The sequence below is a fragment of the Aphelocoma coerulescens genome, chromosome 12, assembly GCF_041296385.1.
Source record: "Aphelocoma coerulescens isolate FSJ_1873_10779 chromosome 12, UR_Acoe_1.0, whole genome shotgun sequence".
NCBI lineage: Eukaryota > Metazoa > Chordata > Aves > Passeriformes > Corvidae > Aphelocoma > Aphelocoma coerulescens.
The window spans coordinates 10,929,065-11,001,153 of NC_091026.1; positions in this window are offsets into that span (position 1 = coordinate 10,929,065).

Below are 72,089 nucleotides of genomic sequence, written 5' to 3' on the forward strand. Positions count from 1 at the left end.
AGAGTGCCAAAAATCAGGATTTCCCTCTGTCTCTGTACTGATTAGCGTGTGACCTCAGGAAAATCTCGTGATGTCTCAGAGCCTCAGTTTCCTCACCTGCAATATAGTGATAAGGCTCATCACAACTTTTCACTGCTGATAAAGAACTGATCTTACAGGGCTTGGAACACACAAGCCAAAACCCTCCCTCAGACCCAGTGGGGATAAGCAGGGTCATATGATCTATGAATGCAAAATCCCTAAGAGTGGGCGGTTTTATTTGTTTTCTTCATTTTAATGAACAACACTTCCACCTATTTCCAAGCTCATGAGACACCTTCTACTGCTATGAAAACAAAAAACATATTTCTCTGTGCCAGCAGCAGACTCATAAGCAGACTAGCAAATAAGGTATGTGCTGCTAAGGACTGTCTCATGGATATACACGAGTTACATCCTTTTCCATCATTTTGCTGATTAATAGGCATAATATCGTGTCTGATCACTGCAGTAAGTATACTGTGAAAGATAACCACTGAAGACATCTAATTGTTTTCCCTTTGGGTTTTTGGGGAGGGGGGTAATGCTTTAAAATAATGGCCCTAATCATTATTAATTCCTTTAGTGTTCACTGGAATAGCATCAATCACAACTAACTCCTTTGCTATTAATGTGGATGTCACAGATACTTCTGTAGGGTTTCTTTCTGCTAGGATTCGGTGTTCATTAGCTGCAGCAGGTTTTTTTCCCCATTATTCCTGCAGGGTTTGAGAAATCTCTTGCTGGGGGGGAGCCAGCAGGCTGTAGGCTCAGCTCATCTGGTGTGAAAAAGGATAGGTCTGCTTTTAAATGCAATGACCCTCGGTTTCCCGCTCTGCCACAGAACTGACTCCTCTCACTCGTCCACTCTGCATACGCTGCTCCAGTCATCAAAGATTAAAGACAGATTCCCACACTCTCTGAAACTGTCAGGAGACCCCCAGTTCTCCTTCACACACTCTCCAACCTGGTGTATAGAAGGGAGCAAAAAAACCGAAGTTTTAATTTGCCATGCTGACAAGCCCAGGATTTTAAGATTAAGCTGTGTGTCTAATGATGCTAATTAAGGAAATCTCTGAAGAACTAGCTGTGATCATAATAAATAACAATAAGGTCCTCAATTTTCCTCTGAAAAAGTCATCGTGAAAGGAACGAAATAAATTTCTGGGGCAGTTGCAGCTATTGCAAGATTTACAGCAATGGAGATGCTCAGTTGATTCTCCAGCCTCTACTGTTCACTTTGCCATTGTGGATTTGCTTTTATTTTACATTTCTTTTGTTGTTTTTTTCTGGATGGTACCAGTTACAGGCTAGGCTTTGGCCTGCCTTCTCCTCTTGGGAGTCCTGTTGAAGGGGATGTGCCAGGAGCAAAGCATGTACCTTGTGGGTGCTTTCCAGCAACCCAGAGCACTGCCTGCTGAGGGCATAGAGCTCCACACAGAATTTTTGAGTTATCTGGTGAACAAGGTAGGTTGTGAAACACAGCCACATTTCGAAGACCTTCAGGCATCCCACCTTGCCTCCAGCTGCCAAGGGCTATCAACATCACTTCTACCCACCCCTGCCAGGCATCTCTGACCCCATCTGTTGTCCATGATATCTGTGTGTAGGCACCTGAATAGCTCTTGAGCCTGGCAGTGCCCATGCCAGGTCTCCTCTAAAGTCTCTGAGCATAAGTTTACTCTTTAACTGCCCTAAACAGGTGGTGACACCACTCTAGTGACTTTTGGTCAAGTAAAGGGCTTGTCTCTGGCTTGGAGCTTTGGGAGAGTGTTGGTGAAGTAGCTGTAGCATTTCTGCTAACCACAATTCTTTCTTCACGTAGCTTGAAAGGCAGTTTCAAAGCCAAGAAACCTGAGCTACAATCACTCCTTTGGCCACGTGTGTGTTTTCTTGTTAGTGGGCTGATTTGCTGCAAGATGCTGAGGATTTCACATGTCTGTTGATATTGTTCTCTGATGAATTCAGGAAAATGCTATTGGAGCCTCTTGTCCCATCTTTCAATTCCAATCAACTCAGTATTCTGTATTCTTCACTAAAATAAAGAACCTCCCCATGGCCATACCCTTGTGAGCAACCCTACAAAGATAAAAGATGTGCTTGTGTGTGCACAGGTCCTCAATCCCAGCTCCTGCTTCATGCCTTAGAGCAAGGCTTAATGAGTGGTCCAAAGCCAAAGGCAGAGGAAGTGACTGGCTTAGCATTCCCCAAGCATCCTTTCTAAATTCATTGCCATTAGTTTGCCAGTGTTGTTGCAAAACTCAATGAGTTTGTCATAGCTCACAGTAACATCTCCTTTCAGCAGAAAAGATAACCCTGCTGTTGTAATAGTTGCTAAGAGAGATTTCCAGCTGGGAGACGCTTCCGCTCAGCTCCTCCTGGCTCATCGGCAGTAAGCTGCTTTGTGGCTCATCCAGAAGATCCTCATTTCAGCACTGCCTTGGGAAACAAGTTCTCCCAGCTCTCCTGAAAATGGAGGGCTCCCAAGGGTGAAGAGCACAGCAATGACTCCTAAATCCAGGGAAAATAGCGGGCACAAGCCTGATATAAAATTTCCTGTGTTTATCTTAGGGATAAGAGGCAAGATCAAAGTCCTTGGAAAGGAGAAATAAATACTGATGGGAGGGGAGGTTTGCATTGGATATTAGGAAAAAAGGCTGTCAAATGTTGGAAAAGCCTGCCCAGGGAAGTGGTGGAGTCACCATCTCTGGAGAGATTTAAAAGCCACGTAGATGTGGCATTGAGGGTCACAGGTTAGTGCTGGACTGGGCAGTGCTGGGTTAATATTTGGACTCCATGACCTTAAATGGTCTTTTCCAATCTAAATGAGTCTATGATTCTATGAAAACATAAAACTGAGGAGATGTGTTTCTCCCAGTCCTTCCTTGGTTTTGCAATACAAAACCCAGGTATCTGTATCTTTAGCAACTCAGTCTACTCCCCAGTTACACTTTTGCCATCCACTGGGGATTACAGCCCAGGATTTTACCTCCCCTGACATGTGTGAGTGCTGGACTGGCTCTTCATCCCACCCCATCCCCTCCCAGCCGATCCTCTGTGAACACTCAGAGCCCTGATATCTGCTGTTGCAGGGACATTGGGAATTTGCCCTGGGGGCAGGGCAGGCTTGTCCTGGGGTAAGGTTGCCTGCAAGAAGATGGTTTACTCATGCTGATCCTGGTCCTGCTGATCCTGACTGCCTTGACCTTCACACCGTCTGTTTTTCACAGTTTGAGCCTGGTTGAATATCAAACCCTGGTAGGATGCTGGCACTGCGGAGCTGACCCTCCTGAATCCCTGACCTGGTGCTTTCTTCTAACCCATCTGTGCTTCTCGTAGGCAAACAAGGCCACACCAGGCTTTGTGATGCCTTCTCCAACCTTTCTATAGTTAAACTTCTGGAAAATTCATGTCTTTCTTTAAGCCATTGTAGGCTGCCTGTCACAATGGGCTGCAAATGTTGATTTGGGATTGGAGGTGCTTAGAACCTCTATATCAGTATTGTTTTCTATCAAAAACCACTATTCAGTCAAAACCAAAATTTCTTGGTTTCCATGAAAATTCAGCATCTTCTTCCAGGCAAAATCTGAATTGTGGTGAAAGAAAATCTTCTGTTTGGGAAATTTTTAAGTCTTGAAGTTTTTGGTCCTTGTAACAGACGTGGAAGTTTTTATTTCTATTGGGTTTTTATTTTTTTTTCTGTAAATTTCATATCTGCATGCCTTCTATATTCCCATATAGAAATGCATAAAGAAAAACTAGACTAATAACCTATACCAATAGACCCTGTTCCCACAGATGTGCTGCTGGAAATGTTCTGCCGTTCTTTTTTGCATCCCATCAGTAAAATCCCAGGAGTAGTTGCTGCTTAGCACTAACAGAAATATGTCTTTATTTTTTTGGCACAATGTTTCCTCTTAATATTGTAAAATTTAAATTAAAAAAAAATTGGCTGGGCATTCTGCTTGGTGGACAGCTAGGAAATCAGATGTTTTCCGGTTCTGCATTGGATTAAAACCAATTTTTCTAACAACTTCTTTTTCACTATGATGTAAATGTACTATCTACAGTGTTTCCTAATCTCTGCAGCAGGAATCTATGGGAGTTCATGGACTATTTCTAATGGATCTGCAAGACACAACTGAGAAAAACAGGTTTGTTGTGCAGACAGTTAGATATGCTGTTCAGGGCTTCCCTCCCCTGCCAGAAAACACTTGAGGTAGAGAAAGTTTAAAATTGCTCTTTCACACACTGCATTGGAAAAATATGCCCCACCACCTACTGTAATTATAATTTTCAAATTCCCATAAAAGTGTTGATGAAATTGTACTTGTTTCATTTATACACACTTCCCCGTGCTCTAGGCATGTCATTTACCTTCTCCTATGCCTCACTTTCCTTTCTGGAAAAACAAGATTTTCCATTCATTCACAGGAAGATTTTGGAAGAGGTACTTCATATTTACAAAGTGCACTGAACGGGAAAATGACTTGCTAGGGGAAATTTCTCATTGGAGTAATTAATCTGATTCATCCAGGGCAAATAAGGGTGTCACTGCACAATGTTTCCTTGTGGAGCCTGAAGAGAGGAGTGTGGCACAGGGAAGGCTGACAGCCTGTCTGCATTCCCAGAGCCTGCCCCATTCCCTGGGCAAGGGGCTCGTTGAGTCACAGCCACAAGGCTCTTCCAGATGGGGTTTGATGCAGATGGGTGCCCTGTGCTGCTCCGGGTGCCAGGCTGGATGGCACCATAGGCATCCAAGCTGGGAAGAAATCCTCTGCAGTGCTTTATGCCTTTCTGTGCTGTACTTTTGGCAGCAGGGAAAGGGCCAAGGAATCCTTATAGTCACTGAGCTGTAGTTAATAGTGCAGTTAGTATTGTCTGCTCACCCATCTACTCAGCTGCCATGGGCCATACAAATCACACGTGTTGAAAGGATTGAGGTGGTGAGAAATGGGTGGAGAAATCTCTGCAGCCACCAAGCTTTTCTTAAAGCCTGAAGGACCTGATGTTTTCCCCGGTGCTGGACACCCTGAGGATGGATGGCAGGCGCTGGGAGGACTTGCAGCTGCCAGGAAGGCACCAGTGAAGGTGCCTGAAACACCCCTGCCTGGCACATCTCCCAGCCTCTGCTCTCCCTCAGGTCAGAGCTGAGCCTGAAGAGCCTGTTTGTACGCAGAGACCCAACCCCAAACTCTGATCTGCCTCACAAGCCAGTGACCGCTTGCTTCTATCTCTTGCCTAACATTTGCGTGCATTAAATTAAATCATTTTTTATTTCCAAGGACAGTGATTAATCCACCAAGCCCTTCTGCTATTACTTGAAAGGTATTAGCTGCTTAGCCTGGAAGAGAGGTAAAAGAATCTGTGCTTTAATGGCAAACAATGAGGTTTAAATACATCCCGTCTCCTTTAACATCTCCCACTAATTAGTGAGAAAGGCCCTCCTGCTCAAGTACAGCAAATATTTAACACCCACCTCCATTAGCCTGAAATTTATTTACCACCTTGTCCTCTGGCAGACACGGGAGCTACTGCCACAGCCAGCAAGCCTTCCCTGGGATTTCCAACCCCTCAGACACGAGAGGGCTCCCAGACAGCCCTGGCAAGGGAAACGCTCTCCTCATCTCCTGCTTTAGTTTTGCTTGGGATAAAAGACAGCAAATGTCTGCCAGTGTGAACCACTACTCCAAAACACTCGTGGGATTAGCGAGGGTGAAGCATGCTAATGGACATCTAATGGAAAAGGAAGTGTTAAATGCCTAGAAGAAAAGAAAAATGTGCCACTGTCCTGGGGATTCCCAGGCAACCCGATGGGGAGGATGCTCTGCAAAAGTATCCCTCCTGACTCATCCCATTCGTGCCCCCACCGGTGGCAGTTGTTTGGAGCGATCAGCAAAATCACACGTTCCTTTTTCCACCCATGGGTAGAAGTGGCAGAGCTGAATTTTTTCTCTCCTGGGGCACTGGTGCAGGAGTGGAAAGGAGGAATGGCTCTCCTCTGGCACCCAAGCCTGTAAGGCACGTTCAGCCATCCTCATGATGCATGGTGAGAATCATCTTCTCCAGGCAGGCAAGCGATGGAGCCATTAACAAAACAGATGATGGGGCAGCCTGTGAGCACAGTGCTCTGCTCCTCTCCCAGCATTTATCTGGAACATGGCAGACACAGATTCCTGCTGATAAAGCACTCTAACACCAGCAATGAAAACACTGTGTTTTATTTCAAAATAATTGGTTCCTGGATTTGACAGACCTGTGGCCCAAACACTCCTGTACACTCAGTGCCTGCTGCCTGGATAAGCAGAACACAGCAGGACCTTTACCCCTAAAGCAGAGGGGGTGTTGGATCATCCTTGCACCAGGGAGGGCTTTGGGACCCCTCTCATAACCCCTCCTCCTATTTTCCCCCTGTGGCCTCCCTCAGCAGCTCCAGAGGGAGCACATCAGTGATCTGGGGGAAATCTTTGCTTGATGCTGAGCCCATTGCAAAATCACAGTCCTCCTTCTGGCATTGCCCTCCCTGTCACAGTGTCGGTGACTTAGAAAAGGAAGAAAATGCCTGGCACTCTGCAGAGTCCCCATCACCAGGGGTCTTCTAAAAGGTGTGATGAGCACCCATTAAGAGTGATGCAGACTGAGTCAGCCTGCACCATTCTGTGCTTCCTGGGTTGTAACAGCAGTGACGGTGCCATCACACTGTGCACGAGCAAAAGTGTGCCCTTTCCAGACAGAACCAGGCCAAAGTCTTATTCGTCCCCAGACTTTCAATCCAACTGCTCTTCCACACAACTCACTTGCTATCAAATAGTGTGTGAATTTCCAGTCCACACCTCCCTGTATCCTAGGGTAAACTTATGCTTCAGAGGTTCCCACCTTGGCTGTCCAAATCAGAGAAGGGCCTGAGTTTTTATCATATCTGGAAGACCTGTCCCTACACAGTGGTCTGGGTGAAATAGTTTGGGGTTTTTTTTCTGTTGCACCTTGCAACAAGAGCTAGAACAGAGGTCCTAGGAGCAGGCCCATTGGGATGTCTGCCTGTCACTTCAAGGTGTTTTAATTTGGATTGCTTAAATCACCAAAGTACCACAATTCCTGCCCGAGGGCACACAGGAGCTAAGCCTTTTCACTGAAGCAGCATTCAATTCCCTTCCTCCTACAAATGAGCTTGAGCTGTCCTGATAATTAGTACTTTATCTTGGATGGCACAAAAAGGAAAGAAAGGGTGGGGGGAGGAAGTCCTCAGCCTTCACTGCTGGGCAGCCTCACAGTTTCGTCTTATTAGCCGTGATAATGATGGGAGAGAATAAAAGGCCCAGAGCTGCTTCAGTCACCTCATTTCATCTGGTCTGAGATTCGAGTCACTCGAGTGTCAAGAGAGCTTTTTAATTTCCAATATCACTGCTGCCAGAAATTAAAAATAAACTGGGAGCAAAACCATCACATTAGCCAATCACACTGGAATTGCCTTTATTGTTATTGTTACTGTTGTTATTATTATTTGATCAGCTTTGGGAGAATTAAAGCTATTCAGCAAATCAAAATATGTCTTGGATTTGAATGGACTGATATTAACTATTCTATAGTCTGTATTAGTGATGGGCTAATAGCCTGAAACATCACAGCATGCTCTGCTGGAATCAACTTTAAATTAATGCCCCTGATTCATAAAAATTGCTTGTGTCTATATAATTTTCATTGTGGCATCTTACCACACTTAATTAGCTAAAGAAACTGGGTGAAAAACCCCAGGTGTGATTGAGGCAGTACCTTGACAGTACTAAAAAACCCAGGGAAATAAGATTAAGGCACCAGGACCCATGGGCTTGGAGGATTCACTCCAGGTTTTACTCATGCACATCCTCTCGTGGGTGTCCACTTGCCCCTGAGCCTGGTTGGGACTGATGGAGACTTTTTGACTGCACTTACAGATGAGACCTTTGACATCAGCTCAGGGGCAAAAGAAAAAGCAGCAGAAGAAAAATTATATACTGAAAAGAAATGGTATACTGAACAGAAATGCTTCAGAACAGCTGTTCTAGCCTCATTCCCTCTACTGTCATGAGAAAACCTTTTAAGAACGGCAAGGCACAAATTAGGGATAGGGGTTGCTATCCTTACACAAGTACACACAGCCCTGCTCACAGTTCTGGCAGTCTGAGACAAGACCACTCACCCAGACTGAAATTATTCCTTACAGTTGGGGCTGCAGATGTGGAGTGAGGAAGAATTAGGCTGAATGCTGCAGCAAAGAGGGGGAGAGAGATGTTATCCAAACTCCAATATCCAATATCACAGGCTCTGTATGTGCTCACAGCCATTCTGCTGCCTTAATGCGCTGCAAAAGTCAATGCAGAAATGCACTTTTGCAGTAGAAAGGGGTCTGCTATCTGTGAAGAGTATCCTGGAAAAATACCAGTGATACTGCTGAGGCTTTGTTGTGCAGAGAAGGGCATAGCCTTGACCTCCTTGCAGGGGATGAAGTCTTACAAACTTTGGATCTTTTGACAGGAAAGTCCTGGTTGCTATTCCTGGCTCCTCATTGCTGGCCTGTGCCTCCATCTCCCCAGTCATCAAAAATTTGGTTACCTAAACTGCATTTTCCACATTATATTTTTGGCTCCCAAAAACTCATTCCATTTTGATAGGGAGCAGCAATTGGACATGTTCTTGATCTATTTCCCTTTACTCTCCTGGCACAGTTCATTTCTCAGACTTCGGCAGCATGAGTGCTTGGAGGAAGGAAACAGCAGATTACATCAGTGAGGTTTGATCAGATCTCTTTGAACAAGGTAGGATTGATGTAGCAGGAGAGGCTTTAAGTTTTAGGCCCCCTAAGATGTAAAGGTCCGGGAAGACTCCAGCCTTATCCCCTTCTCCCATATGGCTGCAGCCACTCTACATGTCACCCACCCTGGGCACTCTGAGGGGTGTGTGACCACACACTCGTACTGCCTGAACTACATTTTGTCATTTCCTCTCACATTAGGATAAAGCATCTTCTTCCTTAGATAGCAGGTCTTAATTTTTTTTACTGAAGAGAATTTAAAATTGCATATTTGGTTGTTAAATATTTGATTCCGAATTCACCATCATCCCTTGCTGATCTCATGGCTTTTGTAATTAGTTGGGAAACAGCAGTAAACATGCAGGATTCCTCTGTTCTTCCTTCTAGTTGCAAATTTTTAACTATTTGCAAGCAAGCATTATTGACAAAATTGTGAGTCATTGTGTATTATAAATAGATTTAATGATCTCTGTAGACAATCACAAACAAGAAGAAAAATTCATTGAATAAATGATTACTTATTAATTATATTCTCCATTCCAGTGCTTGCTGTTGCCTCATGGGAATTTTGAGGATCAGTTAATTAAGGTTCAGATAGGATCTTGAATAATGTTTCAGGGATCTAAGATACCAGGCTGCTTCTGTGAATTTTTCTTATTTAAGTGGACTTCATTAGATCTTAACAGTCCATTTCATAACTCACCACTAACTTTGGATTTATAATTATTTGCTATGCAAATCTCCAAATATTTAATGTCACCTTCATTTCACATGCTAATCAGCTGTCTTCCTCACTCTGATTTGTGTGTATAATTTTGACTTTAATGAAGATTTGATTGTTTACATGAATAAACATTTGAGAGAATAAATTTAGTGTCCAGTCTCACATGTAGCATATTTTTAAGCCAGAAGAGACTATTTGTATAAAATATGTGTAAAACAGACCATTTTATGCCTTCCCAGAAGTTCTTGCAGTGACAGGAATGAATTTTTCCCACCACACAGGTGAGTGTTATTGAGTTCAACAACGTCTTGTTGACTAAGAGCATATCTTTTAGAGCATATCCAGCCTCTATGAAAAGACTCCAGGTGATGACAAATGCATCCCTTTCCTTGACAAAGTGTGCTAATGGTTGTTCTCCACTGGTGCAAAGTGAAGGTATAGTTCCTATTGAAAGTGGTTTTCAGTATCATTATTAGTTAGCTTTTCACAGCACAAAAAAAAAAAAAAAAAAAGAAAAAAGAAAAAAAAGAAAGAAAATCAAAAGAATGCTCCTTTTAGCTCTCCATGACATTCACAGCTCCCACAGCAGACGGTCTAGTGAGTAAATATAAAGTAACAGACTTTCTAACCACACTATTTACTTGGTTCTTTGCAATGGCTTTGAATGAGCCATTAAGGACTGTTGTGTAAATATAGGATTATGGGCTCTTTAAACATATTCTATTCACTTGCTCTGCCATTATGGGGATCTCTCACTCCCAGGCTCCTACTGACAGACTTTGTTAATCCTTCTTTCAGAGGAAAGACAGCACTGGGCTCTGCTTCTCACTTTGCCATCCACCTGTGCAGCCCAAGGAGTGCCCGTGGGAGAGCGCTGCCCCTTTGCCTGAGCACACTCAGAATTCGGGGTCCTCCCTGCATTAAAGCGACCATGGCATGAGGGTTACATCTTGGCATCCCACTAATGTGTCTTCACTAAGCTTAAGCAAGCTCTTCATGTGTCTCTCCAGCCTATTCTGAAGTTACTAATGGATTTTTCTATGGGTCTATATAAGGACAAGGGTCATGGTTTCTGATCACCCTGATACAGTAATTACCTGGCTTAGGAGGGATCCTTGTTACGCTGAGTTCACACGCCACCACTCTTTACAGACTCCAAAACAACTCACACCACCTTTGAGCAAACTCAAGGCTGATGGTGAAAGACTAAAGAGCTATGGATAGACCCTGCCAGTGCAGTGGTCAAAGTTATAACCAGCAGTCCAGACTGAATTTTCTAGGATGCTACATTTCTTTAGTCAGTTATATCAAGCCATACCAACGAAAGCTATTAAAAACAAAATCTTGGAAAGGCACATGAACTCTGTAATCTGCTGTTATTATTAATTCTCAAAAATACTGCATTTTAACGATGTGTGCTTCCATTTGGCCTAGACCTATTGGGGTTTACATCCTGCCAGCAGCAGTGGGAAACCATAGAGGTGACAAACTGAGTGGCAATGAAGAACAACTACAAGCATCAATGAGAAGTGGAGAGCTTCAATCATTTGGTATAGGAAACACCATATACCCCCAAACAGTGTGAGGCATTCTGGTGTCTGACACAACATTTGGCTTGCCAGTCCCTTCCCATGGTGGGAGGAGGTGGAGACTAAGAAAGGGGGTGGCTGAGGAGTCTTCTTATCTGCTTCCTACTCTTTCAGGTAAGTCCCTAGGTCAAGAGAAGTTACAGTGTAAGAAAGGGATGTAAAAACAGCTTCCACAACCTGATGCCATTGACTCCCTTACACCTCATGCAGTCTAAATGATGAGACAGAGCAGAGGATGCTCCACCACCACAGTTCAGAGCAAGTGCAAAGCATCTGGAGGATATGCACAGCATTAGAGTTGATCCCTAACCAAGACCCCAGAAAACAGCAAGTTCCCGTGTGCTGCTTGCACTGGGAACTGCAGGCTACAGGATATCATGGTAAAACATCCTCAGGCACTGTAGTACATCACTTCCATATCTCCCCTCTGTTCTTGGAGCAGTGCTGAGTTTCCTGAGCATAGGGCAAGATGCAGCCCAAACAATCCACTTTTTTTCCCTTTCACTGCTTCAAGTCTCATTTCAACAGGATTCCTAAGGCTTCTGCTTCACAGGAGCCTCTCACATCTTAATAAAAATCAGATACTGAGCTTCCAAAAAGACATGCTAAGTCTGAGCCTGGGGCTGGCTCCAAAGTCTACTGAACTTGAATGAAATATTAACAGTGATTTGGATTAGACTCTTTACGGTTTGACAGGCGAGAGAGAGGGGCTGATTGCTCCTTGCACTCCTACGGATGTAAATCATCTGAAACGAAAAGAGAGGATAAAGCCGTGATTTTCCTACTTGCTGCATGAGTCCTTTGACCTGGGAACTCACAGCATCACCTGCTCCCTGGGAGAGCTGGGGCAACTTGTGCCTCACATAAGGATGTCTCCTGATTAGCCAAAATGGGGATGGAAGCACAGGCCTCGGGGATTTTTATCTGCAATATGCTGAAGAACTGTGAACTAACTAGTAACCCTTGGTATTACACCTGATTTTACCTGTGTCTAGAGAGGCCAGTTTCTTTTATGGCTCTAATTTACCAAGCCTACAAATGTCAAGGTCCTAATACTACAGACAGCTTTGCTTAAAATGTAGCAATTAATAATCCCACTGCTTTCCCAATTTTCTATTTAAGTTTTAATGTCCTTTATTGTGAGTCCTTGGCAGACATTTTAAAGCTTTTGTCTTACAAGTCTTGTGATACTTAGTGGTTTGAGATCTCTGTGGCATGAAAATATTTAAAACCACAAACTCAGAAATGACACATGCCTTGTTAGTTAGTGGCTGCATAATTCATGTCATCTGCACTTCTTTCTCTATTTCAAGCATGTGTGGAGGGTGGAGTACTCGTGCTAATGCCTCCAGCTAGCAGAATCTGGCAATATCTAGCTTCAGTTGCTTTGGACAACCTATCCAGGACTGATGATGCTGCTGCATGTTCTGTCCACGGAAAAGCCATGGTCTTTTCTAGACCTCTATAAATAATTGGGTCTTTCCTTCAGGGAGAAGCAGACATAAAATTATAATTATGAAATTTGAATTCAGATTAGGTGACATAAAATTGTTCCTTTCACAATACCTGCTAGGAGACTTCTAACAGCAAAACATGCTCAGGGTGTAACTTCTACATCACAGCCCAAAGTGTGAGGCCAGATGTTTTGGGCTGCTGCCAGCCTGCAGTACCTACCTCAAGCTCAGCAGAATTCCTCGCAGGACATGAGCACTGCAGTTGCCATCAGTTCTAGATGCCTTTTGGAGCTCTGTGGAGAACTTGTTGGGAAGATACTGAATTCTCCCACTAATGCACTGGTTTGTTTACAACTATTTCATCCTGCCTTTGTAAGCCTGTTTGCTAGTGTTCCCCAAAAGGGCTTGGAGTGGGTATTGAGCCAGGATGAACATTTCAGCTCAATGACACCTGGTAAGGGGTAGGGATAGGGGAGTGGTTAGGGGAGTGGTTATGATAGTGCTTAGGGGTAGTGGTTGGGGTTAGGGTTAGGTTTAGGTTTGGGGTTAGGATTAGGATTAGGTTTAGATTTAGGGTTAGGCCAAGGGTTGGGCTCTAGACAGTCAAAGAGCCTGCTGCTCCAGGAGCAGTGGGACTTGAAAAGGCATGCCAAGGCCACTCCGGCAAGGCCCCTACATGGCTATTCCTACACCTTTCTTAGCTGAAAAACCCATAGTAGTGGCTCTGGGTTAGGGTGAGGCTTAGGCTTAGTCTTAGGCGTAGGGTTAGGCTCTAGACAGTCAAAGATCATGCTGCTCCAGGAACAGTGGGGCTGGAAAAGGCGTGCCAAGGCCATTCCGCCAAGGCCTGGCCATGGCTGCTCCTGCACATTTCTGAGCTCACCATGGCGATGCACTTAGGGTGCACTGCAGGAGGATTCTTCCTCATCAGGCCAATAACTGCACCCCTTTGTCATGTGGAGCCTTTACAACACTGCAGCAATCAACAATATCTGCATAGCTACACCGAAGTTCCATCACAAAATCTAATCAAGCTCTCGAAAACAGCTCATAATTTTACAAGGGAGGAACAGCTGGAGTTGGCATTGGGGAGTGCTGTTGTTTTGGCTTGCAGATACAATAATTCCCTAGTATTAAAACACACAAATAAATAAATAAATAAATAAATCTGCTATGCACATGCTAGTCTCATGAACATAGTTCTACTCGTTTTTTTCACCCCTTTTTTTTCTTCCCAGATAATTTTTGTGGGTGTTTTAAGTTTGGGTTATAACTTTGGAGCTGAAAATACTTTTAGTGGTTTCATTTAAAAAGCAAAAGGGAAAGAAAAAGTGATTTCTTTTTTTCCATTGTGTTGAAAATAATTTCTGACCTAAGAAACAATGCAGAAACAAAAAAATACCACATGAAAGCTTTGATCTGTGGAAAAAGAAAACTGACTGATATTTAAAGAAGCAGCAAAATAAGGAAGCTCTTTCTCTAAACACTTTACTGATCAGAAAATAACATCTTCTGTCATTCTCACTGTTGTGTTTGGAGCCTTAGGAGCAGAGCTGTCTTTATGAATAGGAAAAGCAAGAACCTACCTTTTTTTAGGAAGGAGTTAGAGGTGGCAAAATAGCCAGTTTGAAGTACCATATACATTATTTGAAGACACTAAATCTTAGTAATTTTGAACTTTACTAGGAAGAAAGGAAATTGAAAGAATGCATAACAAAATAAATTGATCATGCCCAGGATACAGTTCCATAGTTCTATCTAGAGGGTCCTTTTAGCCATGCAAAAGTCAGGGAGCCACTACACAGACACAGGGACCTGCCTGCCAAAGGTAGATCTTGCCTTGCACACAGAGCTTCTCCAATCACACGGTGTGTCCTGGGACCAAGGCTCCAGGTCACTCAGGTGTGGTACAAAACATGGAACATCCAGGCCACCAAACACCCCTCTTCCCTCCAGGCTGCCTGGGCTGGCACTTGTTGAGAAGCTCCATGTGAGCCCATCATCCCACCTCTGGTGCTGATGCTGAGGGAACAGGATAGAGGACACAGAGCTACAGTCCTTCAAACACTGCACCACGTTGTTTGTTACTCAGGGAGTTTCTGAGCCCAAGGCGGCACCTCTGTACTTAAAAGCTCTTGGATGGTTTTGCTTCTGTGGATTTCTCCAGACAATCTTTTGCATCCATATAAACTTTCAGCCTCCTCCATATCTGTGTTCTGCAGCTCAGCTCCATGTGAACTGACGTGAAAACATGAAAACATTTCATTGTTTTTATGCCAAATATACAGCTTGATAGCCTTGTACCAGACAAGAACTATTGACCCCTACTCATCTCCTTCAAGTCACTGGGGATTTGGTTAATCAAATCTGGGATTCTTTGCTTCTAGAGAAACTGAATTTTCACACAAAATGTAAAACCAGGAACCTATCCCAGGTGATTAAGGAGAAAACTGAGACATTTCAGGGAGTTTTTGTAGGGCTTCTGGGGTTGAGTTGCTTTCGTGTCCTGTTGTAGGAAACCGTTCTGAAGTTCTCCCACCCCAGTGAGAGTGCAGGTCCTGCCCAGAGGGATACACAATGTAATTTAGATTGGACAAGGCAGAATGCACAAAAGCAGACCAAGACTGAAGAGTGATGGACCCTCAGCTTTTGCAGGCAACAGAAGGAGATCTGAGAAGGAGATGGGGCTGTTTATCAGTCATAGAAAAAGTTGAACAGCTCTTCATGTTGAGGGACAGCACGGTCCAATGGAAAGGGCTCCAGGATGCCTGGGGTCTCATCCCTGCAGTATGCCCTGTCCAGCTGGATCGTATTGGCTTTCATACTGTTTCCCTGGATGTGAAAAAAAGGGAGGCTGATACTGATTCACCTTTAGAAAGTGCTGGGAAAGCTATAGATGAAAAGTGCTGTGGAAAAGTTAAGCAATATTAATGATTATGAAGCCACAAGGTTCTCCAAATAGAAGATGCTAAAAAGTACAAAGTGCTATTATATTTTTATTAAAAATGTTATAGCCAGCTACTCTCCTCCCTTTCATTGAATACATCCAACTTCCTTCCTCACTGATGGAAATTGAATTACTTGCAGTGTTTTGTACTGAAATCTTTTATTATATTAAAAAAAAAAAAGATACCAATAATATAGATCCGATAATTAAATTGCCACCAGAAGGTGATAAGTCATGAATGGAACAAACAAAGAGAATAAAAGGGAAGAGGAATACAAAGAAATGTATTATATGACCAGCATATGGAATATTGAAAGGAATAAAGAAAACATAACCCTGACAATAAAGTCTGAGTAATGACTTTGACAGTTTATGTTCAAGGCACCATCTGGGCAAAGAAATGTTTTTTCAAATTGCTGGTGTAACTCTTGCCCTCCTGAACTTCAGGACAGGATTTTCCTCTGATCTGCATTTTCAGAAGTACCCACTTCACCATGGCAAGCTACTCTTCCTGCAGGCTTGTACCAAAAAGTTCAAGGAATTTTGCTGGTGTGTCTTTTGCTTCATTGTCTTTGGGCTTTGTGGGAGAAGAACAGAGGAAGAAGGGCTAAGGACAGGTGGGATGCTCCCAGCTGTGTTCAATGAACTTTCAGGCCCTGCTGCAGGTGATGAAAGGGAAAGGCAGGGAGGCAGGATTGGCCTGGATTGAGTTTTGCCATTATTCCTTGTGGAAAAGAAGGGTGATTCTATTGGGGCTTGTTTTTTGGAGTCAGATCCTTTCCTCTGGGCTTACAGTGGAGACAGCTGGCTCTGGGGTACTTTGTTGTCTTTCACAGGTCTGCTGGGATGGGGAAAGCAAGGCCTGTTCCACAGCATGTGTTACAGCAACTTCAGGATAGTGCTAATCTCCCTGGCTGAAACTGGGATGGGGTTTTGCCCTACAAGTTGGGCCAGTAGGATATGATGGTTTTGCTCCCTCTTGCTGTCTCCTGTCTGGGAGCAATCCCTTTGTGCCTTGAGACACAGCAGCCAATATTGCAAAGCTAATTTTCCAGCTCTCAGTCCTTTGCAGATGTTCCCATTAAGTTTGGATCCTTAGCTGACTGCTTTAGGGCATATTTCTTGCTACTTTAGGCTTCTTAATCTTACTACTTTAGGCTTCTTAACCACAGCAGAAATCAGGCAGGAAGAGGGAGCTGGTATTAAGGATTATTCAGATAACCACAAGCTGCATAAAGCCCCATTCATCAAGATGTTTTCATCGACAGGTTTTCATCTGGGAGCTTATGGAAGTGGCTGGAAGTAACCCTTCAAATGCTTCCTGTTTCTCAGATAAGCTCTGTAATTCACCCAGGTTTATAAAACACATCAGCAGTGATGAGCAAAGTCTAGACTTCAAGTTTTCTGGATCCCTTAGGATACTGTGCCTTTGCTTGATGCATGAATGTGAGGGGTGGGCTCCCTTTCATCTGAGAGAGTGCAGGGCTTATGAGGCAAGTCAGACCCTGATTTTCCTGAGGCCTGTTGAAAGCTGCAAGCTGGGAAGCTAGTGTGAAGCAGCAGTGTAGACCAGCCTCCTCTCCATGACAGCTGGGATAATGCTACAATTTGGTATTTGGCTTCAGGAGGGACGTACCAGCAGTGACACACCAGGGTGTCCCGTGCTCTGCAGTTGGCTCTGTGAAGTGAAGGAGCAGCTGCCCCTTTGGCCTGGGTGTGGGACCTGCCAGGTGTGGCTGGCAACATTCTGCAGCAAGTTTTCCTTTCTTTCAACTTCTGCTTGAGATTTGAGGATGAAAGCCAGCAGGAGACTTATCCATGACAGAAACCACAGGAGAGCCTGCAATGGCAGGTCCCATTATCTGAACTCGGTAGCACGGCTGGTGTTTGGTTGTGGGGAACTTGATGTAGGTTTTTCCGATGTGATAGACAGTAAGTGCTGCAAGCGGCTGCTTGCTGAGGCAGAACTTAAAAATAACAATCATTTCCAAGTGTTTCTCCTTCCACTTCCATTTCCACTTGTGTGAAGATGTTATTTTTCCAACATATGAGAACGGCACAAAGCGTTCAGACTAGATGATTTTAGGACCACAGTTTCTCTTGGCCTTCATCCTGACCTGAACAATGCAGAAAGCTGCAAAATTCTGGATGGCTAAAGAGACAATAGCAAGGGAGAAAGAGGAAAGAAACCTTCCCTGAAGTGCCCTGTCAGAGATTTGGTCCTTTGAAAATCATCTGCTGGGAGGGAGGGGGTGAATCTATTTGTGCTTACACACTGTGCCAAATATCCCAAAACTTAGACACAGGAGCAGGTGAAATTGTTTATATGTATCTAACATTGGCAAGCCTCAAAACACCATTTGTTTTCCTCATTACTGAGACCTCTGAGAGGAGCAGAGGTCCTGGTACAGGTTTTGTAGCACACCATGTGCTGTCTCGCTCTGTCTCTCTCAAGCTGGGTCTAAATCTTGAGTGGAGAGCTGGAGGTGGGATGAGTTTGCATCGCCTGGCAGGAGGGGTGAAACCAGCTGCTGCCTTCAGGTGCCCATGTACTGCTTCGACTGTGCTGCCTGAGGTGCACCATTCAGCACAGGCCACACAAGTGACCTGAACAGTTCTTGAGAAAGCAAGAGAAATCTTCAAAACTCAAGGCCGTGCACCATCCAAGGAGGGGAAAGCTAAGCCATGAGTCCCCAACAAGTAGGTCTGTCCTCAGAGTCCATCTGCAGAGAGTGTAGCACAGGAGGAGACCCAGAGAGGGAACGTGGGAGCTGGTGCTGCTCAGGAGCTGGGCAGAAGGCACAGTGCCTCTGCAGCCTCCCTCTGCCAGCAGCGCTCTCGGCAGAGGGTGGCAACCGCTCTGCTAAGTTATAATAAATGCTGCTTTTGATTAAACTCGGAGCAATTTCCCTTTAAGAGAATTCCCTCTAAAAAGAATAATAATCCTTTTTTTGAGACCTAAGTGTCAGCAGAAGAAGCTGGTCTTGTTTTCACATTTTAGCTGTGAAACAGTATCGGGCGGCACCATCTGATTCCTTTTCTTACAATTCTTTTGTGTCTTTCCTTTTGTAAGCAAAAATGAGCACATTCAGGCACGAGAGAAAGAAATGAAATCAGATTGTATTGCATTTCTTTGGCATATATGGTGCAATGCAAGACTTTCTTTCTTCTCTTAACTCCTGAAATTTGAGACAGCCTGAGAAAAATACCAGCATGGACAAAAATGAGGAATCAGCTTTCCATCTAAATGCTATTTTAAAAGATCCCATAAATGTAAGTAGCCTTTTTGTGCAGTTAATTTTTTTCTTTTATTATTCCTCAGCTCAGATTTCAGGTCTTCTTTTCTATGCACTTTCAGATGATCCCATGTCTTATGAAAGTGATGTTTTGTTAATGGAGACCATCAGCAGTTTTAACAGCAGGAACAAAATTGAGTATTTCCTTCTCCAAAACAGCTCTGCTAATATACTTCAGACTAAAGCAAAACTGAAAAGATATTCTTTTAGTAAATTGTAAATTCATCCCAGAAAGCATAACTTCAAGGGAGCTAAAGCTGCTCAGGTTACATTGAGAAAATGATTTAGGTTGAATAAAAAGGTCAGGGCAAAGCTGTAGGCAAGTGTGACACACTGCATTTCTGTAGGCAAGTGTGACACACTGCATTTCAACCCCTTTAAAGAGAAACAAATATTTAGAAATGTTGCAGTGTTTCATTTTGAAGTTATTTTTGAGGGAAACTATTGTTTCAAAATGGCATTTTTCATTTAGAAATGAATCAAATTCAAAGAGAGTTTTAAAGAAATCAGGGTTGAACATTCTGAATTATTTCAGTGTGAATTTCAAGTTACCCCCTGAATTATGTTTTTTTCAGGGATTTGAATCCTTCCTCCTGCAAATGCTCTGGTTTGACTCATGCGTATTCTTCCCTCATGAAATTTTAAGTTTTGCAACACAACGGAAAAGCTCCTTTTTATCCCTCCACCTGCCAAAGCCTCAGTTATCCAGCCCTCACACATGCACACCACTTCTAGCAGATGCTGAAGCCTGGCCAAAATCATTCTCTGCTTCTCCATTCCCCAGCACTCCAGAGAGCTTTGCCAGCATGGCACAATGCCAGCCTATGCTCCACTGTTTTCCCATTTCCCAGTCCCTTGGGAAGCTGTTCCAGGAACCTCCTTCCTGACCTGCAGCCCATTCCCCATTACCAATGACCAGTCCTAGCACATCACCTGCAGCACGACTCCCCCATGCAGATGTGGCTCTCCAAGCTCAGTCCCACGCTCTCCTCACCATACCAAAAAGTGAATGTTGCTCAAGCAACCTCACTGCTACCACGGCTGAAGTGTGACATATTTGGCATTCGGTGGTTTTGTGGCATGGGGTTAAGATCAGACCCTTACGAAGACAAGATCCATTTGAATTTCAGCTTTAAATGGGATCTCTGGGCTTTTTCCCAGTTGTTGGACTCACTGTGCCACTGGAGCACTGCCCTTGCTCTGCTCCAGAGGCACCATGCTGCACCTCTTCACCCCAGCCAAAAACACTATCACTGTGCTGGTGTCTGCCAGATCTGGGCAGGTCTCAGGAGGGGGCAAGAGGCAGCTCAGCTGCACCTGCTTAGACCTGGCTCAGAGCTGGCCTGACAAACACTGGCTAGCAAGCCCATCCCTAGCAGGATGAAGAGTGTGTATGAGAAAGCAAGATTAGTCATTCTAATCATAGGTTAGGAGCTGCTCTTAGGATCTGGGACAGCACCAGCATTTTATCCCTCCTCAAGCTAAAGTAAAACTGGCGCTTTCTAAAGCATTTCTGTGCTGTAGCAGTGGAGGTGGCTTTTTCTCCGTCTTTCCCCTGTTCATTCTGAGCAGATATCTGGTATTTTATCCTCTCATCAGTGAAAGTGTGGGTATTTCACAGAGAGCCTGAAGTAATTTTCAGGCTGTAGAAGTTTTGCAGGCAACTTTCTCCTTTCTTAGCAGAAAAACACTGTATTTTTCCAACATAAAAAGAAGTTGCTCTCAGCCCAGGAGGTACCTCCTAGGAGCCACTTCTCAAGTTTTTCCCCATCTCTTATTATACAGTCTTGACAGGAATCAGCCCAGCACAGCTTTCCACAGCAAAGTCTCACTCGAGGTGGCAAAGGGCAGTACATTAACTTCAGCACTGGTGGAAGTTTAAGGACAATGGTTTTAAGCAAGCACATTAACGAGTGAGGAGGGCTGCTCTGCCAGGTATTGGGATAAAGGGTTATTTCTGGAGGCACTGGAGTTAATAGCCACTCTGCAGTTTTCTGCTGTTACCTGCCCTCCCTCACCTGCCTGCCCAAAATCAGAGAGAAACTCCCAAGTTTCAGGTTTTCAGGATTGGGAAAATACAGGTTTCAACATTTTGGCAGATCACCCTAGCCAGGTCATGTCATTGCTCTGTGCCTCATTTTCTCCAAGGGGAAAAAGGAATATAAAGAGACCAGCACACTGTAATGAAATGTTAAAAATAGCTATAGAACTATCCAAATGAAAATTTAGTAAGAAAACATTAAAATTATTCTGAAACTCTATTACTAAGTGCTCTTGCCCTTATGCTAATTATTGAGTGTGCAGTGCATATGAAATTTGTATACTCCCCAGCCCACGCCCCCAGCAGCTATTTGGGTGATTTTGGTGCTCTAACTGTCTGCCCCTCTGATCTAGTTTCTTCAATCTGGTCTTTGACTCCTTCTCTCCATGAGAGGACCTGCTCCCCAGCCCACAGCTGTAACACAGCCCACATCATTCAGGAGCTGTGAGTTTGATGCTACTCAAGATGAAAGAAATCTCACAGGAATGAGGAAACCTGAGAGACTTTTGCAGCACAAGGGAAAGCCCCAGAAATATTTGGGGTCTGCAATGAATGAGAACTGCCCTCCTTGTCCTGTTTCCCCTATCAATAAAACCCAGCTTTGCTAGCCTGGCTCTGATCCTGGGGTGCTTCTGCTTGACAGTATCTGCACTCACACCATTGCCATGGAAAGCCTGGATGTGAGCTAACACAGAAGTACTGGGTGTACTCGATGAGCTTAATGGACACTTGCAAAACCTGCCATGGGCTTTCACACCCTCCTTCAGCAAGGGAAGTTTTCTCTGGCTTCTCAGGAGTGGAGAAGAAAGAACACGGAGGGAAAAATCCTTCCCAGCTGTCCCAGGTTCCTTAACAATTAAGTGCTAAAAAGAAAGCTCTCCTTTTTATTACCAGTGAGAGCAGTGCACGATCTGGGAGAGAGGAAAGCTGTTCCCACTCCCTCCCAAGCACCATGGCCTTATTGCTCATGAGGTGCTCAGTGTCCTAAATATCAAGGGGGCTGGCAAGGACTATTGGAGACACCTTCTGTGCAGGACTCAGCAGCAGCAGAGCTTGAAGGAAGGGCAGCTTGTGCCAGCAGCGAGGCAGAATGTGCCAAACACCCCAACAGTGCCCTCCCTGCCATTCTCACCACACCAAGGGACAAGAGAATTTTGGCAGGTGCTCAGAGGGGGATATGAGGGCTGCATCTGCCTTCTATCTCCTGAATCCCTCAGTTGGGGCAGGGGGTGAGAGCACTTTACTGCTGGCAATGAGGGGCTGATGGTTGCTGCTGATCTGGGAATGCTGCTTATTGATTTTCGTGGGGTGCCTGGAGGAGGATATTGTGCCAGCAATGGTTTGTGTGTGTATGTAGATTCACTGGCCATCCTGGAGCACTGCTAATGAAAAATGTGTTCAGACAGACTGACTGCAGGTATGCAGCCTTCTTTACTGAGTGATAAGAAGCTCTGCAGAACTGGAATAAATAAATAAATGATATTGACATGACCAGAAGTCCTAGACATTTTTGGACTCAAAAGACTTTTCCTTAATTTAGCCCTGCATTAAGTCCAGCTGATTGTCCAAATACAGCTGATCAGCCAGCGGGGCAAGCACTTGCCTAATTAATCTCTGGAGTGACAGTGTCTGCTTATAAACCAAGGGTGCAACTGTGCATCTGCTTGGTAGATGGGTTTGCACATCTCTAGTGCCATCCTTGTGTTTCAGTGATGCACAGTTCCTGAGCACACATGCAAAGGAAGGTGTTGTTTTGTGCCATCACCCACAACCCTGGCACTCAAACTCCAGGAGCCCCAGGATGGTGAGGGTCTGCCCTAAATTTGGTGTTGGCCTGTACCACACATATTGGCACTGTAATTCTGCAGATGTCCATGTCTGCATGTGGATGTCTGTCTCTTGTGCTTGTTAGAGAGCTGAATAAAATTAATGCCGTGAACTAGGGTGGAAATCTGCCAGCTTTGGTCTAATCAATGTCTGTGACTGCATCTGCAAACAGTACAGGCACAGGACACCCTTTCACCCATCCTGAAGTGCAGCCACCCCAGGTCTGGGCTGGAAAAAGGTTTTTCCATGCATAAAAGTCCTGTACAAAAGTTAAGGACATGAAATGAAGGATGTACCAATTTATGAACACATTCTGTTACAAGAAGTATAGCAATGGTAGATGCTGAAGTGATGAGCTGATACATAGCAAGAATGGAATTAATTTCTGGAAACAGCTAAGGGAGGTCAAAAGGAGCAGACTTCACCCAAACCTTATTTCAAAATATAAACTCAAATCAAATATTCTCTCAGTTATTTTCCACATTCAGAAGTTTTCATTGCCTGTGTTTTTACTCCAAGTACTCTCTGAAGCACAAAGCAAAAAGCACTGAAAGCCAGCGAACACGAATGCCAGGAGCTGTGCCTTTCCAGCTTCCTGACAAAATCTTTTGAAAAACCTCAGCAGAACGGTCCCTAGCAAATCCTTTGCAAATGCTACTCAACTCCAAGCCCATTGGGGTAGGCTGGAGGAGTTTAGTAAATGCCACAGGGATATGCAGGTCGGGAGGAACCAAACTCTTAGGCTGTGGACATCCTCCTCAGCACTGCAGTGGTTTGATTAAATCCTTCCAAGCAAGATAATAACACCAGGAACAGAGCTTCCTAATTTCATTTCCCAGCACCATGGAGCAGTTATATTTCCATACACAGGTCCAGGACCTTTGCTCACTGGCTTTAATAATCAGTAGAGATAAAGGCAGAGCTTACCCTACCTGTCACTGAAAATTGAGGAGTTAAATTCAAGAGACACCAAATCCCTCTTACTGGTGTTTCTGCAGTGGCAAAGAGAGCAGGCTGGTGGGCTCTGAGAATGATTGATGGTGTTGCTGACCAAATGGAAAATGGTGATTTATGGACAAGCCACAGTCCAAGCCATGCATGCTATTCTGGAGAAAAATAAATGGATTCAGTTTCAGACCTCTTGGAAGGTGCTGGCCAAAGGCTTTCATTAAGTTAGCCTCTTGGATGTGGGCTGTCAAAATATTTTAACATCTGCCTGTGACCTCCAAGCATTTTCCTTTCCCTTCACTGCCTGCTCCAGCCCCAGACCTCCCTTGCAGTCAAAACTGACAGCATTAGCCATTAGAATCACTCTTTGAATTAATTACCCAGAAATACGCTTTCAAATCTTCCACTCCATGTAACAGCAAATTAAAGGGCAGCCTGGGTGGGGTTTTACACATCCTGCTTTGGCTGCCCATTTCCAGCTAATGTAGCCATTAACACCCTGACTGCAGTGCCAGCCTCTGCTCTCACTTCCCTGCCCCATGCTTGCTGAGAAAAAAAAAAAAAAAAAAGGCAAAAAGGGCTTTTATTTACAAAACTTTTAAAGAAAATGCAGCACATTGATGGAAAGACTAGAGGGATGGTTCAGGAGACAAAGGTCCCTGAGGAAGCAGTGCCTGGCCTTGTGTCTGGGTTGAGACCCTGGGATATTCCTGTAGTGGCTTGGCAGTTCAGTTCCCTGATTCTCCATTCCTCACTGCCCTGCAACTCTCCTTTAACCAGCAAAAAGCACATCAGGCTGGTACTCAGGCTGGGCAAGGGGGATTTCATGGCCAGTGCGAGTGATCCCATGGCAGCACTGAGGCATCTCCTCCTCCCTTTCTGCAAGCTCTCCAAGGGGACACACAGAGCACAGGGACAATTTGTACTGTGGGTACCCCCATGCTTGTTGCTCGAAGTTTGAGCGTCTCTGGAACAATAAACAGTAACACACGAAGCTCTGAACTTCTTCAAATCGTTCCTGTCCCTTCAGCAAGCAAATTTTTCTCAGATCATGGCTGGAGGTACTGATGAGACGATCCCCCAAAAATGCACACAAGTAGTGCCCTGGTGTGTGTTTGCCATTTAATCTGCCTTTTTCCCATTCTAAGGATCAAAGAAGCCTGGAAAATAGCTTTCATTACTTATTCAGAAGCTTTATGAAGTATTTTTCAGGTATTTAATTTTTTTAAGACAAGTTTTTAAAATTCAGACTGAGTTGAACACGTAATTTGTATAAAGAATTACCACAGAGTTACCACAGTTTAATCCATACCCATCTCTGCCCACAAAATTGGCAGATATCCCTTCTAAGGCAAATAACTTGATGTGCTTTTCCTCTTGGTATTTTCTTGAGCTGCTGAGATCGGTTGCACTCTGCTGATGGTTTAGATACAAACAGCCCCTTGCCTGAGAGCAGCAATTAGCTTTTTCTCAGTGGGTAACTCTCCCCCACACGCTCTGCCTGACAGCCCCTATTCCCAAACAGACCCAGCGAAGCCAGCAGGCTGTCTGTCTCAGCAAGAGGCTCCAGACAGCTGCCCCCGGGGGTGGAGAGGGACAGACAGGTACCTGCTAGGATGGGGTGGCCTCAGGGAGCTAGAGGAAGCCTGTGGGAATGACACCTGCAGCTGCATCAGCACAAGAGGAATAAATAAAGGGCATCATTTCTGCCAGTCCTGAGAGGTGATGTAATTGCTAGAAATGGTTAAAATAATTTTCACCCACTTTCTTCTTCCTCGCACTCCCTTCACCCTTGATTTTTGTCTTTCCCAGGCAGCCTCTCTCAAATGCTCCCTCTGCAAACACTCCCTTATGCAGAGCTGACGGAAAGGAGCAGGGCCCCCTGAAGCAGGAGAAGAGAAATCAAAGGGCTTGGGGAGAGAAGGGAAAATAAATAAATAAAAGGGCTGGTTTATCTTTTTATTAATAGCAGAGTAGTGCTCCCAAGGGGATAGGCCAACTGTGACTCTAATCCAGCCATGCAAAGCTGCATCCCTGACTGGTTTCTGTTTCTTTTTTTTCTCTTCTCTTCTCTTCTCTTCTCTTCTCTTCTCTTCTCTTCTCTTCTCTTCTCTTCTCTTCTCTTCTCTTCTCTTCTCTTCTCTCTTCTCTTCTCTTCTCTTCTCTTCTCTTCTCTTCTCTTCTCTTCTCTTCTCTTCTCTTCTCTTCTCTTCTCTTCTCTTCTCTTCTCTTCTCTTCTCTCCTCTCCTCTCCTCTCCTCTCCTCTCCTCTCCTCTCCTCTCCTCTCCTCTCCTCTCCTCTCCTCTCCTCTCCTCTCCTCTCCTCTCCTCTCCTCTCCTCTCCTCTCCTCTCCTCTCCTCTCCTCTCCTCTCCTCTCCTCTCCTCTCCTCTCCTCTCCTCTCCTCTCCTCTCCTCTCCTCTCCTCTCCTCTCCTCTCCTCTCCTCTCCTCTCCTCTCCTCTCCTCTCCTCTCCTCTCCTCTCCTCTCCTCTCCTCTCCTCTCCTCTTCTCTCATTACTGGGAAAGAAAAGTGAGACATTTAATTCTTTCCTCCTCAGATCTCCCCCTCCCTCCCCAGTGAACAACACAGAACCTGAGTGTTTGCCCTCAGACCACAGATCCCAGGCTGAGCTGTCCCAGTCACTGCCACATCCATGCAGCCTCGGTGACACTCCCAGGCTGTACGGGGACAAGGACAGGGACAAATCCTCTGCATGGCACAGTGAGTCGCTTACTGACAATAGGGGGTGGTTTTAATTCGTGTTTTTGTGAAGAAACATTCAGCTGGGTCGGTGACACTGCTCTGCCCTTACCCAGGGAAAATGAGCATAACCTACACATTGCCTGGCAGCGGGATGGCCTCCTGACATGTCTTGAAAGGGAAGCAGGAGGAGGTAGCTGTGATGGGCAGATAGGCTTTGAAACACATCCCAGGGAAGGAAACATAAGAGCTATAGATATTCATGTGAGAAGTGGCCCTGTCCTGCTGTATCTGCAATAGCAGTGCAGAAAGCTGGCCAGTTTAATGACACCATCCTGATTCAGGGATGTTCACCAAGGACTTGCTCGCTATTCCCAAAGCCCTGCTACAGCAGAACCCTCCGTGCTGAAATTTCTGAAGTATATTTTGTGCTTGGGTTCTGGCCTGAAAGCTGGAGACTTTTATTTTAGGATGTGTGAGAGAGGATTTTCAAAGGCATATCTCATCAAAAGTCAAAGGAAATGAAGAACCTGACCTCCTTGTGTGCAGCTTGGCCTCTCTCCCCAAGCTGCTCTGGCTTCCCTTTCAGGACAGCAAAGCCTTATCCATCCTGCTTGGCAATTAATCCAGTTTGTAGCCATCAGGGGTTTTCTTGAAAGAAGCAATCCCAGTGGTCACCTGCGATGTCTAAGTCCAACTTTAACTGTGACACAGCTTGAAGCTGCAGCAAAGTTGCTGTGGCAGAGACAAGGTCAGCACTGAGAGGTGTCACAGCAGTTCTATTAATAAAATGAAGTATCAGTAATTTTGCCAGGGTCTTGCAGGCTCCTCCAAACCCGCCTTTCTGCAGGTCCAGTCTCATCACCAAATTCTGTGGCTTCCTGAGCAGGTTATCAGCATCTGACCTTCTTCACAATAGCAGATGGCAAGTGATTTTGTATGAGTATCCACAAATATGCAGTGTGAAGAACCATTTCCCAGAAATCACAGTGAAGGGAGAGGAAAGGTCTAGTCTGAAGTGTTTTTTCTAAAGCTTCTAATGGGGGGAAAGAGAAAAACAAGAAATGATGAGTGTTTGGGTGGGGAAAGAGGAAGGGAAAACTGTCTCTTAGGGCCTGGGATACAGCACAGCTCTGAAACTGCTGAGAGGGATGTAGCCATCTCTGCAAATCAAGATGAGCTGGCTGGCCAATGAAGCATGCCCGGCATTTTATTTCTCATATTGTTTGGAGATAGGGATTCAGCTGAGTGCATTCAGCAAATAAAGATCAAATAACCTGCTGTGAATAATGTTTTAAACCTGGGTTCCTATCAGGATCTAGTTATAAGCCCATATACTCTGTTGGATAAAAAATAAGTTACACATGGCTGGAGGCAGTATTACTTTCTAAGGAAGATGAAATCTGTTTTGAAATAGAAAATGTTTAGTGATTCCCCTTCCTCTTTTTATTTTTTTGGGAGGACTAAACCACATAAAGCTGCCTGACAGAGAGGGTGGAGGAGGGTCGACCAATATTTCACCCACTACCTCTGGGTCCAGAGCTAAGGATTTATGCTAAAAGAGGGGGTGATTCCCAGGAGGGGAGGGGAGGAGGAGCCCTCCTTGCCAGCAGGGTTGGCTATTCTGCCTGGAACCCAGCTAACCTCTATTGCGCTAAGCTCCTTAGCTGTGCAGAGAAACAAGCCCCTGGCGAGCTGATCCTTTCCCTGCTGATGATAATCTACACCTTGGCTGCCAGCCATGGGAGAAGGAGAGCCACCAGTGGCTGCTGTTCCTCTCTGGGGCTGGACCGGCACAGCTCTGCAGCACCGGGGATTTCTGCCGAGCTGCTTGGGCCAGGCGCAGGTGCTGATGTTTGTTTCTGAAAAGCTCCGCCCTGCACAGATAGTCCGGGTGATGTCAGTGAAGTGTTGATGGAGAAAAGTACCTTTCCAAAGCGGTGTGGTAGTGCAGCCCTCTCCCTTTTCAAGGAGAGTCAGCGTTACCCCATTGCTGCATGTGGAAAAACACACTGCAAATAGAGAAAATGCCTACTGAAAATTTTCATTGTTGTTTCAGAGCTACTTTGACTCTGGCATTTCACTTGACCCTGTTGTTTTGCTTTGCCTTCTTTGTCCTTCACCTTTTCTCACATGAGTCAAAGCTTCTGGTTTTTAAAGAGTCTCAAAGACTTGCAAAAAAATCTACATAAACCCTTAGTTTCCCTCTTCAGTAGTCCTTCATCCAGACAGATGGTTGAAAATTTTCCCTCTAATCTGTTTTTTTTTTTTGAAAAAAAGACATGTTTATTGTGTGAAGTATCTGCTTCACAGCAAAAACTTCAATTATTCCTCAGAAAAACAAATATTAAAAAGTGAAAACATTTTGACTGAAACCCTAAATACTTCAGCCAAAAAAAAAAAAAAAAAAAAAAAAAAAATCCAGTCCCTAATGTGTGTGTTTTTGTCTCTATTAAAATACTTTGATTTGGAAATGCTGCCACACAGGGGATTTTGTCAGAGCAATTCTTGTTCTCATTCCCCACCATGGACTGGATGCCCTAAATCTGCTTCCTACTTGGTGGTGGGCATGGCAGAGGTCCTGGGGGCAGGGGCTTCCCTCTTCAGGGAGGAAATCCTCGGGGAAGGAGCGTGAGCAGGAGGTGTCACCTACAAAGACAGGGAGAGCCTGAAGCAGTTGAAATCTGACTAGTATGAGATACCACAAGGACATTATTAATATGAAATATCTCTGCTTGTGAATAGGATATTTCAAGGTTCATATTTCCTTTATAATACTGAATTTATGGCCTTTGCAGGGAGTTGCACATTGCTCAACCAGCTTTAGTTACCATGAGGTGTGGTTAAATCTTTATTGAGCCACCCACCTTGGGTCCCTTTCCAGTGCAAGCCTGGAGATTCACACATGGGCAACCAGGATGTGTTTCCTTTTTCCCATGAGTGGTGAGGGATGCCCGACCTCTAAGCCTGCCATACTGCTCTGCAGCCATTGAGTGCTGACTCCTGGAGCATCAGGCTGGATGCTGAGGAGATGGGGAGGATGCTCCTGCTCATAACAAAGTGTCACGTTTGCTTATGCCTTAAGATCAAACTGTTCTGCAAAGAATAAATGGAAAGATGGACAGTCTTCAAGTCTCCTGGCAAGAGCATGGGGAGGAAAATGAGACACATTTCTTCACTCCCTCCAGACTAAGTGAGTGGTGGGAAGCAGAAAAGGTCTGCAGGTACACCCAGCCCCACTAAGCCAGGTTTGATGTGCCCGCTCTCCAGGCTGACCAGCACACACTGCAGTGCCATGGCGTGGAGCCAAAGCAGCTAAGCAAGCCCAGGCTGTCAGCATGGTGTATGAGCTCTGGCCCAGTGCCATCCTGATGTGGTCATCTGATTTCTGGTCAGCTCAGCAGCTCGTCAGCGCTTGCTCGCGTCTCCTCAGTGGACCCAAGGCAGTCATTTTTCATGCCTCTCTCCTCTCAACCCACCAGGGTTTCATCTGCATATTTACAAGACAAACCGACCTTCCTGATTTACCACAAAAATAAATTTCATGATGAATTAAGGGAAGGTGTCTTGAAAATTTGAGAAGCCTCCAAGTATTTCTTCTGATGCAGCTCAGGACTAAATTGTTCCTGTTGGGATAAGTGGAAATATATCCCCTGCTTCTTTCAGTCTGCAACTTAAAAAGCAACCCCCAATTTTCCAGCAATAGAGAGAGCTATGAGGCCTGGAGAAGTATCACACTCTTGATTATAACTTTGTTCAAAAGCATTGTTCTGGTGTGTCTGGAGGCGAGATAATAGGCAGTGTTTTAGTTTAAAATAAGAGGCGTTTCATGAACAAAGATCCCAGTGTGCAGAGACAGGGGAATATTGAAACTGTCTGTTGGTGCTCTCTAGATTTGCCTGTCTGGATTGTATTGCCATTAAGTTTTCCCAGAAGTCCCACTGTTGGAGAAGCTGCAGCACCAGCTCCTTGCAGTGGATCCAGAGAGTCATGAGTGCCAGCTGAGAGAAACTTAAGTACATGAACGAGGAAAGAGACTTTTCAGATCTGATCCTTGTGTTACTGGATAAAGTAGTTTTTCTTGCTTTCTTCACCTGCCACTGTGTTGTACAGACATTGTAAATATTAGACATTGTAAATAATAATTTTTATTTGCATTTTATCTTCCCTGAGCTTGAGCTTAGTCTGTTTCCAGCATGGGTGGTTTGATATTCAGGCACGTTCTAGTGCAGTAATATAGTTGTTCTTAAAAGTATGGTGGTGGAATGTCTTCAAATACTCAACTTTCTTGTGAATTACTGCAGATCACCCACAGCCTTGCAGGTAACATGAGTTTCATGGCATAGTTTTAGACCTGGTGTGGCAGAGGTCCAGAGAAGATGTGTTTAATGAAAGGGAAGGCTTTTCCTCTCACAGAAAGAATGTCTGATTGTACTGAGCTTCCACCTAAACTCAGGAGAAGAGAGTAAGAAGCCACTCAGTCTCTGTGGGCAGAAGTTACCCCTTTAGGTGAATCAGCAGCCTTGGAGACAGCAAAAAGCAGATCCAGTGGAAGATTTGTATCACCAGCCTCAGCCAGAGCTGCTTCATCACTGTTTGTGTTGCGTTGGTTTCACTGCATGGGGATCACTGAAACAGACCTTGAAATCTGCTAGCAACCAATTGCATTTGAACAGTTCAGATTTAATAATGAGCATCTTCTGCTTTTCATTAGGGATGTGCAGCTTCCAGGCTTCCTGATATGAATCCAGAGGAGCTGGCAATAAAGGGAAAGCAACAGTCCATGCATAATGGAGCTTGGTTTTATGCCGACACAGCTCTCTCTTTTGTCTGAAACCTTTGTGAGCGGATGCAGAACTCCCAGGGGACAAATTGTGTGGGATGGCAGGTTCTGTGCAAGGTTTGGGCCACTTCCCTGTGCATTTCCCATCTGACCAGTGTCAGCATCTGCAGTTCCAGTTCTTGGTCCTCCACCTCACGGATCCACTTCAGTGTCTCTTCATCCACCTGAATTTCTCACCACACAATTAGCTCTCCTCTGACACAAACCTCTACCCCTCTGGTTTGGGCTCTGAGCTCCTTTCAGAATGTTCCAGTATACAGAGTGGGCAAGCTGCTCCTTTACCTCACATCTGAGCTTTTCCCAGGGCTCTTCCATGACATTTCTCCTGCCTCTGCTCTGCTGGTACCATGCTGTCTTTCAGAGTTGAGGTAAATATGATCACTTAGGCTTTGCCTTGAGGGGCAAGATCTTGACTTACTGACCTGGGGAGGGTTTGGAAAATACCTCATTCACCCTACCTTCTGGAACAATCCTCTTAAACTGAGAAGTCTCCCAAGTGTGTGTTTTCCAAGGAAAAAAATTCATGTGCTTTGTTTTGAACATGAAGTTTCATGCTCACTTCAAAAGACCATGGTTTAACACCTCACCCACAACTCAGTGACTGTGACATTGTAGTTTCTTTTCTGTGAGTTTCCCCATAGAGTTTACTTGCCAAAGACTTCTGTTCCTCCTCCCAGCTCAGCTACAAGCACATCATTGCCTGGTCTGGACAGACATCGCAGTCTAAAGGTCAGAAGTTGAGGCCTTTGCCCAGCTCTGCTGCTTATTGGATTGAATGACCATTACCCTTCCATGGGCCATGCCTTCCTCCCTCTCCACAAGAGAGTTCAGATCTTCTTTCCCAAGAGCTGGGGGAGTGACAAAAGCACACAGCACCCATGCCAGCTGTGAGCAGACCTGTCAGCCCATGGCAGGCAGCCAGGCAGGCACAATGAGCATGTGCTTGGAAAGAGTCCTGAAACACCATGGAGAAAAACAAAGACACCTGTCTAGAAAAATGCTGAGCAACTCAGAATAGGAGCATCCTAAAAGGATTGTCTATCTTGGAGAGGAAAGCAAAAATATAACCCTTGTTTTCTTTATGCAAGGGGTTGGATTCATCTCACTTCTTCGAGGCAGACATTTCTATTTGAGCTGGCCACCCCAGGCTCCAATTATAGCCAAGGACAGACACAGGCAGTCAGCCTAATGTCTGTAATAGCACGAGATGAACTGCACTTTAAAAAGCCTATTATTCTTTCTAGCCTGTAAAATAAACCTATGGTGAGTGGATTAGCTCTCCAAATAAGAATATGAAAATAATCTCATTCTTGATTTCTGGGTATCTCAGTGCAGAATTATCCACTCTCCTACAGTTTGATACTGGATTGGTCACAAAAAGACTCCACAGTTTCTACAAACTGCATTCTTGAGTGCAGCTTCTGGAGTTTTTAACCAGACCAGGCAGTGGGTGGTATAAATTACCTGTGGATTAAGGCTATTTGAATATTTCCAGAACTGTCAATCTTGTTTTCTTGTCTTTCCTGCAACAAACAATAAGCTAAGTTTCCTATGTCACGTAATGTTAAGTCATACCTCAATTTTATAAACTCCTTTACTTTGTGAGATACTGATCATTATGGGTGCCAGTGATTGAGGTGGACTATTGGAGATTAATTTATTACAGCCTAAAATGTGTATCAAACCAAATATACATTGCTTAGCAGGAGTGAAATGAAGTGTGAGCCACAGAGCACCTATCTCTGTCCTTGGTCCATGTGGCAAGCCAGTTCTGGGATCAAATAATGCTTTTGGGGATGTTTTTAAGTTCTATGGACTTTCTGACCCCAGGAGTTTGCAGATCAGAGGCTGAAGTCCATCATGACAGACTAACAGACATCTTTTCTTAGTGCCTTTTCCAGTTTAAACTATTTTGTCTTGACTGTGAGTAACCATAAACTGTACAAAACATCCTGAACACTGTCTTACTACTGCCTTGTACAATGGCATCAGTTCTTCCTTTTTCTCATGAAAACACTGTTCTGATGACATTTCTTCTATTATGGGTGACTAATAAATGAGTCTTTCAACAGAAATATTTAAAGAGGACAGGGGTCCTCCTTTCCCTGTGCCATAAAAATTCTTACTTATGTAGCACCCAAGTGCATGACTTTTCAGTGTTATGTTTCTTTCACATTTCCATCTACTTCCAATGGCATTTCCCCTCCTCTGTGTGCAGCTGAGCCCCTGATCTGCTCCTGCCCCTGTGCTGCCACACAGCTCCCACTCACCAGCCTTCACCACCCGCTGGTCCTTCCCCACCAAAACCCAGCAGAGCCCAGCCTGCAGCCGTGGAGTTAATTGGAGGCAGCGACAATGCTGGAATTAATTAATCCCACCAAGCCAACAGCAGGAGCTTCCTGATTTCTCATTGCTGCTCTCAGCATGTCTGATGAGATGCTCTCACCAGGACAGGATCTCATCCTGGCTAGCCAAGGCCAGTGCTGGGGAATTCACCCACCCTGGTGCAGAGCTGACATTTAAGCCCTGCCTCCTCTCTGCTCTCTCATACAGCTCCAAAGATCAAGGGCATCATTAAACCTCACCCTGTAACAAACCCCACACACCTCTCACAGCTGAGCCCCCACATTCTCAGTCTCACTGGCACTGTCAGGCCTCATAACACTTCTCATTCCCAGGGGATTCACTCCTCCCACCTGAAAATCAGTAAGCACACTGTCCCTGCTGAAAAGCCTGTTGCTGATGCTGTCTGCATCCTCAACTGCCAGCAAGCTGCAAAACTTCAGTGCACTTGGATTTTAGCCACTGTGCATCTGTAAGCCCTGAGGATAATCAGTCCCTGCTGAGCTGCAGAGACCGGGAGGCTGCTCCTGTTAACCAACAGCTCCTGAAGCTGACCTTGTAAACCTTGTAAACCACCAAGAAAAGGTGCTGTATTTAAAACTGGGAGCAATGGAGTCAGGACAGGGACCGCAGCAGGGAAAGGAAAGTGCAAGAAAATTGTCACAGTGCTGCTCCCTGCTCCCTCCATCTGTGCCTCATCTTTGGGGCAATGGAATTCTAACCTTGCTCTGAATTACCCCTACCTCAGGTTCCTGAATCCAGTTTCATGCCATAAAAGCTAGGCTTGTCCCCAGCTGTTTGTTCCAGATTTACGAAGTTTCCTTCGCTGCACCTGCTTTCCAGCAGGTTTATTACCAGCAGCTGCTAACAAGCACTGCTGGCTTGGTGGCTCGCCACAATTCCTCTGTTTATTTTCTTGGGATTTTAGTAGGGTTGCCATGCTGTTGGCACTGAAAAATCTTGGTTCAACCAATTGGTTTGAGTCACTGGCAAGGAGAAATAGAGTGACGATGCATAAATTGTCTTGGAAAACAGAAATACCTATGTTGGAAAAAATGAAGTTGTTCAGTTTGTAACCCAGGCAGAGCATCGCTGTAAGTTGCTAAAATCCAAGAAGAGCACTGGAGCCCATTCATGCAGCCCTGTTAGTGAATTTAGGCTCCTTGGAAGGAGCCATTAACATTTGTTTAGTTATTTTCAAGCAGAAGTTGGCAATCTTTAATCTGTGAAATTTCCCATAATTTATTGACACTTACACATCTTTCTTTTCTGCAGAAACACTGCTGGTTTTAATTAGCGCAAATTAATCAATAGCAGGGGGGCCACGCTGAGTTCCAGTGAAAGGCAGGTGAGGAGCGCTGGCTGCATGTTAAACACAGAGATATGTAAAAGTGACAACTGGAGATGTGTTGTGGAGCTGAGCAGCGGGGCAGGGAGCGGGGGGAGCTGCACAGCTCCGGGGCCCCAGCACAGCGTGTGCTGCGTGATGGAAACGCCTGCTTTTAATTATGGTTTCAAAACTTTAATAAGTGTTTGTGTGTGTGTGTGTGTGTGTGTGTGTGTGTGTGTGTGTGTGTTACAAGCCTCCTCTTGTGCCTGCTCCACAGATGATGAGAGATGTTTCAGCTCCTGCTTGCCACGGCGCGGGTTCATTCAGGGTGTTTTTATCTCAAGCTGGAAAGCTCTGGCTTGCTGGGTTTGTCAGTCAGAGAGGGGCTGTATCAGTGACACCTGCAGACAGTTAGTGGTGCATGAATCTGCCTGGGGCTCTGTATGTGTCCCTGGTCTCAGCTTCCTCGCACATCCCTGTTCCTGTGTGCACTTCTGCAGGTACTGCCAGAAACAGATGCCCTGGGCCCTTGGGCATCCTGGTCCCCCAGGAAGCTGTGGGGTTTTGGCCATTTTCAAAGCACAGCCCTGATGCTCACTGCTGTATCTAAGGTGGTGGTCAGACCACCATCCTAGAACTGTCAGTGGAGACAATCAGGGACAGTGAGAGGGAAATCAGTGGAGAAAGCATTTTTCAATTTAAAAGGCATAACTTGTTTGAATTACCACAGGGATTGTGTGCTTTTAGTTGGATAGTCAGATACAACTCCTGATTTTCTGCACTGGTGGCAGAGCAATTTGACACCTCTGAGCAGGACCAGCCTATCACAGAATTCCAGAATGGTTTGGGATTTAAAGATCACCCAGTTCCAACCCTCTTGCTGTGGGTAGGGATGCCTTCCACTAGACCAGGTTGTTCAAAGCCCATCCAACCTGGCCTTAAACACTTCCAGGCACGGGGCACCCACAACTTTCCTGGGCAACCTGTTCCCGTGCCTCACCACCCCACTGGAAATAATTTCTGCTTAATCTAAACCTACTCTCTTTCAGTTTGAAGCCTAAGTTAGTCCTTTACTCTTTTTCTTTCCTATCTGTGTTATGTGCAGACAGGGCTTTTCCTACTGCAGCTCTTCCAGCTCCTCTGTGCTGGTGTGTTTCTGTATGTTCCTACTAAGCCACAGCAGCATCTGCAGCCTCAGCACAGACACCCTTAGACCTTGTCCACATGGTGCTCTCACTGGACATGACAAGCCACACTGCACCTGCTTTTTTTTCCCCATATCTGCAGGATCTAACCATTGCAAACCCACATGTTCCTCTCCTTGTCTTTCTTCCTGCCATATCCCAGGCAGCAGCAGCAATAATCATTCCAGGATCAAAACCTACTTTCTAATATCCAGCTTTGGTTGATGATGATGTATGAAGCAGAGAGGAAAAAGACAGCTTGATTTTCATAGGCTAGGTGTTGACCCTGCTGGGCTTAGTGTAGCATGAAACTAGTTTTGACTAGTAAACTGAATAAATATACCAGGGAAGCTGTAGAGGGGCAATATATATGCAACGCTAAGGTGCTGTTTTTGCAAAATGACTTTGATTCATCAGAGGGCTAGGCTGATGCCCAGTGCATTAGAAATCCTGTGAACAGAAGCTCAGGGAAATATTTAAATTCATAATCTGTTTGCAGGACACAGCTTTCTTTTCTACTTCAAAATGTGGAGCCATTTGGCAGAGCAGCTCAGGGCAAAACCCATGGGATATGGTGCTGCCAGGCAGCCCAAGGGATGCAGCAAGGAGGTGAACAAAGGCCTCCCTGCTGCACTGCCAGGTCTGCAAGAGCCAAGAGAGTCCCTTGCATGACAGTGTGGTAGAGGGAGCAAGAGCTGGTTTGTTAGCAGAAAAGCTACGTGTCCCGTGAAATTCCATCTAGGTGGAAGCAGTAAAGTAAATGGTTGGGAGTTGATCTCTGCAGTACAGGACTTGACAGAAGGGTAATAAAAATAATGGTTATTTCAGCTCACAGAGACTCTTCCTGGGCAGGGTCCCATGGTTCTGGCATGCCCTTCAGTGCTCAGTGCTCTGGCAAGGGGCCTGTCTTTCTGGATCTGCACCACAGCACCATCCGTGGCAGAGGACTAAAATGTTGACAGTTTGAAATTTCAGGTATGGCACAAAGCAAGAGGTATTTCTGATTGAACCCAGAGAGATCTGATGCTGATCCTCAGCTTCCCCAAACTCAAGGATGGCTGTGCCTCTGACTCCAGTCTCTACCTCAAAGGACAAATCCTGTTCTTTCTTCCCACGTAAGGGTGCTGGGAAGCACTCAGTGACCAGGATTTTGATGGATGCACTATGAAAGAAGCACTGACTCAGCAGACATCCCATTCAATTTACTTTTGAAGCTGTATCTTCCCTGGCAGGAGCCAAGATGGCCAATCTCTGTGTGTGCTCCAAACTGGTCAGATGTAATCCCAATCCAGCCTAAGAGCCATATGGTCATTTTATCAGGGTGCTGCACTCTCCTTACTGGAAACATTCCCTAAAGGATTCTAGCATGTCTTAATAAATTAAGGGACATTTCCCTTTAATTCCTGCAGCAGCAGGCAGTAATAACAAAAAACTGCATCTGTTGTCTTCATTTACACTCCAGTGCCTGATTGTGATTTTTTGGATTGCCCCTGAATACATGGGCTGGGAATTCTGCTGTTCAAAACTCCAGCCCTGCATGATGAGGGTTCCCCTCAACAAGCTGGGTTAGTCTGGAGGTAAGGGAATCACCTTATTTGTGAACAACTTGGCACATGCCTGCTCATACAAAGAAAATCAGGGCTCTTATGGTAGAACAATAAATAGCTGGATTGAGGTCAGTGGATTTTGTGGACAAGAGGACGCTCTATATATATTTTTCCCTGTGGGCAATGACAGCTCCCACTGAGAAAAGAGCAAATATAATAAAGAAAATCTTCTCATATTGAAATACATTTTTATATTAAGTATAGAGGTCAAAGGAGAAAAAGTGAGAAACTAAGAGATCCTGGCAAAGGTTTATTTAATATAAGCTACATTTATATATTTTTGTGAGTTACAGAGGATAAATTGAGCATTTTAATGTATTCCATAATGCTGCAGAAACATGACCTTGAAGTTAGCACAGAAATCTATTTCAGCTTTTATTTAGCAGCTGTGTAGCCTTTCAGAATATGAACCTTAATAGGAGTAGAGTTAACAACCAATTGTCTTCACTCAGGCATGATCATAATCTGATTCATGAACACATACCCTTCTCTATTGCTATTTGTTTAATTTTCTATCCTTTGAAATAAGTGCTAAAATCCCTATTCTGGCTCCTAGATCAAGACTTAGAGCCCCTGCATGTTTTATCTGCTTCTGTGAAGGAGAAGCACTTGGGAGAATAGAAGCACACTCCAATCACTCAGAGAGCTTTTGCTGCCATGAGAAAACTTCCATAGCCCACAAGTTATTTAGTCCCAAACTGATCTATCTTGCAGTCATTTTCAAGAAAATAAAATCAGAATTTTCTTCCTCTGAACTTCATTGAAACGTGTTTCCAACTTCAAAGAAGGGCTTTTTAAAAAAAATTTTTTCAAGTTTCAAACTTCACTAAAATGAGCTTTTCTCTCTCTCTCTTTTTATTTTATTTTTCTTTTTGAGGGTAAGAAACAGGTATTTGGTAGACATATATTTTGGTAGGAAAAAAAATACTGTGATGGGAGAAATCACACTGTGCTGAGTATGTTTTTGCCCAGCCCATGATATACCAGGACGGCAGCAGCCACATCTCATTAAAAACACACTTAAGGAAAACAAGGACTTTGTAGCAGTAGATGAACAACTTGCAAAAGTACAAAGAAGAATGAAGAACCAGCAACGAGCAAGCCCTGTTCCAGTCTACTTGCTGGCTTCTTGATTGATAGGCTGGAGGAAAGAAGCAGCATCTCTTGATAAGAAACATTTCACTGCTGGGCTCCTTTTCTGCCTGCCTGTCTGGTGGCAAGTGACGGCTGAGCACAGAGCCCTGCACCTGCTCCATCAGATGTTGTTTGCTCAGCAGCAGCGTTACCACATCTGAAAGCCCCATCCAGAGGTCTCCTGCACTGCCCCATCCCAATCCCATCCTTTGAGCCTCACGAGGTCTGATCAGAGAGGCTGCCCTCTCTTTCACCTTCCATTCACTGCTGGAGAAGGCAAGGAAGGGGAGAGGAGGCAGAGAGGGGAGGAAGGAAGTCGTAGTGAGCAGTGTAAATGAACAGAGAAGGAAAAAGTTATCCACCCAAAAATCTGTACGCAGAGTGAGTGTGGCTGACAAACTGTCACTGCTGGTGTCCTTCACTTCCCTCGCTGTCATTTGTAATTCATCAGAAGCAGACAGAGGACTCAGAATCATAACAGGGTGGCATCTTCCATCACAAGAAACTCCGTTCTTCTAATTAACTTTCCCACTGACCCGGAGACAAACACTCTGTGTGTGTGTGTATGGTGCGCAGAGAGAGTCGGGGAGGGGGATTGCACTCTCATGTCTCCACGTTTACAACACTGCTGTTTGATTGGTTTGTGGGGAGAGGGGGAGATTAATTTGTGCCTCTAAAGCATGCATGGATAGTCTTTAAATTTGCTTGAAACAGAGGTTTCCTTTGCCTGTTGTGATCTGCCCTTGTCTGAAGGGAAACGTGCTTACTGTGCAGCACAGCAAACAGCATGGAGAGTCCGTGCAGATGATTCTGAAGGAGTTCTCTGAGTCCTTTTGTGTGAAAAACAGATTTCTGGGCCTCCCCTCTCTGTCATGGATGTTGACTTTACACAACTGTTACCAAAACCACCCCTCATCCCTATTACAGACAGTCAGATGGGGACCAAAGCTGTGCTCCAAGGAGGTCTGTGCCAAATCAGATCAAAGATTTAGCTCACGCCATCTCTTTTCTTAACCACTGGACAATAATAGATGTTTAGGGGTCATTCTTAAAATTCGGGTGGGAAAATAGGCGTAAAGCTCTCAATGGCTTTGCCAGTGTTTTGTGGCACGAGCAGACCCATAGATTTGAGGAAACGTGGTGTTCTAATCTGCACAGGGGTTGAGTTGGGATGGGTCACAGGAATCCAGGTGCACGAAAAGAAGGTTTCAAAAAGCTTCAAGGTTTCCAAAACAGGATTACAAGGCTTTGTAAAAGATGTGCTAAAATACAGTCAGTCAACCATTGCATAAACCTTGGTCTTGAAGAACTGATTTATTATCGATGCCATGAGATGAAATAATTTTTTAATGTTCCTTTTGTAATTGAGCAGTAAGATCCTAATGGACTATAGCCAAGCTGCACCTAAATGTTAGAGCAAGCTGCCCTGAAAGCAGTAACTGCCTGATGCAACAGCCTGGAAATCTTGGGGTGACTTGACATAAATTAACAAGTAGAGGTTTATAATGCATTAAATATGACAATTAATCTTACAGTCAGTGAAGCGGCTTCTCTGTGAATTATTTTGATGTCAAATTACACTTTACTTTACTCTCCCTGAATCCCCTGCTCTCACTCAAGATGTGATAAATTTTGTATTCACAACACCAATCAGTAGAGTAAAAACTGTTAAAGAGGAAGGTAAAAATGGAGTTGCTTATTTAGAAAATAGCTGGATACAGCAACCCTATATAATTACATCTCTCAAAATCACTTATTACTTTCAAGGAGGTGGGATTGGTGGCCACATAGTTTATGTGAAGCCTGTCCAGGCTGCAGGCTGTTTCCCAGGGATGCAAACAATTCTCTGTGGAACCTATGTGCCATAATGCCAGATAAAACTCAGTCAACAGTGCTGCCTCTGCCATGAAGCACAGAGCCTTACCACAGTTATTATGTGCAATTAGTTTCCTGTCTAGTTTGAGCAATTACATCTGAGGACTTTTTTTAAATATGCTTCCAATACATCCTCAATTCCAATTTCTCATTGCATGGGTAAGATTATTTCTTTATACCATATATGAGGAGATCAATGGCAAGCTAAGCACATTGCAGAGACCACCACATGTCTGGAAGGCACTTTAAGAAAGTTTATGAGGGCAGCAACTTGTCATTTGACTGGTCATTTGCAAAAGATATATGAAACACAGCCGGGCGAGCAGAGGATGAAGTGTTGTTTATTGCAGGAAATTTGATGGGTCCTTCCATGGAGAGAGGTGTCAGAAGCAGGATGACCTTGGGGCTCAGTCCTGCTGAAAACAGGCAGATGAGAGTAAAACAGTTGTCAGTATTTGTGCACACACAGCCAGAAGTGTGGGGAAGAGCCAGGAGAATCCAATGGGAGTTGGGATCAACTGTAAAGATGGGTAAAGTGGATAGAGTGTGTGGATGAAGAAGGCATTTATATAAATTTGACTTTGCAGATTGACTGGCACATGATTAGAAGTTGGGTGGGTTAGAAGTCATCCTTGAGAGCAGAGCCCTCAGTCCCCTGGTATGGAAGGTCGTGTCCTCTACCTCAAGCACTGGCCAATATTTCTGGAGGACCAACATTCAGGCTCTAGAGTCTAAATGGTCTTTTGGGTTTTCCAGGCTGTTTAATTCACTCAGCTAGAAATAATCCTGGTGTTCAGCAGGGCACAGCAGGATGTCTGCTGGGAGGTCATGGATTAATTTATTTGTCTATAAATTAGGAAAAAATACTGGCATCAAATGTAAGCAAGACAGATGCTGAGGAGAGGATTGCAAGCCAAAAGCCATTAGAAGGAGCTTGCACACTGTATGTGTGTGCATTAGCCCTGGGGTCAGCAGAGCAGGGGCCTGGAGCCTCCTGATTGCTGACGTGAGAAGAAAAGCTCTTCAGCAAATGGGCCCCTATTTCACCTGCACTCAGCTACCAAGGGGGCTGTTTCTGAATGGCCAGGTGTGGCCTTTTGCCCCAAGCTTTGCCAACTTGCACATGGCTGAATGAATCTGCTAAAACGATCAGCTGGGAAATAGCTAATATCATTAAATACCATTTAAGCTGTCATTTTTATGTGTAGAGTCAACACCCCTCGTGATGAATGGGTCAGCTCTCACCTCAGGGAGCGATCATTGCAGGTGTGTTGCTGCCTTGGAAAAACATCAGGGTCTTGCTTTGCCCTGGCTTATATTTAAGCCTACAGCACAGTTTATGTAAAGGCAAGATTGGGCCCTGAGGAACCATGTCTGTCACGAGGTGCATGAGAAAGGATAAAGGAAGAAGCCCGATGTCAGATTCCTGATTTTGCTGAAGTTTCAACACAGCACAAATTCCCAAAGCCCCAGGAAGGAGCACTGAAATTTTCTTTAGCAGACTAATGATGTTTGAGGCTATTTTTCTTGTTGCAGACAACTGCACACCAATAGCAACAAAAAAAGGAGCCTAATGAACCTGCAGAAACGTATGGCCCTAATGAAGATGAAAGCCTCTCTTGCAGCCACCTTGCCTAGAAACACACACAAAAAAGGAGAAAATTAAAAAAAGAAAAGACAAGGTGCCAGCTGCTTGGAGAGATTTCAGACTCACAACTGGGTCTGCAAAAAGGAAGAAGGGAAGGAAAGGAAGAAAAAGCTTTTTCCCTGGGGTTCTTCTACAGGATCATTCTTCATTGCCGCTGAGTTTGCATTAAATGGCGCAGCTGGTTGGAAGAGGAAGGCTTCTGGGTGGATGGAATACAGAGATATATATTTTTAATGGGCTCATATGTTTCTGGAGAGAGAAATGAAGAGCTGTTAAGCTTCTTGAGCTGAATAGTTCTTCTGATTCCAAGAGCCCTGAGTGTTGCATTGCCTCTGGTGATTGTCAGCTCTCTGCAATCTTCACTCCATTTGTTATTTTATTTGTGTGAGAACAAACAGCCTATCCCCTGATAAGATTTACAGCTAATGCTGAGCAGGATTGTACAGAAAATACCAAAACTTGTACTGTAAGGCTTCTTGGTTTTTACTGAGATCTGTTCCAGAGTAGAAGGCATTAGTTTACCAGCTTTCTCCTCTGGAAGCAGCCATCGAGGCTCAATTTTTTTTTTCCCTGGTGAAAGAAGTTTGTCTTTTATCTCCAGCCACTTGTGATCTCTTGGGGTGACAGGAAGTGTCAGGCATGGGGCTCATTGACTGAGTTTTGGGAGTAGGCAAGGCTGGACTAGCAAAAGATGCTGCCTGTGAGGACTGAGGTGGGTTGGTGGAGCTGTGCTGCAGCCCCTGTCCACATCCTCACCGGTGCCACAACACAGAGCTGGCATTTCTAACAGCCAACACTTTTTACACTCTGGCAAAACACTGATTTGAAGACACATAAAAATCAGTTGCCTAATGAATATTGTTTTCCAATGAAGGGGAATAAAACTTACCAGCAGCAAACTTATGTTCTGCCTTCAGCCCTTCTGTTAAAAGCCTTTGGGTCACCCTGAGTTTAAGAGCTGAGTTTGAGACATTTTGTATGGGGCGTATTTTGGAATAAGAAGAGCTCTTAAAAAGGATTATAATTTCTGCTCTGGGTGTTCCTTGCATTGCAGTGGTACCTTCAGATTTAATTTTCAGAGAGGGAATACATGTGCCAAGTACTGTCCAGACTCAAAGCAGCACAGCCCAGGAGGATAATGTATACCTTAGGAAGGAGCAGAAATGTCTGACTTGCTAATAACAGTGAAAACAATTTTTCCAGGGACTCTATCTTGAAAATACACAAACAGGAGGAGGAAATGAAAAGGACAAAGCTCCAATGCTTAAAGATGTTTCAAAGGCACAATTTGAGCTGCAAAGAGAAAAAAAAAGGGAAGAGAAAAAGAAAAATAAATCTCTGTCTCATGGGGCTGCTGCTACAGGGTCATTCTTCATTGCTGCTGCTGCTGATTCTGCATTAGAGGTGTAGCTGATTAAAGATTTGGTTTTGGGGAAGGTTAGGGGTGAGGTAATACATAGATATATATTTTTAATGGGCTTGTAAGTTATTGGAAGGTGAAATGAAGGGCTGTTCAACTTCTATGGATGAAAAGTTCCCAGGACCTTGAATGCTACAGAGGTTTTACTAATTGCCTTTCATGTCCTCAGTCTTTAGTCCTGTTACAATTTTCATTTGTGCACTGACCAACAGGAGCTGTCCCCTGTTAAGATTTGTGACAGATGTTTGTTGCTTGTTGCCAGCACAGACTACACCACTGCTGATGGTGTCTATAAAATATTCTCTGGTTGGATACAGGTCACTTTGACATGGAACTGAAGACAGGCAACCACTTCCCACCACAGCACCATAAACTCTTCCCCCTCTGGTTTGATGAAAAACAAATCCATTACACCTTTCATCACAGGAGCAGGTCTGCTGTGGCTGCACGAGGCAAAGCACTGATTTGGTGGGTGCTTGCTGTGATAGCTCAGATTTGCTCAAAACCTACTGATGGGCTGACTGTGCATCAGCTGGCTTTCTGCAGGACCTGGTGCTACGTCTGCTCCTGCAGGCAGCCTAAAGCCTGGAGAAACTTTACATTGCCCTCTCCAGCTGGCTACAGAGAAATACAGCCCTATTCCCACACCAAATTCAGTCCCTGAAACTGAGCTTAGTCTTAGGACCAAGGGCTTAAAGCCTTGGCTTGTGATCTTATCTGTACCTGGAGTACATCACACCAGCGTGTTCACTGCAATTCAAGCCTGTACAGCTCGAATCCTACCTGTGTCCATATTGTTGCTTGTTAAAGTCATACAGTTAGAGTAAAATACACTTTGTAGCTGCACATTTCTTTTTTGCTTAAGCAGTAAGATGTTTCTGGCTAGGAGGGCTCATGTGCCAAAAAGCCTTGGCTGCAGGTGTATTTTTTCCATTAAATATAAGAAAAAAAAGAAAAAAAAAAAAGATGACACAGGTTTCTTCTTCCTGCCTCTCTGGCTCAAGTGGTTTACTGAGATTTAAAATAAACAAAAATTGCTACACAGCAACCTCTTGCCCTCTTCCCTGAGAACTAGCCTTTGAGATGTGGAGCGTGGATAGAAGAATCATTAGAGTGTGATAAATAAACCTATCATGGGGATAACAGAAGTCCTGGGCTACACATATCGGGTAGATGGAAAGAGAAAGAGGTCACACCAGCAAGGTGAAGGGGCAGGGTAGCACGCAAGTAGTGTTTAAAAAAGGAATTAGTTAAAGAAAACAAAACAAAACAGAAAAAAAATGGAGTGAAAATAATCCCGAGAGGTGGAGAAGGGGAGAGAGGAGAAGCAAAGATATTTATTCAAAGCAAAAGTTATGGGGCTAATTACAGTGAGCAAGGGCAGGAGGAATGCAGGGGGGAAAAAAAAGCAAAAAATTAAACCACAAAACCAAGACAGACTGTTGGTATTTTCAGGGAGAGTCTTACCAGAATGGCTTCCTGATGGCTGGCCAGCTTTGGTGAAATCCTGCTTTACTCTTCATTTTTAGTAATTGAGATTGTGAAGATATTTAACTGTAAAACAGAACTTTTTGGCTATTGTTTTCTTTTTCAATTGAATCTTTTTTATGTTTCACTGAACAATAGGGACAGGAACGCCTTGTTTTCATTATTTTTCCTTTCTTTTAGCATTAGTAGTGTACAACAAAGAGAAGGGAGATGAGATAATATTGCTATTCTTAGCACCTAATGCAGATGCCTGGGAATGCTGGAATAAAGATACGTGGGCTCAGATAGTCTTTCCCTCATTTATACATTTCTCTTGATAGGAATTATAAATTCATCTTTGCCTTTGCCTGGATTCCTCTATTTTTCATTTAATTTTCAATGTGTTGAGTTTTTTTGTGCTACTTCATATTTCAGACCCAGCATCTCTCTGTTTCTATTGACTCTGACATTGCCTTCCTGTTGTGGGTCAGGATCATCACTGGGGCACTGCTCAGTGGAGCTTTCAGGCTGTTCCTCCTGTGGTCACTCCTTCTCTTCCAGGTACTGGGTGTGAACTTGTGACACTGTAGGTCACAACATCACTGCACCAGTAGCAAAAATCTGAAACAATCATCCTTGTCCCTGAGAGGATGAAACGTGATAATTTGAAGAGTATCTGTTGGTCAGTTCAGATGGGTCAGTAGCTCTACAGGCCTCTGCTGCAAGTGTTCACGTTGCAAGGTCAGGGGATATATCATGACAGAATAGGACAAAATCCAAGGAAAAATTGATTAAACCAATGTCTGAGGCACTAGGTGGGCTTTGGATTAGGTCCAGAAGAAGACTGTGATGTGGGGGTATTCCTTTGGAGCAAGAAGGGGTGGCTTCCTTCTCCCCAGTACATCATGCAAATTCATGGTGCATTGTGAATTTACTTTTATTTGCGCCTGTCTGGGGGAAGTGAAGAGCTGAGTTTCAGGAAAACGAAATTTTTGCTGAACACAAGCTTCCAGAGACACTTTTCACAGCATGTCAAAAGGGAGATCAGTTGGTCTTTAGGGCAGGCATGTGTGAGAAGAGATACCCTGAGCCATTTCAGAAATTAGTGCCTGCTTGGAGAATGTGTTCTTCAACAGAGTAGAGAGGTATAAAGTCCCCATGGATTTCTCTTGCCACATGCCTCTGAAATACACCACACTTTGAATGAATATCACTATCTAGCACTGATTGCATGTTGTTCTCCCCAAAATGTGACCACTACACTTTATTGTTACAAAGCCGTGGGCAAAACACTGAAGGAAATGTCCTGCAAAGCTTTGTTAATGACTGGTTTTTGAAATTCACAGTATTTTGCTTTGTGGTTGCTGGGTCTCTGTGCTTAGAGGTTGTCATCATCTGCCCTAGATAGAACATGATTAATAAAGAACTGTTTTAATGTAATTTTTGCTGCTGACCTTAATTGCACAGGTCAGAAATGAAAGCAGCTCACCATATGCCAGACATTAAGGTCTTGAGCAATTCCCCAGCAAACGTTACACTCTCTGGATTGGATTGGAGCCCAGCCAGTCTGCCCTCATTGAAACTTATAAATTGCCTTTATCTTGCTGGCAGTGTAAAATTAAATTGGTATAAGGGATATTGCATTGTTGATGAAGATGTACAAGGCAAAGTTAACTCCAATACAGTGAACTTATCACGAGATATGAAAAATATCTTAATTGGCTCAGCACCTTCCTTGCATGGCCTTGAAGAAAACCAGTGTTCCTGAAAACTGCAGTAACATTAAAGAAAATAGTCCTTGTTCATTCTCTTTGTGTGTTTGAATTGTACAGCTTTTCCTATACTGCTCGTGAACAGTGGAGCACAAAACAGGATGTGCAGTAGTTTAGATGATGCTGTAGTGAGCTATGGTTGTACTTAAGAAGTGTGATGTATTTATGGCCTGCAATCCCTCCCTTGCTACAGTTCAATTCTTCCTCCAGCTCTATTTCTGTCCATTGTCCATAGAGAGCTCCTTTTAGCAAGTTTTCTCATCTCTAGCTATAATGACCATTGCATGATGTAAATGTAGGAGCAGCAGAGAATCATCAGCTAGAGATGAAGTCTGGTGAACATTAACCCTTCTGGGCTCTCTTAACACTTAACCCCAAAATTTAGAAGTAAATGACAATGAAAATCCTTCCAGTAATTTTTCATGAACTCAATCAAAGAAATTAAAATCAGCCAAGACCTTTTGGGTCAGTGTATCCTGCTTCCCTTGAGCCAGAGTCCTTGTGGTCTGTTACTTGTCTTTGAGAGAAGATTGGGAAGTTATTGTATTGCTCACTTGTTACAATCCCTCTAGAATTATAACCACATTAATGTAATTGTGCCAAACCGAGGCAGACATTTTCCAGAGAGGGGGAGTGAGCAAGGCAGGGTTTCTACTCTCAGGGGGTTATATTCTCAAACAGCAGAGCGGAATAGAGACTGCTGAGCCCCAAAGCAGTGCAGCCCGACCGTCCAGCTGGGAGGGGCCACATAGCACACTAGAAAAGCCATCCAAAATCCCAAGGGCCTTTCCCACTCCTGTGATGGATGTGTAGCAGTCATGGAATTGTGTTACACACACACAGGAGATGGCATTGCCAGCAATTCCTTGCATGCCTGATCCCCAAACCAGAGCGCTGTGTGTCCTTCTATGAGCTGTGGGGCCGTGAACTCTGGGGTCTCTGTGGAAAAGGGCACCTGCTTCTGCCAGATACATTTGCAAAGGGAAAAATAAGTTGGATGAGTGGGTGAGAGACTGGACAGTGAGCTCTGAAAGTCCATCAGTCAGCTGTCCTTGACCCTGGGCGATGTGTGTAACTGGCCAGACCTTCTGGGTGCTTGATGGCAGAATCATTAAGGGATTTATGCCCTCAGCTGCCACACTCAGACACTTGCCCACTTGACATGAGCTCCAAGCTCTCTTAAGGTGCAAGGCTGGGTGAATATTTCTCCTGTGACCCTAGAGAAGGTTTCAGCACTCAAAGACTGATGCTGCCTCCAGCACTGAGCTGGGAATGAGGTCAGTACACCTTGCTCACTCCTTCTCCCACATTTATATCAGTCAGTATGAACCATATCCAGTTTTGCAGGGCTCCCACAGGAGCCTTCTTGTGAGTTTGAGGCTATCTGAAAACTGGCAGTCCTCAAAGTGCCAACAGTAGGATCTGGTGCAGGGTCAGGGGGAGGAGGGGGTATCCCGTGAACCATCCATCTGGACGCAGGAGGAATCAATACCTTGCAGCCTCTAGGTGTTAGGGTGACAAGCTCTAATAAATGCAGCAGATGGGGATCTGGTAGAGAGTCTTTAGTAGGCTGGCTGAGTGCCTGACAAACCATGGGGAGAAAAATCACAGTATTAAAAGAAGCCCCACACAGAAATGCACTGAAACACTGCCAGCAAAACATCCAACCAGCTCCCCAAAGGGCTTCCTGCACAGCACCAGTCAAACCTGCTGCCTCCTGCATCCCCTTCCTCCTTTTTTTCCCAGCCCTGATGCCATGAAAGGGCCTTGGGGAGCATCTCACCAAGCACCCATCTCCCACCCTGTCTCTCCTCATGTTCTCCTAGACCCTGAGGGATGAACAAACAGCATCTAGCTTGTACATGGGCCATGTCTGGAAGTTTTTAAAAAGACGGAGTGAGAGAGAAATATTTCAGCAGAACATATCTGTTAACTGACTTCTTCACCTAATTATCTGTGGAAAAGTCACCAGATGGACACAGATTTTAATGATGGCTTCATTCAGAGTCTTGGAGGAGTGGGTTGGATATAAGAGATAATTATCTTGACTTTTAGATGTAAAAGGATTCTATTTTATTCTGCTTTTTTTCCCCCTCTAGTTCATTTTTAATGAAAGAGAGGAACAGTGAAATTCAAAACATCAAATAAAAAAAGAAGGTTGACAATCCATCGTTTAATCTCTGCTTAGTGCCAGCCTGGAGTGACATTTCTAAGGATTGGTTTGATGGGAAGCTTGTTTGTTCATAAATTGCCACAAAATGGCATTCTGAGTTTAGCCAGGGACTTTCCCCCTCCCTCTGTGTGCTGGGAGGAAAGTTAAAGCCACATGATTAAATGCTACAGGGGATGGAAGTGTGTTTTCATGACACAGAAAGGAATATGGATAGGAAATGTCACTTTCACAACTATTCTCCGTCCTACCCTTCATGCCCCTCGGATCCTCAGTAAGAGACATCAAGAAGAGATCATGAGAGCATATCCCCTGGTGTCTGGCTGCATCAAAAGGTGATGAAGAACTCAGAGGGGCTATTGGGACCCTCCTTTAGCACAGAGAACAAAACTTGTGCCCACAGGGCAGGACAGCTGCTACTGCTGGCGAGTGGGTGAGGAAGGGTGGAGAAGAAGGAGGCAAACAGAAGAGCTGGATGAAACTGGGAGGTGACAGAGGACAACTCCTCCTCATGGTGCAGGGGACAAAAATTCATTTCTCTACATGCCACCTGGCCTCCTCCAGCCTGCTTCCATCTGGCTGTGGATAGGGAAATGTCCATGAACAACCCAGAGCACTGAGCAGCTGCAGGCGTGAGGAGCGAGTTTTTAGGAGTTAGGATTAAAGAAATGTGAGTTTTACCAAATCAGCAGCATCCCAGTGAGAACGTGCTTTAAATGAGTGCTATGCTTAGGTCTGGGGTATGCTCTGAGTAGCATCCACAGCGTGCCTTTGATCATATTGATCTGGGTCCAGTTGGAGTCTTACAGATGGTGGCTGGAAGTGGATTTCAATTCAAACCTTATTAGCAGCATGGACACTTAGACCTGAAAAGGGTGGATGCTCATACACATGTCAGGGACCAGCCCTTTCTGCCCCCTGATCTGAGTTTTTGAGGGGAATCTGGTTTTTTGCTGTCAAGTCCCTCCCATCTCCATCAGTGCTCCCCAAGCATCTGATAGAAAAGGAAGAACAAAAACTAGATTCAAAATACAACAAATTTCCATGTTTCTTTTGAAACTACTCTGATGGCTGAGAACTTGCAGTACGTGGCTATCAAATTTGGCTGCAGTCGTTCAAATTGACTGCAGTCTGTAGGGACAAGCTTTGCTGTCCTGTATCAGAGTGAAGGGCCTGATAGTAGAGCACGCTGAGGGAAATGTAGTATATATGATAGAATAGAGAAACAAAAGACAAAAAAGCCTCCAGTTTCTGAGAGCTTATACAGGCATCTGGATAAGTGGATCCTGTTATCCATGACTGAAATAACTGGGAGCTCTGAAGTCCAGAAAATGAGGAAACCACTTGAGAACAACATTGTTGTAGAGGCTTTAGCATTCACTCTGCCAGAGTGGCCCATGAGACCAGTCTTTCACACAGTGCTCCAGCCCTCCCTGGGCAGCTGATGTGCAGAAGAAAATTTGCAGAAATAGAAGTTGATGGGAAAATTCAAAGTAGGTTGTTCAGAGCTCTTGCAATGCCTCCCTTTCCAACACATTTTCAGCAAGGAAGGAAAGAATAAAAGGGAAAACATTTATTGTTATTTTTACTATTGTTGTTGTTGCCATTATTTTACTATTGTTTTCCCAAATTGTCATCAGTCTTGTGCAGGTTATGGCTCTATGAAATATTCAGGTGTAAACTCTTTCCCCAAGACTTTGCATTAACTTCAGCTGACAGCCTTCCCAGCCTGAGAGGAAAGGGTTTGGGACAAAGCCCCGTGTCCATAGGAAGAAGTGGCATAACCCCACAGCACAACATTGTGAATCACAAGAGAGATCCTGGACCAGCTGTGGCTGTAACTAGAACTATATTAATAGGTAGATAGATATGGCATAACCATATACACCTGTGTATAAAGCTGTTGGATGGGTGCTAGAAGGCATTGTCATTGCTTTAGGGTGTACAAGAAAGGTGGGATAAGAAAAAAACCTATCCTGTAACCAAAAGTATGTTAAGGTGTAATTAGGGGTAGAGAGTAGAGTCAGCAAGTCTGGAGCTAAGCAAGGAACCTTGGGCTTGTAGATTTTATCCAATAAGGAGTGCCACGTTGAGCCCCATGAGCTGGTAGCCTCGGTGTGCCTTCCACAGAACGCTGGCCCTTTCATCAGAGGAATCTTTTTCCTGGTGATTTACTGAGGACCTTGTTTAACATGAGATCAGACATCATTTCCAAACCCATTAAATTGTTTTTGGCTTAGCAATGTGGCTAGATTTTTCATTCTAGTTTTCCTAGGGGCTTTATTAAAGTGTGAAGCTGCTTTCTGTGTTTCAGATAGAAGTAAGTGTGGTATTCATCATTTTGAGCTGCTGGTATTGAACAGCTGCCTTTGCTTTTGGTGCACCCTGGAATTTCAGCTTGTTTCTGTATTTAACTAACTGATTAAAAATAGGTGGAAAAGCCTCTGTGTTGCAAAGTCATTCAATATTTGGAGACAATCTTAAAGAGAAAAAAAGTCCACTACAGAACATATATGGCTTCAAGCTTTAGAAAAGGGAAATGCTCAGAGATTAGTGTGGGGTCTGTTAAGCACTGAGCATTGTCTGGATGAACTCCTTGAACTATCAATACAGCCAGAGGAACTGGCTGTGCTGAGACCTTCCCCAGCAGTGCCCAGGCTCTCACCAGGTCTGATCACACATTAGAAATGCCATGGCCAGGCTGGGGTGGCCAAATCATCACGAGGTTAAAGCTATATCATTACTGATGTCGCTTACAGCGGGTGATGACCCGAGTACGTTCTTGTTTTAGCTCGGCTGTAATGATGCTCTTTTTTTTTCTCCCATTCCCTATTTATTTACATGGAGTGAAGCCATCAGAGTGACAAGTTGAGTTAACGAGATGGTTCATCATTTCCTCTTTTTGTAATTTTAATTCAGCAGATTGTTGCCTTGCATCTGCATGTGTGTTGGTGCATCTCACGCTCCTCTGACACATCACCTTTCCAGGGCCATAATTTTTCATCTAAGATTATGGACAGGCATTTGGAAAGTGGCCTCAACCAGCGAGGTGAGGAGAATTTGGATCATTTTTATGAACTAAGGGGTAGAGTGATGCATAAAATATATGTCAAATTAGAACCAGCGCTTCACTGTAAGAAAGACACCAATTAATGGGTTCTGTGGGTTTGGGTTTAATAGAGCAGAAGATTTACCAGCCTTTAAAAGCTTAATACCAGCATACTTTTTGGGTGAAATCATTTGTCAGTGGCTTAGAGCTCCCTGACTTCCCTGGTCCTTTGCAAACAGTGACAGACCTAGCCACAGAGGCTGGCAGTGCTGTGGTGCTCCTTGCTAAAAGTGTTACTTAATCTTTTTAACGGATAGAGCTTGAATGGACAACAGGATGCATTTTATATAAGGAAGATGAAGAAATAAAATCAAAGATAAGACTCTCTCTCTGCAGCTCTGACTGGCTCTCACCAGCATCAGTGGTGTGATGAGTACCAGGTAATTCGCCTGCCTTCGTCAAGTGCCTCCTCCTCTTCCTTTTCTTCAGAAATCTTTTCTTCCAGCTTACCTACTCTTGGTCTTCATAATTTGAGAGACAACCATCAACCTTAGTGCAGAACTACCACAGCATCACAGAATGGTTTGGGTGGGAAGGGACCTTAAAGGCCATCTAGTTCTTTCCCCCTGCCACAGATAGGGACACCTTCCACTAGACCAGTTTGCTCAAAGCCCCCTCCAACCTGTCCTTGAACACTTTCATCTCATATGAGATAGGGAAACTTAACTGATGGTCCAGAACTACTGGGTTTTCTTGTGGGAACCCTATAAAATCTGATAGGATGTGTGTTGGAAGCGATCATTTCTTATCTATAGGTAGATTCTTCAACTTGCCAGGCCTTTGACTTGTCAATAGGGAAAGAGGTTATGCCCAGGTGGCACAGGATCTATTCAAATTTATACAAAGAATCTTTTTTCCTTGGGTGTATTCAACACTGAGTGACTTACAGAGAGTCCATGAATATGTCTTTAGTATCACCAAGACAATGAGCTTAAAAAATTATCATGTGTTCTTTAATCCTCATAAACAAAGGGATTTGCCATGCAAGATTATTTTAAGAACATTCTTAAATTACTCCTTATTCCTTAACCACATTGTGTTTGTGAAAAGGCATGACTGTGTGGTTTCTCAGATAATTTTATTCCAACATAAGAATGCAAAGAACTTAAAAAAAAAAAAAAAAAAAAAAAAGCAAATGGAATGTAAATAAAGGAGAAAAGCAAAATATTTGGACTTCTGAAGTTCCTCCAGGGTTGTTTTATGTATTTTAGAATGTTTTGCATTTCCCTTGCAAAATTTCCCTTGCATACAAAGAAAAGAGAGAATTTTCAAGGATCTGAGGCTACATCAGAGTCTGAGCAAAGAAAATTGTGGTCATGAAAACACTGTTTGTGTTTTGCAGTGACATACGACTTGAGAAGAGCCTTTCTTGGAGCTTTCCTTCAAGTGAAAGCTCTCATTACCATAACACTTCCACAGCAGCTATCACAGAAAAGATCAAATGCTAATTTGGACCAGAGGAAAAGGTTATTCAAGTAAGTTTCTGAGGTCACTAAAAGAACAAATTTACAACACTTGAACAAGAGATAATGCAGGATGTTTCCATAGCCAATGAACTTTGTTTGCAGCAGATTTTTAAAAACTTACCCAGGCTGTCTTTGATAACAAGATGTTTCAGTGCAAAGAGAGAGGAGCTTAAGGTATCTCTGAATTGGCTCTTTTACCCAGGAGAGGCCTTTGGGGAAGACGAATCCTGCTGAGTTTCATACCTATATTTGTGTGAGCCCCACTGATTGCTATGAGAATGATGTCCACTCTCGAGAGGATTTGAGAGCTGCATATCATGTTCAACATTGTGTTCCTCAAAGAACTGTAGAAAATCAGTGTTGTAATCTAATGAATTTGAGAAGATGTCTCCTGAAGGGGTAAATTACCATGCAGGATGTGTTCTTTTATTATAAAGCTGTAATCTTATTTTGCTGTTTTACTAATGATGTACAGTGAGCAGTGACTGGGGGAGCTCCAAGAAACACAATGATTGTTGTTTGTTATAGCAATATTTAATATATTTCATTAATACAGAGGTGTTTTCACTGAGGACAGTGGAAATTCTATTGCAGGGCAGGAGAAGAAGACATATCTATGCTGTGCTAAAATATACACAAATTATTTCTTCTTGCTTTTTCAAAATCAGCCTTGATCCCAACAGTTGGTTGATCTCCTCAGTAGCCAAAGAGGACTCTGAAATGTTCTCTGAAAGGTTTGCTCTTGAGTGGACCAAAACACAGCTTACTAAAGTAGAAAAGGAAGTTTGACTTTTTGAGGAGCTGGTGGCAAGAAGCCTTCCAGTGAGGCTGATGGGCCAGTGGGCAGGGTCTGATGCTGAAGGATAAGGATGAGGATAAGGATAAGGATAAGGATAAGGATAAGGATAAGGATAAGGATAAGGATAAGGATAAGGATAAGGATAAGGATAAGGATAAGGATAAGGATACCTTTGAGAGCTGCCTGGTGGCACAGTACCATGTGGTCCTTCCATTTGACTTCATCTCCTGGTGAGTGGGCTGCTCTCAGGGAAGGTCACTCTGAGCTCTGCAGGAACGAGGGTGCTCATGAATGCTTGCTGCACTGTTCTTTGTGCTTTCTCCTAAAGCCCTGCTCAGACTGAAACTCCCAAGACCAAACTTTTTGCTGGTCACTTGAGGTGAGAAGTGAAATAGGGAATGGAAAAGCAGCAAGGGATGGGGCCAGCTCAGCCAGGCCATCAACCCCACAGGTCAGCTCTTCCTTCCAGCACTTCCAGCTCTGCTCCAGCAGTTCTGCCATAGAGGAGGTCTTGCTGTAACAGATCTCCTGCGGCTGTGGTGTTGTCACTGTCCATACTTTCCAGCCCTGTCCATCTGTCCACCTGTTCTTTCCCTTCCCCATGGATGGCAGAGTTTGGATTAAGAATTTCTGGGCTGGGAGGGTATTCTGCTTGTGGGAAGAGGATTCTGGATGGGTTGACAGCAGTCTTTTCATTCCCTTTGAAGGAATGGCAGGACTGTCAGAAAAGTGGTGGCATTGGCAGTTGTGCCCACGATGGATACAGTGGAAGGAAGAAATGGCACTGGCACCTTGCAAGAAGTGGTGGATCAAGAAGGAGTGAACAGCAAGTCCTCTTAATAATGACAGCCACCTGTTTCATTAGCCATAGCTTCAAACTGAAAGGATGTGGATTGCAAATCACCATGCAAAGCAGGCTGGCAAGGACCAGAGAGGGGCAGGGAGCTGCCAAAGGCTCTGATAGCAGCTGAAGGAACAGATGTGCTGCACCAAAGAGTGCCAGGAAAGGAACAAATAGCCATGGCTGCACTTTTCCTTGGGCAAGGCAGAACAGTGACACTGCCATTTGGCGATATTTCGGCCAGGTATTTATATGGGTAGTTGACCTTGATTTGCAAGGCTGATACTTTCAGTGTCCTCCAGTTGGCACTTGCTGTATTAGCCACCTAAAGACATGTCAGCATGAAGCCCAGACATAAAAATTTATCCCAGCCTAATTCATGGAAGGGACAGGAACTTATGGTGCACTAGCATGCTACTTGCATAAATTGCATCTCATTGCTTTTTATAGCTTCCATATACACTATAAATTCTGTAAGAAGAGAGAGAAAGGGAGCTAAATAAGATTGAATACATGCAGAAAGAGAAGTTCCTTTTCCTTCTAGTTGTACCGGAAAAGCAGTTGCTTCCCTTTGTCTGGAGGTGTGAGCTGTAAGGATGAGCAGTGGATGAATTTCAAAAAATTCAAAGCTTTGGCTTGACTCAGATATGGCATCCTCAGCCGAATTGGCCAAGAACACAGGCAGAAGCCAGGTTGGCTCAATATCGTACGCCCCTGGAGCTCAGCTCTTAGTGAATGTGAATCGAGTGTTGAAGGAATTTAGGATGAGACTTGACTGAACCTCTGCCAAGACCCGTCAAAGGCAGAGATTTGAAGAAGGATAGCCCTTTGAGATTAAGAAGAGCAAGGCTGTGTTTCTGGCTCTGTCTCGTACTCCTGGGGTGACCCTGGGCAAGGCGTTTAATCATGCAAAAAGGAATACCAGCTGTATCCTCACTTTACAGGGCTGCAGGGGTGTTGAAAGGACAGATTAATTAAAGTTTAGGAGAGACTCTAACAGAACAATGACAAGTCCTACATAAATAGCTTGTTGCTGGAGCTAATGGGAAATGCAAGCTGCAACCCCATGTGAATTTCTGACATTACAACATTTGGTTATGAGCAGGTTGATGCAAAATAGACAACTTAGGCAAAATAATAAGGTCACTAATTTCTTTTAGGAAGTACCAACGTTTCATTTTGGCTTATTTCAGGTACTTTCTGGGTTTTGAACTCCTTTTCCCAACACAATCTATCATACCAAGGCTCTCAGGATGCCTTGTGGCACTACACAGTCAAAGGAGAAATTCTATCTCATCCTGACAGAGGTAATTTGGCTCCGTACCTCTGTAATAATATGCAAATCTCCCTAACACCATCTTTTTCAAATCACTACAGAAGTTCAGGCAAGAATCTGCTGCTTGTGAGATCAATCTAAAATTCAGATTTGATTCAGCAGATCATAATATTTGAGTTGATGTCCACCGCCCTATCTCCTACAGGTTTTTCACTCTGAGTTTCCCATCTCAGAAAAATCAATGTATATTTAAGGATGGATTTTTTTGGAAACCATATGTTGCTGCTACAAGAACACATTGATATCTTTTTGCTTGTTGGCTATATGTGGTATATAGTGACTACTTCCATTTTCCAGTTCAGGCTAAAGCCCTTTATGCTGTTCTGTGAGCATATTAGAGCAGAAAATCATAGAAATCCTTATGAACTTAAGCTGATTTATAATACACATAAAAGGTGAAATAAGAGGGGGTTTCTGCTTTTCACCATAAAGCAGGCAAAAACTGTTAATTCAGCCAAATATTCCACTGTCTCTGTAAATAAATCCAAATCCCTCAATATAAAATGAAATGGATAGGCTGTTAATCCATTAGAAATAAAATAATTTTTTTTGTATCCCTGACAGAAGTCTGAGGTTAGATAGATGCTCATGAATAGTATTGTAGGAACTATTTTGCTCATCTGTATGCAAGTAGGTTGGGTAAAGTGTGGTTAAAAAAAATGTGCAAAGAAAAATAAAAGAGATTTGTGGGAAGATCAGGAAAGCAGTGTTTCACATGGGAAAAAAAAAAGGGTTTTGTTCTACACTTGACAGTGACTTACAAATTACTCTTAACTTTGCCATGATAAAATTACTCCATTTCCCCCCCTCCTCCAAAAATAAAAATTCGAATCATTTTTTAAAGGTAATTTACTATCCCATTAAAAAAAAAAAAAAAAAGACCCTAACAAAATCACATTGTTAGGACTTTCTTGGAAAAAAAAAATTTTTTTTTTGTTTGGACTGTCATCAAAGTGCATAATTTCAGGGAAAACATAACATGAGAAATCAAAGAACTGGAAGTTTTGAGTAAAAGGAACTTTATGAAATTTTTCATACAGTGTCACTGAATCCCTGTGATCTACCCATTTCCTCATCTGTCCATTCTGAGTTTCCTGTAACAAAGCAGCACATTTCAGAGCTGCCGTGTTTATTAAGTTAACCTCTGCTGTCTATTCTGGCAGAAAAGGTGTTCTTTGTGGGAGACGTGTGCTAAATTTTGTATGTGCTACCTGCATCACCCTTGAGAAGGGTTGGGCAGAGCTGGTAAAATTCCCAGAGCAAAAGCAAATCTGTTCTTATGATATTTCACAATGTTTGATGATTTAATCTTGTCCACGTACGGATCAGTGCCTGCATCTGTATTAAAGGCAAGCTCCCAAGGATCCTCTTTCCCTTGACTCCTCTCTAGGAGCCACCACGAGCACGCCAGGCTTGTGCAGGTGTATTTCAGCACTCCTGAGTGGGTGCAGACTCCTGTGCTTCTCGGGGAAGAATTTCCTGTGTGGCTGCTGGGGATGGGAGCACGGAACCACACCCGGCTGGTCCCTGCCACACATGCTCCCACTTCAGTGAAGCTTTTAGACCAAAAGGGGCAAACAAGCCTCTTTTTGCTGGAGGTGATGGTGAAAATCATGGTGAGTTTAATAGGACTGAATTTTCACCCTGCAAAAGTTTTAGGGACTGCAATCTCTTCCTGCATGTGTCATTTTTTCCCCCACTAAAACTCTTAAGCCAGATTTCTCCTGAGAGGCCACTGGCTCCTACACTAGACTCCTGAATCATAATCTCCAAATCCTATTCTGACTCCAGAGAGCATCTCCTCTTTTGGCTGAGGATTGAGGGAAGCCTCCTTCTCCCCATATGCAGGGACACGGGGATCCTTTCATGGTTTCTGCTAAACCGCACTGCTCCCAAGGCAGGAGACAACAGTGTCATTTACAGGCTCCAAGTGATAAGGTGAGTCAGTAGAAATCGCAGTGGATTTTTGTTCTATGAACCAAAAAGTCAGAACCCAACAAACGGACCTTGGCAACAAACTCCCAGAGTGGTGGGAATGATATTTGGTGGTCCCCCACTCCCACCTTCATCTGCACATATGGCAATCCTGCTGCAAAGGCACAGCACCTTGCACCAGCCTGGGAGACAGAAGTGAGGTGACAGCCTGTCCTTCCACTGTGCTTGTGCCAAAAGTGATTTTGGTGCTGCTGATGGTTATCACATCTGTGCTTCCACAGCTGATGCTCGACTCCTCCACTTCTACCCAGCTTCCCCCCTTCCCAGCTCAAACTCCTCAGGAGAGGGGAGGGAAGGTGCTTGAAAATTCCCTTTGAAATCTTGCCTGTGAGGCATGGATTTATCAAAGCAAAGAAGCTGTGTGTGTGAGCACCGGCCCTGCCATCACATCAAAGGGAAGAGCAAGAAGGAGTTTCAAAGGGGTGTCCTTGTTCCCCCTTCCCTATTTCTACATGCGCACACACGTGTGCACACACGGGCACACACGTATTTCCCTGCTGTTAGAAACCACAGAGGTTTGGCTGGGGCTGCTCCTTAAACTCAGCACTGATGGGGGGATTTGCAATCCCTCACCACAGATGCAGCGTTCAAGGACTAACCAGCTAAAGCACTGCATCTGTTCCTGCCCTCAACCCACAGACAGATGCAGCTGAACCAGTAGCTCAGAAATGGCTCCTTAAAAGGTCAGGATTACCCACAAAAGCACATCAGCTCCTTTGCCAAAAGACAAGAGGGTGCTGTCTCTAGCACAGGTGACAGCTGATAAAACAGCCTTTCCCATGTGTTCAGTAAAAACAACAGGCTCAGAGCCCCTCTCAACACCTTTATCCTGGCTGTCAGTTTTGAAGCCTCCTGATACCAATAAGACACAAGTCAGGACAAAGATTGCCCTGTTTTCCGAGGGGTGAAACAGTGGCATATGCAGTGAAGTGACTTGAAGCCACAGTGATGGAACAAACACACGGCAGAGTGAGGAGCAGAGCTCCAGTCTGAGTTTCAGACTCAGACATGTCTGGCCTAATCTATGGGCTCCAATTCTCTCCATAGCTGGGATGAGGTGGACTCTGCACTCAGCTCTTCTACAGGGTGATCTGGTCCTGTTGTTCCATGGGTGATGAGTGGTGCATCTGCAGATGTCTGGACAGACCAAGGATGAAAAACAGCAGCCAGTGTGGCTACAGCTGTCACTGCCAGAAGACAGTGGCCAGGATCTTCTTTGGCTTTGTGCCGTGGCCTCTTGCTTCTGCTTGCTCTGTTCTATGACCTCTTCAAAGTTTTACACTTGGCTCGTTAACTGGACATGGTGAAGTGGGTCTGGAAGTGGTTTAATGTAGAAAAGAACTTTGTGTGTCAATCTGCACACAGAGGTCAGGATGAGAGCCTTGGGCAGCAATTTCATAGCAATGAGCACATGTTTTCTTGAGGATGCAATGGTTTCATTCTCTCCAGGGTTCATCATTGCATCTTATTCAGTTTCTACCATGGCCAATATCTTCAAAAGACACGTATTTTTGTGAATGCCCCTCATTTTTCTTCCCAGGCATGGTCATCATCCCTTGAACTTCAAGCACTTCTCCTCAGACCTCAGTTTCCTAACTAAGATTATTTATTGATAGCATCTTTCTTTTCTTTTTTCTTTTTTTCCCTCTTGGCTCCATAGCTCATCAATTAACTGGAGAGGGTATTGATCGGTAATTGTGTCAGGTTTCCCAAAGGTTTCTGGGAAATGCAGCTGCTGCTGCTGCTTCAGATGATTGCATATGCTCTGTCTTTGATTCACAGAGCACAGCCAGGGAGTATTCTCACTCAATGTGACTTAAACGAGCAATGAGCTCACAATTTACCCTTAGGAGGGTATTATTTGCAGCTCTTGCTGGATGGGTGTTTGACATTAGAAAGAAAACAGAGGAAGCCAGAACCCAACAATTAATTCCCACCGAGCCAAATGGAAACTTTAAATTGGGGGTCTATGGCAGTCTGATATACATTAACTTATAGCACTAAGTTACCTGGCTGGGAGGATATTTGTGCCTGGCAAACTAAACTTACAGTAGCAACATGATTTGTACCACAGTCCAATTTTACCCTTCTCCTTCTAAAGGCTCAGTAAATTAAGTTGATGTTGGTGGTACTCTGTGCTCTAAAACTGCTGCTGTAATCCCTACTGGGTCTCCCACTTCTAGCACAGATCCTAAATTTGGAAATTATTTGCTTAAAGAGATCAGCTATTGATTAATAAGGGATTTTTTTTCTGAGACTTCATCTGCTTCTCTGCATGACAGATAATTCTGCCCTGGCAAACCTGTAATTCCCAAGCCTGGGATTGTGTTAGCATTTTCAATGTGTCCATGTGCAGGTGCTCACTCTTTCCATGCCAAAGCCCTATTGATTGCAGTTGAGGAGAAAACAACATGACATTGCCTTTGATTTTGGGACAATTCATGTGGTCTTACAGACCACAATATGCCTCTGGCCTCAAAGACTCAGTAGCCATCTCAAAAGCAGTTAAAGGTGGGTGGGTAGCAGACTGACCTATCCACAGGTAGCCTGGAAAGGAGCTGCTTTACAGATCTGAATATGGCAGGTACTTCAGCAGTGTCTCCTTTGCACTGTGTGGTGATCAGCTCCCTGTTTCTCACTACCATGTCAAGGAGTCCAGCTGGGTGTTGTGCTGAGCCCCTCAGCAGTGCTCCATGGAGGGCTGGGCCGCCCAGACCATCTCAGGAGGTCTGGGACATTGTAGAGTCATGATAGCTCATTGCTGAAATACTCCATTCCCACAGACAGTCTGGAGTTCCCACAGCCTCTGGCTAGAAGGTGACGTGATGTTGCAGGAGGGGGCTGAGGAGAAGAGGTAATTTTTTGAGTGCCAGTGTTTTGGCAGGTAGAAGAGAAATTGCTCTGTGTGCTCCTATGCAGCCTTCTTTCTGCCAACAGGAGAGCTTTTGGAAATGTCTCCTCACTCATGTTCCTCACTAAACATCCCCTGCATATCCCCAAAGCTGACCACAACTTAGTGTGAGGGAAATCATTCCTAATCATTCCTACTGACAGGATGTGACTTGATCACATAGTCCTGTGTCTAAGACCAAGCTTCTTGCTCTTCAAGAAGCCACTCAACAAGAGGGACTATTCCAGCTACTCAGACTTGGGTCTTGATCCCCTGACACAAAACAGGGAGCATCTGACTGAAATAAGCTGTTGACAACCCCTTGTGGGATGCTACCCCCCTGAAGGGTAAGAAAGAGGAAAAGCAAAGGACTTCAGGAGGAGCAGGAGAATTTGGAGGGTCTCAGCTACAGTGAAAGCAGAGAGACTGGTATTTTGTTCGTGCTATCCCAAACCAGCTCTCCATTCATCTGTGTTTCTGGTATTGCCTCCTAGGGCTGTTCAATGGAAAGTGAGTAATTTCCTGGGTCCAAGCCTGTTTTTATACTTCCACGGGACTGATAAAAACCTTGTCAGACAAAGCCTGTTTTCACAACATCCCCTGCGAGCGCATGTCCAGCACATGCAGGCACACACAAACACAAAGGCTTCCTCATTATTCCCAGCTTTGTGCTATCCAATTCCACCATTGTTTTCCCTCTGTTTGCACTTTGACCTGTATTCAATGCAGCATCCCTGTGTGTGCTGTGCTTCCCACAGTAACTGATGTACACGTGTTCCCAGATGGATTATGCATGCACCAGATCTTCACAATTCCCTTGTGGCACCTGGCACAAGTTCAAATGAGTTGAATCAGAAAACGATGGCTTTTTCCCCCCTCTTATTGCTACATGTAGATCTTCTTTGGGTTGGTGACTTTCCAGCATATCACACCCACTGTTTATGTTTTGTTTTGTTAATCTATTAGCTCAGCAGATAATAAATCAGTCTTAGAAAGAATTAGTACTTTGATGATGCCTTTCTGCCTCACAGGGAATCTTTTTTTTAATTGATGTGAGTGGTAGTTTTTTTCATGAAGAGTCAGCATGTGAATTTTCTAGCCACCAGCAGAGCATCTTCTGTAATTCCACACACTGAGCATCTTCACCAGGCTGTCAGCTGCTGCTTCTGACTGCTTCTCTTGTGCTACGGACTTTCACACTGCTCTGGGAAAGCTTCACAGCCCAAGGATGCCACCTGCTTCCTTGTGAACTGCTCCAAAAATGCTTTGAGCCCATCCTGTTGGATGAGTGGTTGTTGTGGGAGATGAACCAACAAAGAGGGCTTAAGGTTTCCAACAGAATGAGGAGTCTCCTGATGAGGTGGGTTTGATTTGGGCTGTTCCAACCATGAGGGTTAACCCTTGGTTTTCAGCCCGATGTCGTGTTCATCCATTATTTCCCAACGTTCCGACCTGGTGTCAGCAGGTTGGAAGGTGGTTTGGACAAAGAACTGAGTTCCAGAAAAAAAGGGTCAAACTCAGCCCATGTGAAAATTTAGTCCCTCATTTTAAAACAAAAAGAGAATCACATTAAGAAGCTAAGTTGAAATAGCAGCTTTATTTCTTCAGAGCATTCTCGTATATATGCTGTAATTCATTCTTCCCCCATCAATCACAGTAAAGAGCATATTTTCTTAAAGTAATTGTGAATGAAAGAGATGTGATGAAATCACTGCCAATGGTCAGGCTGGGAATTCATCAACATGTCTACTGATCGTCTTAAAAAGGTATCATTGCCTGTTGAATTGTGGAGCCTAATGGAAGCAAAATTAGTTGACAAAGTTAGGTTTATTTTTCCAGAGTTATAGACTTGATCGCATTTCCAATTCCCTGCTAAACAAAGCTATGAGACTACCTTTTGTTCAATTTGAAGCATTTAATGACTTCATAAAAAAGGAAAAACCCAGGCTGTTGAAATTTATATCCATAAGAAGTTGTCATCTTTGCCTTATTTTCAATTTTCCCGTGAAGCTATTAAAACATTATGTGATCGTAATATATTTATGGGGAGGGGGAAATGAGGTGTAACTCTGACTGAGACACAATGATTTGCTAAGAATTGTAAAGCATCAAGGGCTACAAACTTGTACAGAGGAAGATGTGTGTCTATACACCGAGTGGAGTTTTGAGTGCATATATTGTTGCACGGAGTTTCTATTCTCCCAACCTACGTAAATATTAATGAGACTCAAAGGTATCAAACTCTGCTCAACAAGTTGAACTTAGACTCCCTCCTGCCTTTGAATTTCTTTGCCTTTTTCTTTTGTATATTGCATAACAGAGGATAGAAGTTTTGGAGCAAACTTGATGGTAGTGTTTTGCAGCTAACAAGCACAGAGCCCATTATTATTCCCCGTGCCTTTATTCACATGGGAGAAAAAAAAAGCTATTAGTGAACATAAGTAGCTTTCTAGGTTTCTGTTCTTCTCTGTCTTCTGTTCCTGCACCTTCCCTCTGGTATCTGAACTTCTGGCCTGTTTTGACAGCTGGGTGAAGAGCCAAACTTACCTTTGTGAGTAGGATGCTGAGCACGTTGACTGTAACAGCTCTGGACAAGGGTTTTCTTTCTGCTGAATATCTGTCAGTGTTTTGTGAAGGATTGGGACTCCTATGGCTGACTAGAACTCCTAGTACAGCGCCAAAGACAGACTTACAATTGGAGAGACCATTGTTCTCAGTCTCTAGGCTCCATCTCCATGGGAAGAAGCCCCTGTAATGTCTAAGCTGAACACAGCAGGCAGGTCTAAAAGATGTTTGCATTGAAATGAAAAGATACCCCTGATTTTCTGACCAAAAATGCACTCTTGTTTTCCCTCCAGTGTGCCACTGTTCTGAACATATTCATCATTTTGGGGAAAAGCTGGATTTTATATAAATAAGAGGAACCCATTGTCTCGAGCAGTGCTACTCCAGCCTCCAGCGGTCGAGAAATGGTCCAAGCAAACTGATGGATGTCAGTGTGAGTGATAGGAGGCGTATGTTTCTGTGTGCTAAAAGCAGCACAACACATTGCAAGGGATGGGAAACTGGAGTGGTTCCGAAAGAGCCACATATGGCTTCACATATATAATGTGCAAATTCATCAGTCAAAAATATCGAAACACTTCATAAGGGTAAAGCTCTGCTCCTACAATGGCTGCAGTCCCACAGACTTAAGGGGAGCAGAGTGGAATCAGTGCCAAGTGCTTGCAAATCCTCCCACAGTAGTGTTTTCCAGGGTGGTCACATATAAGCAACTTTCATCTTTGGAGATCAGGAATTTTATGTGGCTTTAACTATATCCAGCTGAGAGATTTCACCCACCGTCCCCTGCCACTTGCATCTCTTCGGTTGTCCTGGGCTGGGAGAAGCTGTGTGTGCCCAAGCAGACCTGGCATAGCAAAGGAGGTTGCAAGAAAAGTGCCTCACCCTCTGTTTGTTGGAAGATGAAGAGAGGGGGCTTCATCCTCATAGTGATAAGGGTTGGTAGAACACAGCATCCTGCTGGTCAGGAGAGAAGTCTTTTGGCAGGGTTCTCCAGAGGTGATGTCAGAGGTTGTTGAAAGCAAGCACAGGGACTATAGACAGAGTTAGGCCTCTGTGCTCAGGCCAGGAATGAAGTGCCTTGGCAGAGCTCTGTGGGGAATCCAGCAAGGTATCTGCCCTCAGGATTCCTGTCTCCAATCTGCACTAATATTTGGCTCTTTCAGGGTTGCTAAACCCACTCCTTAAAAAGAAAATGCAAAGAAAACATATGCAGGAATTTTTCCCTTTGAGGTGTATCCCAGCACCAGTAAGTTTTCACATCCAAACCACTCTCCAGCAGCAAGAAATGAGTGTCTGGGCCCACTAAAAGCATGCATTTGTCTTTCTGGGACCAGCACATTCCTGCTGCTTGGTAAAGTTCATTTCCATCGCTAATTTTGGGCTGACAAGGTGCATGGGGCTCCGGAGTGCAGCTCACTGTGTAGACTGTGCTGAACTGACAGGACAGATACACAGGGCCATTTGCTGGCACGTGGAAGAAAAAATGAAAAATATTAACTACATTAGCACTATATAAGATAACCCAGAGAGTCCTTCTTAGAGCCAGCTCTGCTCCTGCTGGCACTAACTGCATAATGCCAGAGCAGAAAGCCAGGCTCAGCATGGCTGCTGGGAGAGGGGTTTAATTATTTTCATTCTCCATTTTCATTTCAGCCTTCCTAGTAATTTGTGTTGCCTTTGTTACCAGAACAAGGGAGACAAAAGATATTTGCCTTGTAGATTCCTTTAAGAAGCAGTTCTTTGTGCTGGTGAGAGCAGCCTGCCTGACAAACTGCTGAGAGTGAAACCACAAATCCACACAGGTTCAGCCTGGAGCACACACCAGGAGAGTCCTCACAGCCACAAACCTCCAAGGGCAAGAAAGGGGTGCAGTCTTCTGGACCAGTCTATTTGACAGGGTTTCTAGTGGGAAGGTCAGTGCAAGCCTGGCCTCAGGCATGTATTATTTGTTGTTATAGGCTATTCCCTGGCAGGACATGAGCTGGCCCCTAAGCTCTCCCCCCTGAATCACCTAAGATGCTTTTGATAGAGTTAGCTCATGGTGACAGCCATAGTGGCTGGTTTGGAGGCAGGAGTTGAGGAGAGAATAACTTTATCCTGTTACTGAGCCTTGGTGCTTGATAAAACTGTGTCTTGTGTGTTGAAAAAGAAAGAAAATCACTAGCACTAATGGAAGAGTGGATTGTTTGAGACAGTTCCACACATCCAGGAGACCATTGTATTTTCCTGCTAGAATTAAACTGATGGGTGTTGTTCCAGACTACACACTCGGGAATGCTTTTTATTTTCATTTCTAGCTCAGAAAGCTTGTGCCCAACATTTTCTCACTGGTTTTCTGTATCACATGGTCTTCTGTACCTGCTTATCAAAAAATAAGAGTCTGATTGCACAGCATAACTTTCACTCCAAACTGCTCATAAATTTTGGAGTGGCAACAGCAAAATTCTGTAGTATGTCAATGTCAACACCCAGAAATCTGTGTGTCCTTTCTGCTTGTCGTCCCAGCTGGCCATAAACACACGGGCTTTTTTCAGACAACCGTATTAACAAGGAATTCTTCCTTCAAAGATACTGGAGTAGAACAGTCACCAGGCCTTTGTCAGAAATACAGCAAGGTCTGGAGGGGGAGGAAAATAGATGGGTCTTTGTCATTAGGTCTCCAAACTAAGGCAGAGGAAGCTGAGCATTGGAGTAAGAGGTCATAGAAGAATCCACGTGCACGTAGGTGAATTTACCTGTACTAAAAAAAAAAAAAAAAGAACATTCCTCAGAACTGTACAGAGAGGGATCTCTTGTATTAGAAAATATGAGGGGTTTAATGCAGCCATTACAGCATTAGTCTGCTGCTGGAGACAAAATATGGCTGTATGCATTAAAAGTATTGAAAATGGCTGGCTACTGCACAGATACACACAGCTGATGTAGTCAATACATTCATTATTCTGGAAACACAGGCAGATCTTGTGCTTTGCTGCAATTTGCTGATGCTCTGCTTTTCATTCCATTTGAACCTGTTTCCCTTCATGTGAAATATTTTTTGAACAGAGCTGGCTCTGGTGTTTCTAATGCCCTTAGCAGAGTTTGGAGGTCACTGTAGCAGAGCAACTGGTGAAGACAGCAGAATTCCAGCAGCACTTGAACTGCTTCCATGAACCGCTCTTCGTTGTGTCCTCTGGACATCTGCTGTGCTTCCTTAATGGGGATTGTTGGCTTTGCTCTTCAGGAACCAAGCAAAATATTCTCAAGTTCAAAACTACTTTGAAGTGCTGGTTAATTCAGGTCTAAATACAGATAGAAACAGGAGCAACAAAATAGTTTGTAATGCTTTGCAGCACTTAACATGAATGTGTACCTGCCCCACTGAAGAGGAGGCTTCACTGACCATTGACTGAAATTCCTTTTGCACTCCTTAAACAGCGTGAGCCATGTCGCATGAGGTGAGCCAGGACCTTTGTGTCTCTTGATATAATGGAAACAGGGCAGGAACACAGCATGGGGATTTTGCTCAGTGTCTTTTGTACATGCTTGGAGCTAGGCAGGAGATTGTTTCTGGGGGAAGGACAACACTAAAAGTGCTTTCCAGAAGTTTACAGCAGCTCTTCAAGAAAGCAAGTTGGTCTTTCACGGGAATTTTGTGCTTGAAAATGTTAGAAGGTTTTTCCTACACTGTGCTGCAGGCTCCTGCATGTTATGTTGTCATACTTGGCAGGAGGGTGAGGGGTAAAGAAGTGTTAAGTTATAATGTAAATTGAGTTTATTGCTGTCTGGCAGAATATTTTGGCAGCCTTTTGTGACAAAGCCTCTGCCATGAACACTTCTTAGCTCTTGGAACCAGGTCAAACCATTAATCTGGGTGTCTGCAGGGACACGTACAATGCTACAGCAGCTCCTACTGTCAGAAGATGGATGCATCCCTGGCTTCCCACTGCCCACACTCACTTCTGACAATGTTAGTCAACAGGTTTTCCTAGCAAGAAAGATTATTGGGGCAGGAGGATATGACTGATTCAAAAGGGTCTGCATTAAACAGCTGTTCAAACCATAATGTTTCCAGTTTCTCAGTGGCTCAGGACAGGCACCACATCTTTCTTGAGGCCATCAAAACTCAGCACAGGTCATCACTAATCTGCCAATACGCCAGCTTCAAAGCAAGGAAGGGTCAGTCTGGCCCTCAGTATTTCACGGTCCATATTCCTGTTGCCAGAAGTCAGGTTTTCCATCACGGACCCTCACAGACCCTTAATGAGCCCTAACGATGTGATACCTACGGGGCACAAGGAGAAGTTGCCCAGTGAGTCTAGCAACAGGAAGGACTCATCCCACATGTTCTTCTAGAAGGAGCTTCTGGTTCACTGTGTCTCTGTAGTGAGAGATCCATTGGGTTATACCGGGTGTTTCTGCCAGGATCCATTCTCCATCATTTCAGATGAGGAAGGGAGGGAGAGAATGATTGCAGTCAACTGCAATTCTTTACTTTCTCTGGCCCCATGATAGCACCAGTTAAAATTAATGGGGCCACTGTGCATGCACAAGCCTAGCAGAGGATTTATTTGACAGTGCTGAAGATGGAAGGGTTAACTACAGGCCTAAAATGGCTTCACTACTCAAATATTTTCTTGGAAAGCTTTGAAATTGTATGCCTTTGTAGTTTGTTTCTTTTTTTTCTTTTAATTAACATTGATCAGTGGCTGTACCAATTAATGCAATTACGTGGTCCAAATAAAACACACTTCCAGATCTGTATCGTATGCTATTCCTCCCAGGAAAACAATTTGGCCACAGCAGAGTGAAGAAGTGGATTAGCCAAAGAAACCATTTCTGTTAAAAGAAATTTTCACTTGGGGTCTTTTTTTTAGAAGAAATGATACATTGCCTGTGTGTAAAGTCACAACCCATTTCCTTTTCAATAGGAACTAAGTATTTTTAATTACTGGGCTGTCATATTAACTATGCATTATTTTTATTTAAAACCATGAAATGAACATTAAAATTTAGGAAATTGTATCAATATTGACATTTCCTTTTGGGATACAGGTATGATTTGAAGTTTCAGTAACTTTGGAAGGTGGGGTTCAGCCATGCATTCATATCTGATTTTTCCAGTTAATTTAAGTGACCAGAGAACTTTTATTTTCCCAGTTCTGCATCCAAGGGATACACTGGAAAACAGAGACATGACCTGAGCTTAACCTCCCACTGATCTTTATAAGCTATATTATTATGACTGTGGGTGGTGGGGATTTGTATACTTGAATCCAATTTTTTTTTCCCTCTAAAATGTTAATCCTTTATTTGGAACCCACATATAAAAGTCTTGGCTTTTCAGGACCAGATCATGTGTTTTCCAGGCTGGTGGGCACCTCACAGATCCACTGGTGGGAATTTGTTACCATCAAACTTGAAATGAGAGCTTAATTCTGGATTTGCCTGAGGGCCAAACCTTTTTCACAGTTACAATCCACATCTAAATACCGACACTTTGATCTTCCCTGCTTCATGGACTCCACTCTTTTATCCTTAAAAGAGATTCAGCCAGATTTGTAGTGGAGATTACACCTCACCTCTCAGTAGCTCTGCTTGCACAAACACCAAACCCCACCTTTTCCAATCAGTTCCCTCTCGCTGGGTGGTGGGGTGGGAGGGTGTTCCCAGAGCATCCTGGCAGGGTGTTCCATCCAAACCATGTGAGACAGTGCCCTTCAGACTAACTCAGAGGCAGAAACACAAAAAAAGTGAGCAGAGAGAAGACCTCCAGCTTCATTCTCCACCCAACAATTCCCAGGCTCTGGAGAAACCCTAATGCCATTTCTCACTCATTGATGTAGTTACACCTGCACCCAGCTGAGGAAGCCCAGCAATAATTTTTGGACCAACACAGTGGTTCTCAGCCCAGAGGGGCACATCAGGTCAGGTGATTCACTTTGCAGATAGGTGGGGAGAAATCAATTAATAAATAAAAGTAATTTCTTCTTTCTCAAAACACTGATTAAAAAAAGGAAACTTCTGGGGTTTATATGCTTTATATACTCTTTTTACTGGTTTTAAAGTATTAAATAAAGCTGAAAAACCGAAGTGAAATATAATTTTGCCTGTCAACTTTTCTATTCACCAAAACTGCCATGAGAAGGAGGGGGATTGGGCTGTTTCTCCCACACCTGTTCTATACAAATTTTTTAGCATTGCCAGCGAGCTGAAATATTCAGTAATCCTTAAAAAGCACCTGAGTGGTCCATGCCCTGAGCTTTGTCATGGGATGTAAAAAGATGGGTCTTAGGGGTTACCTGCAGTCTCTTTTCTAGGTCACTCATCTGGGGCGTGAGGCACAGCGGAGTTTGACTTCTGCCAAACACACATTTGAATCGAAACAGAGATCACAGAAGGAGCACAGAGAAGAGTGGACTTTGTGCTGTGGGGCATTTGCAAGATGAATGGTGCCAAACCTAGAGGACACAAAATCAGGACATGCACTTGGCAGAAGGACTGCAACACGGAAAGCGAATGGCACCGGTTCAGCTGGAAATCTCTGGGGCCGCGAGGCGTCTCAGGCTGCTGTGTGAATCCTCCAGCATCCTCCTCCTCCAGGCGCTGGGAGCCGAGATCTTCAAGAGAATCAAAGTGAATTAGGGGTCAAAATCAGTGGGAATTCATTGTGAAACAGGCTCCTTTAGGGCTGCTTGCAGGCTACGTGAGCTCTAGGTTCAATAGCTGGGAAGTCCCCGGAGCTGTGGCCGGGCAGGGCCGTGTTTGAGGAGGGCTCTCCTCTGGGCAGGAGCCGCCGGCAGCGGCTCTGAGCGCCGCGCTCGGTGTCTGCGCCGCGCCAAGAGGGGCTGTAAAAGTAGGTCACAGCTCACTGTGATGCGAACTCTTTCTTCTCAGGTGCATCAAGGCGTTCTTTCATGTGCTACTGAGGCAGGAGCAGCAATTCCTCAGCGCACCGAGCCTCCGCGATCCATCTCCCGCAGTGTCTGCTCTGGGGATTCTGGAGAGCTGGGGGCTGTTCCCTTCGCTGCACCCCGCAGGGTCTGGCAGGAGCAGCAGGACAGCAGCAGGTGCCACATGCCACGGCACACGGAGCTTGGGTGATGGCCCGTGGCAGCAGATATCTCAGCTTTCAGCTCTTAGGATGCCTTCCCCTGCCTCTTAGCAGCACCTGGTGCTGCTGCGATGTCCTGTGGCTCACAGAGCAGCCCTGTGCTGCTGTACTTTCCATGTCCTGGCTGCACTTTTATCTCTCTGACCTCATCAGGTGCTTCCTGGCTCAAGCACATGTGTTTTCCCGTGGGAAAATGCACTTTTTCTTAGTGACAAAGGCAAAGCTTGAGATAAACCATCTCAGTACAGCGAGATTAACAGAGGTTGAGAGAAAATAAATGTGTGGTCATCACGTAGTGTCAGAAGCTTTGAACAGATAGGAAGCTGAATGCCCCATTCACCATTTTTCTAGACAAGAGGCAAAAAAGCCAGAAGAAATTGCAGTTGTGTTACTGGAAGAACAGAATGCTTCACCTCATCCCTTCACACCTGCAGAGAACGGATGGTAAGACTGGGAGCTTCCCCTTCATGTTTAGGTTAAAATCCCACCCACTTGTGTGTGGGGTATTGTTTTGAATATCACCAGGGCTACTGCTCTTCATTATTCCCAATTTTCTACCCCAAGGATATGGAGATTTGACTGTTACCTATGTTTCCTCTACAGTTATAGCCAAGGGCTGAAACAAGCAAACCATGAATGAGAGATGGCATCACGAAAGCTCACCAGGAGAGAAGGCAAATTTACCTATTCTCCACATGATGAAAGAATGGAGCCAGTGTGAACATTTTCCATTTAAACTGGGTTTTGGAAACAAACAGTTAGCACCTAAATAAGTCTATTCACAGGAAATACCCGTGTCTCATGGAAAATGTCAGTTTTTCAGATAGACAAATGCATTAAAATGTCATATGTCAAAATATATCAAAGATA